Here is a 72,089-nt window from a genome sequence, read left to right on the forward strand (position 1 = left end):
ACCAGGGTCTTTAGTCTGCTACTTGTTTTTCTTTTGATTTCCTTACACAAAAATTCAACTTTGCTTCAACCCCTTCAGGACTGTGATAATGAGCAAACAAACACATACATTCACATGCAAAGTCCTGCTTTCCCTCCCAGAGTCAAGCTCTCAGCCTCTTCAGGTTAACTGCCTACAGCAGCCAGATGGACAAGAGCCCCACATGGTGGGATGGTTAACTGACATTTTTGCCGTGGATAGTAGGAGCTATAAAGCAAGCAAATCCCTCTCAAATGTGCCTCTTTTTTTTTTTTGCCTTTTTTTTTTTTTTTTTAATTAATGAGATCTTCAATTATAATCTCGATCAATCTCTTTCTTGAGATTTGTGAGAGGAGAGATGTGGAGCTTGCTTTCATGAGCAGAGTCTTCCTCCCAGTGTTTGAAAGTGATCTGTCTTATTGCTGGCACTGCTGTCCTCCCTTTCTCAGGCAGCAGCTATCTGTAATAAGAGGATAGTGGCCAGTTTGCATATTTTGCTAGTGGGAAAAAAATTGCATAATAAATTGCATAAATATATGATTAAAAAAAAATCTTGAATAATGTATACAGAGACTAAAACCCCTGCTTATTTGGAATTTGTCACTTAGGTAAATAATGCATGTTTTATACTTTTCAGTGAATGTTGTGGTGTTTTTTTCCTGAGAAAACCATAGGGACTAAATACAAAATACTACCTTTGAATGACATTGAAGAAATTGCACAAACTGAAAATGCCAAAAAGGGGTTTTTTTTGCATGGAAACTGACATTATCTCTAACTTCCTTCACTGAAAATGTGAATTATTCTGAAATGTTACACTAAAGATAGGATAGCACCACAAACAATGTCATTTCTCAGTTTTGCTAACCTTAATGAAAGGTTAGCAAAGACTTTTTACTTAACTTGTATAGATTAACAAAAATACACAACCTGTTTAATAGTGCGGCAACTATCAGTGCTATTTACTAGAACAGGCAGTGAACCTCCTTCTTAAGTGAAAACTGATCCAGCTGGTTAATTTGATTATTCTGGTATTTAAGAATAGTGTTAAGAACAGTGGGTTAGATGCTAGTTTTCTGGGGAAACTTGATCAAGTCTCATATTTTCTTTGCCTGGGGCTCCACTTGTAAAGCTAGAATGACTGCAGCTTTACAGGCAGAGCTGAACATTAGTAGTGAAGAGTGAAGTTGTGCTCATGGTCTGACCCATGCTTTGGGATGGCTTGGTCCCAAAGCTGTTGGTGGTGATGCTGAATTAACTAGACCAGTTCATGAGCAACTGTGGTAGGTGAAACCTTCTCTTCTTTTTCTCCATGTCCATTTAAGGGAATCTATAAGCAGGTGATTGGTGTAATTCCGGAGTAATTTGAGGGCTATATCTAACGTGATGTTGATATAAAGGGCTATAAATGAATGTACTTATAGGGCTATTGGTAAGGATTGTCAACACACCTTGGAGATTAAGGGTTATGGTCAGCTGTACAATCATAATGGTTGTTAACTGGGGTGAAAGCAGCATTGCTCTAAGTATCAGCTGAAGTGGAAGAAAATCTGTTTGTTCTAAGCGTCTCAGCAGCAGGCTACAATATATGAAAACTTGGTAATGCTGGTCCACTAACAATAGAGGAAAATCACATGCTAAACGCAAGATTTTATATTCTCAGCAAGGATAAGATTTTATTCTGTGCTGTCACTTACTGCCTTGTGAAGATAAAAGTAATGGATGAAACTTCTGCATTATCACATGTGAACTGCCAAGAGTTTGTGAGAGAGGAGTTAAGAGAGCTCCATCTTCCAGCAGGCAGGGTTAAACGTGGCCATGACTGTACATGTAGTAGCATTAAGAGATTCCTATTTCTCAGCACAATTTCCTAAGTTTTCTCTCCCACTTTTGGCCTCTAGAAAGAAAATATAAAATGCCCTTTCCCTCTTTTTCAGTATTTTCTTTTTTTCTCTGAAGAAGCATCAGATTGATTACTGTTTGTCCTACAACACATTTCTTTCCCCTGCTGTCTGGCAATGCTTTAATATTTTAGTTTGTTCAGCGTCAACTTTTGTCAGGATGGGAATCTCACTTGGTAGCCTCTCATATTGATAGCAAATAGGAGCAGAATTTCTTCAGGTCATGCATTTCTTCAACTTTATTAAAATACTATGAGATTTTTGTTATCTTTTTTTCTGTTTATGTTCCTCTGAGATTTATTTACAGGCATAGCTCAAAACCACTGCTTTTAAAATAGCAAAGGCAGTTCTAGAAAGCTAAACAAACTAAAACCCCACCAAAACCTAGCCAAAACCAAAATAAATGATTTTTTTCTGATTGGACAGTGCATGTAAGCCCCCTTTCTTCCTAAAACATTTGTGTTTGCCATTTTGCCTTTAGCAGTGTTTATTGCAGGTAACACCACGGCTGTAACAGCAAGAGAACCCCATTAAATTTGTGTTCTCAATGCCCTGTGTTTCAGAATAGTACAAAGAGGAGACCACCTTGTACATCCTTTCTGGAGCTGGAACAAGCTGCTTTCGGGGTGACGGGGTGTCCAGGAGAGGTCAGGGAAGTGTTGGAAGCAGCACTTTCAGGGGACTTGTGTCAGAAAAAAACTCTTTTTGAAAGTCTTTTGTAGCTGCTGAAACTCTTTAGGGATGTTACAAAAGAAGTAGGAATTGTTGGTGGCTCTAAAATAACCAAGGGCAAGAAATGGAACAGGAGTATGTTTTCAGAGTTTAGTTATGAGGTTGTTTATCCTACTGTCCTTCAGATCCAGGCCACAGTGATTGTTCTTCTGGGTTTTCATATCAAACAGCAGGCATTTGTGGCGTGCAGGTAAGAAATACACACATCTACCCTCCAAGACGTGCATGGCTTTTTCAGGAACATGCAGGGAAATCACTTCTTGGTGAGGGCTGGAGGAGCTGCCCCATCCTGCAGCTCCCCAGGTGAGTTCAGCTGCAGTGCTCAGAGATGTGCAGCATTTCTCCCCACAGTTCAGCAGTGAATTTACAGCGTGTTTTCTGTTGGGAAGGCAAACACTCTTCCCTTTCACAGGTGGGAACACATCCAGCAAGATGAGAGAGAGCCAGACCCCAGTGTCACAGCCACTTCTGGAGTCTAAAAGCACCCTCAGGTCCATACGTGTGCTCTTGGGGCCCAAAGGTTTAAGTGACAGAAACTATAAAGTTGCCTAGACAAGAAGGAAACAAAATTTGTTTGATTTGAGAGAATAGTTTTTTCTCACTGCTCCTGGACAGAGGTGGGTGTTGAACTGCACATAATAATTGAGGACTATGAGACAGGGAAATGTAAATTAAATCCTTTACTGTGACACCTGAATAGGTGTAAATCAGCTTCTCAGACGATTTAATGCTATTTCCAATGAGATGTCACGATCCTAGCAAGGAGTTAAACTGTGCTTCAATTGGCAAAGCATGCCCACAGAAATGCTGTTATTTTACAGAAAAGTGAAAAACTTTAGAAATGCTATGATCTCTCTCTCTAGCTTTTCTTTTTCCTCAGATGGTACCCATCCAAGGAAGTATCCTGGTATCTTTTGCCTTTGAGGAAAACTGAAATTTTTATTGATCCACAAAACACACTTTGACCTATGAGGAGCAAAAGAGGAATACGATTTCATGAAATGCTTCTCAAAACATCTGCCAAAAAATCACATTTAAAAGGAAAAAAGACTTAATTCTGGGACACTACTGAAAAGGAATAATGAGGAATGAGAAAGCAGTAAATTTTAGTGGCTTTGAAAGAGAGAAATTGTTCCATCAAAATCTGTTCTAACTTTACAATTTCCAAATCCTGGAGGGGTGACTTATGGCAAACATGAGAAAGAGGACATTAGCAGAAAAGCCAAGGACAGCTGGGTGGTTAGACCCACTCTTAAAAATGTTCTTATGGTTGGAAGAATGACTCTCTACAAGTGGCATGGGAAGCGCCAGATTTATTCTCTCACACAGGCTGACATGAAATATTTGCTTCTGTTTTACAAGTCAGAGACTGTCTTGCTAGCTCTGTAAATCCAATGGAAAATTGACTCGTTATCTCTCTGTTGCTTATTGTTAGAGTTGCATGTTCTCCTGTTAGTGTGTACAGGGCAATTATGTTGATGATGTGTGAAAACTGAATCTGTATTCCTGATCCCTATCCATTGAATAGTTTGAATAGTTGTAACATAAGAGTTTTTATTAGAAATGTTACTATGACTGATACATACCACTTACATTTCTGATTTCCCAGGGAATTGTTTATGTCTTTATACTGAACAGGCAAACACCATGCTCCTACTTTGTGCAAAACAGACTATTCCTGCATGAAAAGAAGTCCTTGAAGACAGGATACAGCTGGAGGGAATTGCATGAGTTTTTATGTTACTGCAATTATAAATCGGAGTGTAAAATCTAGAGGGTTGGAAGGTATCCTGGAAGACTTGGATACTGCGTATCATGAGAACACAGTCACAAACTCTCCCCCACAAGTAAATTGTGGCAGGTGTACATTTACCAGCACTTGCTCCTATTAAGCAACTCATGCTCTTTCACTTTTCTGTCCAACATTTCTTGGTGGGCCTGGCACTCCAGCTAAACTGTTTCATGAGTATCCAGATGGCCTCACCCTCATGTGCCTTCACTTAAAAGATAGCCTAATTATGAAGCAAAAATATTCTGAAGTGTTCTTGCGTAGATACTGTGAATGTCTGTGTATGTTTTTGAATAGAAATGTAAATTATTTACTCCTTTATGAAAGTTGCTAATGAGGAAGAAAATAATACAAATATAAAAGAATTTAGACAATAAAACAATAAATTCCTATGAGTGAAACAAAACTTGATGCTGGATTTATAAATACTGTTGACTGCTGCAGAAGTGACTGCTGGTCATACTGAAGTCCTTAGGATAAGGTCAGTACTATGTACTTGCCTTTGAAGAATCTGTACAGCATGTATTCTATTTAAAGAGTCTGCAGTGTGAAGGAGGTTCAGGAAGTTCAGATTTCCTGTCCTAGCACATTTTTTTGCCAGGTTTTAAATCACAATGGGTCTTGATTCAAAGAACTTTTAACTGCCCAACTCTGGGTAACTGACCTTATGTCTTATTAAACTTAGAGGGGACTAACTAAAGCAGACCTGAAACAGTGAACACTTAGAAAACATTTTTGCCAAATGTCTTTCTTCAAAGAAAATTAATCAAGGATTTCTGTGCAGGTTTTGTTTTGTTTTGTTGTTTTGTTTTGTTTTGTTTTGTTTGGGGGGGGCAGGTAAGGTTTATTTCATTGTAAGAGTGAGTTGATGGGGAGAGAGGGGGTTGTTACATTAAACATCCATGCCCAGTTTCAGATGTGGGAAAGCATTCAGGACCCATCAATTCACTTTAACACCGAATGCTGTCAAAGTGACTTCTTTAGGAACTAATAGGTGCTGAACTCCTGAAAATCGCATCTTAGAGAGCATTTTGCTTGTCAGTGCTTGAATAGAACTTGTTGTTAACATGCATACTTTAAGGCTCCAGCTCCAAACACTCTGTCTTTTCAGAAGCATCACTTTGCGTGTGACTTTCCTGTAACCTCATTCACCATTCTTGAGTGCATATTTGACATCATTCATATTTCATTGCGACAAGCTCTCTAAATTCTAATACAGAATACTTTAAAAAATCTCCTTTTGTGTGATGGTTATCGAGTTTGGGAATCATCATTAACTTACTGTAACTTAATTCATTAAAATGAATAATACATACTTTTTTTGGTAAATGACAGTGAAATATGTAGTCTTTTTCCAGGCATTAGTATTTCTCTGGTGGCAATATATCTTTTGATCCATACCACCTTTACATTCTTATTTATTTTCCTTGGAAATCAATCCTACCGAACATGCATGCTTTACATTGCACAGTGCTCATTCACCTGGGTTGCACTGGAACGTCTTCCCTCAGATTTTTCATTTTAAGTTCTTTCAGAATCAAATTGTGATTGGAAACGATACTTTCAAAGGCACAAATAAGTTTCATTGGATGCTGCCCAACAGAGCCAAATGTAAATACAGAATAAACAGAGGCAGTGCTCATATTGCAAAATATTTCCAAGGTTACAATGTGCATTATGATCTCTTTGTTTTCTATATCATGACCTTCATGTTGCATGAAGGATTTGGAATGTTTCCCCGGTCCTGTCTTAAACCAAGAAGCACTGACTGTAGCTCTCTTCTCAGTTTAGTACTGAGCCCACATTGCCATATTTTGTCCAGGGGGCTGGAGACAGAATACTTTTTCAGTCCAATTACCTATGCATCAGCAGTACAGTGAGATACTCAAGTGCTCAATATCAAGTACATGAGCAATTCCATTTTCTACCTGCATTTTACCCTGGCTTCTCTTGTGTCTTGCTAAGATTTTGACACATCCTATTTTTTGTGTTGTGCTAACTGTGGCCACAGTAGCTAATTTTCATTAATAACAGCATTAAATTGAGATTAGTATGTCAGTAAGCCTGATTTCCCACTGGCAATCAACACCTGAGATACTAAAAATGTTGGCAAGAGTAGAAGGGATTTCAAGAAAGGAAACTTTGTGTTATGTTTAGTTAGAAAGAAATTTAGCCAACAGTAATAACAAAAAAGTGTGGCACTGACTGAGGACTTCTTGCACCACAAGTAAAACTAAATGCACGCACTCTGTGTTTGAAGGTTGTATCTACCCCAGGAAGGGAGAAGGAAACAGAAGGCTGAAGGGTTGACCTGGGATGGTGAGATGGGGAGAAAGACAAGCTAGCAGCTCCTGCAGCACAGGCAGGAAGGATGGACACAGTCACTGTGGTTTTCTGCAGGAAAGGGGATGAGGACTTTCCCTCTTCCCTAGCCATAACTGGCACCGGGCATGATTTGGACACCCCTCTTGGCAGCTCCGAGCCTGCCCTTTGACACAGGAGGGCAAAATAGGGAGCACGTCCCTGAGTGTTCTACTGCCAGCAAGGGTACCACTGCCCCGTGCAGTTCCCTGCCTCTGTCAAAGCCTGTCTTGATGTGCATCACAGGAGCAATCAATACACAGAGACTTGCACCCTAACTGGCAGACCCCTGCTGCTGGGACAAGGGCTGGTGCACCAAGGAGGACCTGCCTAGTGGTAAGAAATGCATCTCTGCCAGCTATTAAAAACTCCCCTCCCCCAACTCAGCAACACTGAACTAATGTACTGCATCTTTGAATTACACTAACTGCATAGCTAAAGCATGCCTGTGTAACTACAGTGACTTGTAACAGCTCTGAGCCCTTCACAGTGTACGTCTGGGTCTCCAGAGCTGCTGTTAGGATTGCAACTACATCCAACAGAAACTAGTCTTTGAAGTATACTATGTTTGTGGTTACCATGTATATCTTTTATTCTAGGTCATGGACAATATCTTATGTAAGCAAAAATGCAGTTTTTATTTAAAAATCTTGTTCTTCCTTCTATGCCTTTAACAGCATGTGTTTTTAATCAGTTCTTCCCTTCTACAGAAGGATTTCTTCTACAGAATAAACCTTGGCCAATCTGTGGCTTACCTTGTGGTCTAATGTTAGTTGTGAAAGATAACACAGAAAACCCCATGACTGATTCTTCTGGATTCATTCCCATATCATGCTAAAAGCAAAGCCACGCAACATGTGGCGTTGTTGTGGGAGGAAGTGAAGAGGGGACCTGGAGGCCTGAACATCTTATACATATCATGACAACAATGCAGAGTGTAAAAGAAGCAAAACAGAAAAATTTGCTGTCATGTTGCTGTCTGTCCACCTTCCTCATTCACACCGCAGGCAACTGCTGTAAGGGATGTCACTACATTTCTGTTTCCTCTTGGCCTTGTTTCCCCACTGTCCATCACATCATATTTAGGGATCCCAGCTGTCGACTTCTGGCAGCAGCTCACAATGGGATAGAATTAGGTGTAATGGAGAGATGTTTTTTCAGAATATTGACTGGCAGATGACCTGAATAAAGTAAGTTCAGATGTGATTTTACAGTACCTACAAGCCCATCTAACTCTGGCTACTGCAAGACTGTCACACTGTTCTTTCCACCTCCACTTTTGCTGTGCTGCTTTCCTCTGTTTAGGAAGCTAAGGACACTAGGCAGCATGAAATTGGAAGAACACTAATGCTGTGTAACTTCTTGGGCCAGGTTACTCGTCTAACACTAGTTAGTGTACTCCTACTGTAGAGACTGCAAAACTGCATCCTCAGTGATTTATACCGACTTTATTAAAAGTCCCTGCTGCTGAGCAACTGCAAGCTTTGCAAAGTGATCATAAGATATTAGCATCTGACCTGTAATGGGCAATACCAGTAAAATGATTGTGTAAAGTAGAAAGCAGGGGAGTATCTGTCTTCTTGCTTCCAGGTTCACTTTCTGGTTGGATGGTTGGACAACCTGTCTTTTTTTTTTCCCCTGCCCTCCTCCTTCATAGCTGCATGCACTGGCAACTGGTAAAATGATTTAAAAGACTTAAAAGAGCCAAACTCAATAACCTTTGTTAGGGCTCAGGATGGCAAAAGATCTTGTCCTGCAGACTACCTTTTACAATGAGATTCAGTAAAAAGGCTGCAACATTAGCACTGATGGAAAGGAAATACAAGGAAACTGCTCTTGAAAATACCTGTTTCAGTGTGAGGCATGTAAGTGCAGCAGTATTCTGAACTTACATGATAGGAGAAATCTACAAAGAAACTAGTTAACCAGAAAATAGTTTGGAGTTTGGGCAGGTACTCAAAGCAAGGTGAAGGACTGAGAAGGGCCACTGCTTACATGGTAAGGAAATGACTTGCATATTATTGGAAGAATAGTGTGTGATTGTACCTGGTATAGGATACCATAAATGTGTTTAAACAGAGATTGTACAGACAACTTTAATTCTGATATTTAAAGAATAACCAGCATTATTAGCATGCAAATTTAATAATATTTTCCTAACAAATGTAGGCTATGTTTGTGAGCTATAATGCTGCAATAGCAGCCTCTTTACCATTTCCCTGGAAAGGCTGCTTGCAGCAGTGCTCTGGAATGTCCCACGCTTCGTGGTGGTGTGGAGCATGGTGCTGAATCCAGCAGTATCACAAAGCTCCTCTCCTGTTGAGCTGTGACTCAGCCAGCAAACTGAACAGTGCAGGGGCTTGTCCTCTGGGCCACACCGCTCCTGTTCAGGCAGCTTTCTCTCTAGATTGGTGTAGTTTCATGCAAAGTGGCTATTGGGACTGCTCTCTGGCCAGTGCTAAAATACAGGCTGTGCATGGGAGTTGCTTCATCCACAGATGAAACATCTTTAGGACCATATAATTGTTCCAACTACACTGTAGCGTGGAAGCCCAGCTGATACGTACTTTTCCACAGTACCAGTACTTTCAAATTGCCATGAGAGCTATAAAAGCCAGGAGTCACCATGAACCCTTAGTTTATAACTCAGTTGAAAAATGAGCCCTTCAATACTTTGCACTAAACTGAATAATTTAGTCGATAATGAAGAGTGCCACCTATTGAATCAGAAATTCCTACAGGATCTCTCTCTCTCCCTTATGCACTGACCAGGATCTGTCTCAGCTTTGGAAGTTACCTAAACATGTGTTTAAGACTTTCTCAAAGTTAAACAAAAGTGTAAGGATCCTTTCATGTGTAGAGGTATCTTACAGACTGAAAATCAGAAAGACAAGTTCATATCCCTAAGTTGCATTGCTCCTACCTATAATTTCATACAATTACGTAGAAGTGGCTTATCAATAATTCAATTGTTCCATTAGTTTTGTGTTAAGGTGTTAACAGAGTTAACTGAGTTAACTCATGCATAATTTATCAGTCTATAAGCTAAATAGTTTAAAATGCAATATTCAGACTTACCATGATAATAGCTTATAAAATGTGCTGTCTATAATAGCTTACAAAATGTGCTGTCTGCATTGGCTCTAGAGTAGCTGGAACACTGAGGTGCTGTAAAGCAACACAGAGGAGAAACTACTACCCCCAGGGTCCATACACGAGCAGGATGGGGAGGACTGTTGAGGTCAGGCTGAAAGATGTCAGTGGAAGAGTTTGTGTTTGGAAAATGCGGATAGAGTCTTAAATCCTAACTTTACCATTGTGCTACACAGTCTTCAGTTTAGTTGAAAAGCTACCTCCTTCCTCCACTTTTTTTCAGAAAGGAATCAGAGCTATGAGCCCCTCCTAACCTGGGGGAAGCACTTGCCAGGAATGTCTAAAATAACCCTAAGTTCTGCTTGCAGTGTATACCTCCTATGCAGTACTTTTGTACCTAATAGGACCATGTCTAAAAACGAAATGGATGAGACATATGAATCACATTTGTGTCTTACTTTCAGCTAATTAGAGTTAGTGGGAACTTCTGGAGGTTGTTAATTCCAAAACCTGAGGTAAGAGTTTAAGCATATGTGTTTTCTTTTTAAAAAACATAGTCCTGATGTTGAAAAGAAACTTTAAATATGAAAGATGCTCACTGGACTTAACACTTGTTCTGTCAAATACCCTGCGACATTTTTCTTTATTCTATTTTCACATTTCAGATTGTGATCCTAGTTACCAAAAACAAAAGGTGGGAATACAAATAATTTCAGAATCTTGAAGAACTAAATTTAAATTTAGCTTAAAACTGCAGGCTGATCTGGTAAAGGCATGAAAGACATTCTTCTGTAGTGGTAGGAACAAACATTTTATCTACCCTCAATTTTTTTGTGGTTTAGTTCTAATGAAATCTCCTGCTGCCTTGTTTTTCTTTCTTTTCTCTTTTTTTTCTTTTTCTTTTCTCTTTTTTTTTTTGTTTTGTTTGTTGGATTTCTGAATTAAACTTTTATCTAGCTTGCTAGTCAACAAGCCAGGTGAATATTTTTTGGTCTAACAATATTAACTAAAAGCCACTGTCTAACACAGACAAAACAAACCTGCTTTCTCAGCTTTCTGATCATCTAAATACTTCCTTGTAGTTCAACTGGGGAAGCAATATAAGAGACAAACGCCATAGTAGAAACACATGGTTGCCAGAACTCACAATGGTGTCAGCTGTTGATGTGTTTTAGAGTCAGAAAGAAGCATTACTAGGGAAGTTGACAATCAAACTATCTGTGGTTCAGATGTGTGCCTCTTTCAGTTACATATACACATTAATGAGTGAGTAAAATGCCTTACCCAGTTAATTTTGTACTTGTTAGATTTTTGCAAAATTGGGTGGCAAGGAAGAGTAGAACCAGCTGCAGGGAGACTAGGGAGACTAGACTATAGCCACAGCTATATCACTGGTGACCATGGGAGACAATCTGGAGATCTCAGCAGCACTTGCCAGTGTTGCTCATCACTAAGCAGTGTTGGCACAAGCCCCTCAATGTCTTAGTTTAAAACCATGTTTTAAGTTTTGCATCTGTTAATTTTAAGACAAAGTGACTCTACGGAGTTACCTCAAAAATAATGAGAGTAACTGCAAGTGCGTATTCCACCAGATCTTTTACTTTCCTGCTAGGCAGTTATTTTCATTCCTGTTACTACTCAGGGCCAGTGGTGGCAAAACCCAGAGGAACTGCAGCTCTGGAATAGGCTAAATGCTAATTAAAGATCTCCTGCTGCCTTATTTCTGCAGAATAAAAGGGAACACAGATTATTTATTTGTAGTGAAAAGAGGATGGTTCAAAAAGAAAGTTAGCCATCCAAAACCTCTTAACATCACCTACACACAGTATATTTTTTCTTTGTGGCTTGATACCTAAAAATACACTCTATTTTCTGGTTATGTCAGAACAGAGTTTGGAAATGATTAGTTGACCAAGTGTGAAAGAAACCTCTTACATGTATGAAGCCACAAGCGGAGACCGGCCATACTTACAAGTAGCTATAATGTATCAGGTACATGCTGATTTTTCACTTTTCTGCCTTACTGTGCTACGTAACACAGATTGTTCTGTTTGCTTTATTTGGTGCTGCTACCACAAACAAATATGTCCAGACAAGGTGATGTTGCAGGCAAGATAAGCTATTTGGAAGCCATACAAAGCCAATATTTGGTTTCCCTGAGCAGGAGATTCCCTTATAAAAGCAAAGGAATATATGGCAATAGCAGGATGCAGATCCCATCAAGCTGTTTCTTCAATAGAAGGAAGGATTTTGATGCACTTTGAAAAGCAAAAGTCCCAGTACTGGAGATTTGTATTAACTGATGCATCTGTTCAAAGCTAGAGCTTGCACAGCAGTCACCATAATCTGAGGGAAAAATACATGCTTCCCGTATTCTTGCCACTCAAGAGCAACTCGTGTAACTGGCCAGTGAACTGGTAGCCATTTAACCATGGTATACAGATGTTTTGGGAGATATTTCTGAGGGGAGTTCATTCAGTACCTCCTGGAAAGAGCAAGAGCAGTTTTAGAGTTTTACCTCAGACTCTGAATCTAGTGCTGGCTTCTTACCAGGAGGCTGGGGGAAACAATCTGCAAGATTTGCAGATCCTTGTCTTTTATTCAGCCATAATTTTAGCAATGTAAGCTCCCAGTGTTTCAAACCACAGAGGGCTTGGTATTTATTCTTATGCTATTTAGTCAAACTATAGAGTCATGGAGTCAGCTATATCGGCCTTAGGGCTTCAAAAATCCTTCTGCCCTACAAAAATCCTTCTGCCCTTCTAGTACCTCCTAGCCACCTGGAGTGGAATTCAGGCTTTGCACTGGCACCTTCTCATGCATCCCACAGGTAATTAAATTAACCAGTAAAACAATAACTTTTAGTTTAGAAAGAAGAAGTTAGAACGAGAGACTGCATGAGAATGGCATCACCATGGTAGTGGCATCACCATGTCTTCCTTGTGGGCAAAGTGTGCTCTTGGTCTCTTTGATTTTCTTCTTGTTCTGTGAAGGCAGGTTCCTAGGAAAAAGGATTTACTATATATTGTGTATGAACACATGATTAATACCTAAAGCAATAAACATTGCCTTCAACAGAATGCCTAAAAGTGTGGGTAAACTCTGGAAATCTGTAGCACAAGTTCATTTGTAACAGAAAGTCAGCAGGTTACGTACTACACCTGTGTTACTGATATATCTGCTGCTTAATATGTATACTAAATACTCTTATACTGAATTGCAAGTGAATCTGGAGTCTGAATGCTGCTACTGTCACCCTCTGAGTTTTGGCCAGTTAGTCAATACTTTTTAAATTTAAGCTTGTTCATAATAAATCTGTTAGTCTGCGATGTCTGAGTGAAGAATGTGCTTAATGCTCCAAATACACAAACTGAAGGTTGCTCTCTCCTTCAGTTTGCCTGGATTAGAATGGGCAACACTTCATGCTGTTTCTAATTAAGAAAAATGAAAACAACTGCTTTTTATGGAAAATTCATCTTTGAGAGCAGTTTAATAAAAACATCATTTCATTGATCAATGGACTTAAAAAAGTAAGGAAGTGAGTTTGGATGTGCCCACTTTCCTTCTGTCTCATACACTTTCTCCAGTAATCTGTTGTTAAGTTACATTATGGATAGGTTTCCAAAAACATGTGTAATACATCAGAAGCTTCATAAAATGTACTAATGAGGAATAAGGTCACATATTTTTGCTTAGCAGTGGAGCAAATAACTTCAGAAGATTTTAAACTATTTTTGCTAACTTGTAATTGATATAACAGAGGACTCCACAGGAATGTAGTGTAGAAACTCAGTTGTTGTTTATTGTCAATTTAGTTGTAATAGACACTGGGAATTACGGGAAACCCTATAATGTGTGTGCATGCAGGTAAGCTCCCATTGAGCTATGCCTCCTTAGGCAAGGGTAAGACAGGAACAGAACTATCAGTGTTTCTCATATCTCTTCAATTATTTCTCCCATTTTTGAAGACATTATGCCTGTATCTAATTAAAGAAAGACAAACAGAAGAGGGTTAGACTTCAGATACTAATCAGTGAGAACAGTAGTCACACTGGGACTGAACATAAAGGGATGCTTCTCACTCAGCAATCTCTCTTCCTGTCAGTGCAATTGTAAATTTTGTCTTTAAACTGTATATGTGTATATATATATATTTGACATGGCTAAACAAGCATTTTCTGTTAGGTGAAAATTCATGGTATGTTTTACTATGTATGTTATCCCTAATACTTCACAATATATGACCCTTTTACACTCAATGTATGTCTCTTAAATCTTACAAATATTGGAACAGGCATTTCTTGGGTTGGTTTTTTTTTTGTTTTGTTTGGGTTTTTTTTGTTGTTTTTTTTTTAATATATTTCCTTTTGCTTGATTTATCTTTGCCATTAACCATGGCAGTTGGCTCCAGTGATGTATTAGGTGAATTGATGATGATGCTGCTTTTGCACAGGGACCTCTTAATTATGGGTTAGAAAGCATCTCATGCAAATAAAGTCTCAAATCTTTCCTTTTTCTAATGAAAATCACTTTTGTCAGTTCGGGAAATTAGTCAATTCTGTATTTGAGTATTTCTCTTTAGTTTGTAATATTTGTGCCATGGGATTCCTCATAAGAATAACCTTTTTGAACATGGTTAAATTCTAACCCAAAGAACTTGTTGTGCTCCTGCTTCCTATGAAATCAGTATGTAAATGTTCTTGTTTATGGCTCACTATAGACTTTCATAGTCTTACTACTGTTACTACTGTTATTATACGTTCACTTGAAATTATGATAGTGGGATTGACCAGGAATTCTGGAAAAGAGTGAGAGAGAGAGAGAGGGAAGTAAGTCTTTAAGTTGGTCTGCAAGATATCTCCTAAAAAAATCTTGTGCAGGTACTAGAATGAAATAGTGAATTTGCTTTGTTGTTTTGTCATGCTGCTGAGAATATTGAGTTTATTTGTTGTCACCAGTAATGACATTGCATGCCCAAGAATGTAAGTCTACAGTGAGTACCTGGGAAAAAAAAAGTAACGCTCAAAAAAAACCAACTTCATAACAAGCATCTTACATAATAAATCACTGACAATGAACACTTTATCCATGCTTTTTAGACCCTATTTTTCACCCTATATTTTTTATTTCAAACACCAAGGTAATAAAAAAACCCCAAACCCCCAAACCGCACAAAACCAAAAAAAAAAGAAGAGAAAAAGAACTGTAATGAAATTATGAGGTATGAAGTAAACTTCATTCTGATTTCCTGTGTGTGTATGTTTGTATTTCATCTAGTGTACAGACAAATGTTCCACTCTTTTACTGTTCCTAATGCAAAACATTTTCTAGACAGTTATTATTATTAGTGATTGTCCGTCACTGTTAATGACAACCAACAATTTGTGTTTCAGAGTGACTGTACCTGAGCGCTTTTTCTGTGGCTACAAAATTCAGCTTGTGTAAAAGAGAAATTTTTTTAATCTTAATTTGGAGAGCAACATGTCAAGCTGACCCTTAAGATTATACTTTCCTAAATTTCCCTTGGATTCTCTTTTCCTTCTTTGGCTTCTTTGATATGAATTATTTCAAATGCAATTAGATCATCATCATAAATCATTGCAACTTTTCCTGTCACAAGCACCATGCTCCCATGTGGCAATGAGTATTCAGCTTTTTAGGGCTGTACTTTAGGCAATATTTATACCTTTCAAGCTGTCCACATGAGATCATTTACTGAGTTCATTTCACCTCAAAATGCTTTTTTTTAGTAATCTGACATTTGGCATTTGAATAAAGTGCTCCACTCACCTCACTGACACCTTGCCTTTGTACTTGGAACATTGTTGATGTATGTGTCCTGTTAAGAATCTGTTTCTAGTGTGGTAAGCCACTAGCAAATTTCTCTTTCTGAAGAAACTTGTATTAAAATAACTTTATTTGATCCACTTATCTCATGTAAAGTACATATATTTATAAGCATTTTCTGTTACATACTTAAGTTATTATCCATTTAAAATCTCTCTTGCCCTACAGATCCAGCCAGAAATTTCAAAAAGCACTGCTGGCTTTGGACAGTCAGTTTCCTGTTTTTGTGTCAGTCATGTTAGACTAAAACTAAATATAGCAGCCCACTAGGAGGATCTTTAAGAAAAGTAGAAATTGCTGAAAAATATCATCACAGCCAGCAGGCATGTTGACTTAGATATTAGATATCTTTTGTCTGTGTCAGGTAGAACTGATACATAAGGAATATATTTCATTTAAAATAAACTAGTCATAGAATTAGAATGGCATTCATTCCAGACATACAAATGGGCACAGATAAATATATGGGACCTGAGTATGGAGTAGGGGAGAAAGGAGCCCTGATTCAACTACTGAAAAATGCATAATACACAGAAGACACAAAATTTCCCAGACACATGCAAAAAATGGTATCCTTCAGAAGGTCTCTCAATGATGCCTCGGCTGAGATAAATTTTGCATCTTGGGCTCCTGTGCTACATCCCATATTCCTTGTGACTTTGTGGTGCTTTTGGAGCCTACAATAGCACAATATTTCATTAAGAACTGCAGCTTATGACAAATGCTAAGGAGTTCTTGGACTTTCATCTATCACCTTCTTCAGAAAAACATTTGAAGGAGCACCTATAGTTGAACTTTCAGAGAATGAAATCATTAAAGATTCATACATCCCCAAGTTTTAATCTAGTTTGGACTGTTGACCTTTATTTATTCAATTGCTAGGATTTCTAATCTTAGAGCATGCTGAGTTACAAAAACTGCTCTTGACCCTAACTTGGAAAAAAGTCATGCAAACTTCTTTTACTGCAATCCACTTTCTGAAGGAGTCAAAAAATCTAAGCAAATTATTCCACTGGGGAACCCTGTTGGGGCTATGTGTGCCATGCCCATCTTCCTTTAATTCTATTTTAAGTGAAATGAAAGGGTAGCTCCTATGGGTAGCTCCTGATGGTAGGGTCCATCCCCACCTGAACTTCATAATGGTCTGCAAAGTCTTCTTAGGTCTTAGTTCAAGCTGACTCTGGGGTTTTGAGCTAACGCATGGGAAGCACACATGCCAGCACCAAGTCTGGCACCACCATGCGTCAGAAAAGGAAACAGCCTCCACCTTCAATTCAGGCCTCTAGGATTATCCCCAAACTAAAAATTGCTAGAGCTGCTACGGAGGCTGGATATTGCTCAAGGCATCCAAAACATCATGTAGAAATCTTGATAGTGTGACAGTATCATTTAAATCCAGAGGACTCTGTTTACACCAGTCCAACAAACTCCCTGATTTACGTATGCTGTTACTAAGACAGAATCAGAATTGGAATGTTTACTTGACGATCACATAAATTATAGTGAAAAGTGCTGGCTTGCTAAACCATGATGCGTACTGTTCATGCAGTATTATTGAGCAGGTTCAGTGAACTTTGCAGCTGCTATTTAAGAAAGAAGTTTTCTACTAACAGTGATACTGTCAATCACCTCATTTGTTTTATCTATATGGGCAGTAGTGGCTCCCCAGAGTAAAGGCATTCAAACCCAAATCATTTGCCATCTTTTACAACTAAATCATTTAGTAAGTTTAGCTTTATAAAAGATAGCAGGTACATAAGCAAAAACGGAGCCAAGAATGTAACATTCAGGTAATTCTTATATCCTTTTGTTCTGATCAAAAGATATTGCAACTGGATATTCTAATTTATAGAAGCAGTTGTTTTTGGAAAGAACCAATCACTCCAACTTAGTACATTTTTAACTAGTAGAAATTTAGATGGCATCAAATTCACGATGAATGGGTGTGAGTGGATGTAAATGGATGTAAACCAAAATAGTTTCCTTGAAGCTTATGAAAGTCATTAGTGAAACACTAACAAGGGGAATCAGGTCCTTCATCTAGAAGTCTGTCTATTGCTGTCTCATTGCCAAATTCCTTTTTACCCTCACTGTGACTCCTAATAAATGCCTAAGTCTTTTCCTCCTTGACTATTGCAGTTCCTTCTAAAACCTCCTAAAATCCTGCTTTCTAAATGTCAAGAAGTACCAGCGGATATCTCATTTCAGGAAATAAGACCATCCACTGTCACCTTGGTTTCCTATTCATCTTTAAGACCAGTTAAAAAAGCCTTTCCGTTTTTTAAAATTATTACCCTTATGGTCCTATGCCTATATACACAACTACAATAATCATGTGGTTCACTCCTTTCATTTTGAGAGTAGGCTTTCATACTTTTCATCCCCTCAGTCTCTGTATACTTTTTCTTCACCTCATCAGAAAGTGATCAGTGCTATTTTGCATCAAATGTCTCAAAAGTTATGCTGTAGCCAACATGTGGCTTGTAGAGCAGGACCAGAATTAAAACCTCAGAATCAAAACAGCAACACCAAAATCATATCTTTTGGGGGCCTAGTATCTGATGTACCCCCTAAGAACCCATCTCTTTGCTCAACAGATCTATCTTTGTAAACTCATGGCATATAATTTTAACTGGTTTTGGGCTAAACGAACAACCTAAATCAACCTGCTGAAGAGACAGGGGAAGAAGGGAGGAACATCCCTCCCTCCTGCTCCTTACAAGCACAAAAGGGGAATCATTCAGAGGAGTCTTTCCAAGAAGGAGCATCACCTCCACCGTTTCCCAGCATGATATGCAGAAAAGCCCTGATAGGCAGAAGGAACAAAATGCATAAGCAGGTAGCTGGATGATGTGTGCACAGTGGTAGTCCTCTTTGTCCTGCCCAGGTGGTCAGTTCCCTGCAGGAACAGGACCTCAGAATATTGGGTTGGAATTTTTTCCTAGTTAAGGGGATGTAAACTGCCTGCCAGAGGTCAGGCAGATTTCACTGGGGTAATAAACTTTGCCACTCACACACAGGAAACTGTTAAGAACAGAGCTGTCCTCCTAAATTTCAGGTTACTCTCTGGTACATAAACTGTCCACCCTTCATTTTAAGTCAGGCTGCAGTAAACATTTGAAGGAATGCATTGATCTATTTGATAGAATAGGGTTTGTGAAATCATACAGTAAACATCTAACCATTCAAAAATCTGACTCTGTGTCTTTTAAGGGATCAAAGCATGGTTGCTTATCCTTTCTCTTCGGCAGTTGTTGGCACCAGTGTGGTTTCTGATTTAGCAGACAGTGCTGCCATGTCCAACGATTGTAAATTGAGTTCATGTTCTACCCTGAACCTGTATCAATCAGTCTATTTGCTGCATAAAGCACAATGAGGTGGGTCATGCTTATCCACAGGCTGCTTCTCTACAGGTTGCCCCTCCTGCCTGTTGCCATCTCTCTGCTTGTCTGTTAACACCGCAGTGGACAAAGCTTCATGCTCCCACTCTTTCTGATATGGTCTGAAAACAAAAAAAATTGTAATATGTGCTCCCAGGTCACGTGTCAGCATAGCAAATCAACAGTAAAGAGCACAGAGCTCTGCAGGGAACCTTGTTTAGATAACACCAGGTATCAGTTAGTTACTTTGTTTTGCACAAAATATAATACCTCACTGTTTGGGGCCTGGATTTAGTCCCATTTAAAAAGAAAAAAAAGGAAATTAGCACATAGAACTGAAAGTAATGAAGTAAAAATATGGATCACTGCCTATAGTTTATTTGTCACTGCCAGTTGACTGACGCACCTATCATTTGTTGCAGAAGAGCAAACTCTCCTTCAGACAATTGTCTGTTGGTGCGAGAGATTGATGCACAATGAGTCATTATATATGGCAGAATTCTTTCTACAGGAAGAAATGGAGAAAATTTAGCAGAAAAAAAGCCTTTTTTAAATGTAATTTCAAGAAAAGCATGCTTTCCCAATCATCTTCAAGACATTTCCTTTAGGATTAATTTCTTGTTTCAGTTCTTGAAAACTTTATTTCTTTTAAAAGAAATTAATTTGTACTATTAGAGTATATGAAAGAATTCATGAAATAAACATTCCTCTTGCTTTATTCTTTCCTCCTTCTTTTTCACTTTGACTCTATCTTTTTCCTCATCTTTTTTTTAATCTCATGAAAAGGGATAGTACATATTTAATGAAAGTACCATAAGGCTTTTTTAGTTAGCCTGAATGGTTTTCTTCCCAAGTATAAATTTGTATTCTCTGTGATTCTTTGTGATATTTGATTCTCTGCATACCTGCAGGCCACACTGTTAAAGGTCAGTTAAGATTTTCTCAGTTATTTCTGCTCAATTTAAAGTCGACACTTTTGGGGAAGACTGAGAACTGCATAATGGTTATGGTCATGCAGTGATCAGAAAAAAATGCTACAGCACATCTCTGGAGGCAATAGTCCACTTTAGCTATCTCTGTGCTGTGTGTGTACCTCTGTGTTGGTATGTGCGGGTTTGCAGATGTTCTGTTCCCAAGAGAGCAACACAAACATGCCTGAGGTATAATCTTCTGCTGAGTTATTATTGTATCCTAGATAACTGAGAACTTTTACTTAAAGCTCTTACACTGTGGCCACATAAAATGCTGGGACATCATGAAAGAAACATTTGCATTTATATATGCACCCATTTAAAAAAGTTCAAAGCTCTCACCATACACTTCTTGTTCTTTGTTACCCTCTCACTGGAAGCAGTACTTACTCTTTGGGTACTTCTTGTTGTAATGCTGGCCCTGAAAAGAACATATGTTTTCAAAACCACATCGATACTGATAATATTTCATTTGAACTAGCTAATGAGGCAATATTTCTACCTGAAAAGTGAGATGATGCTTGAAATGCAGATGCCGGGAGTCCTTCCCAGGTCCAAGTTCTGGATGCATGCCTTGACTGCATTTCAGCTCCAAGGCAAGGTCTGGGCATGAGCTCCACACTTCAGTGTGGTTTCCAAGACAAGTAGGAAACTTCAGGGATCTTCACTCAGCAATGTTGTCAGGACGATGACTGTCCACATCCCTACAGCACAAGGAGGAAGGCAACTATTTGCTGCTCCAGGTATATTTTGTAAGTCCAGATTTGCATTATGGTGATGATGATGATGATGATTGTGGGCTGTTCTAGCCCATGTGACTGTTTGAAGCACTAAATTACTGCTTTTGATTGTATAGCTCTATACATGGAGCATGCATGGAGTGTTTTTTGTTTTTTTTTTTTTCTTTTTTTCCCTTATGGGATTTTCTCAGTGATGGCCAGATACAGAATTACAGGTGGTTCTGAACATGTTTTCTGCCAGCTCTATTCATGGCATACCTGGCCTTCCAAAATGAAAGGCTTGAAGAAGTTCAAGAGCTTAAAGATCAGAAACTAAATAGAGGTTAAAAAGTTGAAATAACAGGTAATGTAAAAACTAATGTTATCAAGCTCCTGATAAAGGGTTTGTTTGTTTGTTTTATTTTGTTTTGTTTTGTTTTTTTGTGGAGTTTTGTGGTTTGTTTTGTTTTTAAAAAAAACCAAGTAATTATGTTGGAAACAGATGTGGGAAAGTTCCATTTTCTAACTGCTGACACAGGTGATACGTGGAAGTAAAGATGAGGTGGTATTTGGCCAAAGCTCTGCCCTCAGACATACGTATTTAGATTCTATCCAATGACCCTGTCTTTCACACCTCTTGTGCAAGTGGAGGGCAGGATGGAGGAGTCAACATTACTGTTTTCTGAATTATTCTGAATTCAGGTTTTGTTCTTAAAGCTTTCAGAAAAGTGTTGAGAGTTACAAAATACCCCAGAGTTCTCACAAAACTCTTAAAACCATAGCCACAGCTATGTAGGAATCATACGCTCCAAGAGATGTTGTCCTCCTGCACAGATGCTGCAGTGCCAATGGGTGAAATCTTTGAGCTTTCTGTGTGATATGTTAGCACAAATTTCAAATATAGAAGTGATTTAGGAGTTTAAAACCCACTGACTTTCAATGAGACTTAGTCTTTTAAGTGCCTAATTCACCTAAATATATTGAGCTATTAGGCAGTTTACAGCTTCTCTTTCATTGCACTGATTTCTATGTTTGGAAGCAGTCTTTAAAACTATACTTTTGAAAGTGACTTTTCATCTTCAGGAATTCATGTCTGTATCTATGGTCTATTCAGACTGATATTTAGTTTTCCATTGAAATACACTGGACTATTGATTTCCTCTCCTTCATTTTCCTCTTCACCCAGATTCTTTAGAGAAACAAATAAAAATACAGGGAAAATATCTGCAAAAGAAGAGGATATACTCCTCATACATGGGGACAATTACAACTGAGGAACAGTACGGACTGCTGAAATTGAAATTTTAGTTCATGATAAAAGCAGCCTTTCATCGTCTAGGAAACATCAATACAGGGAAATGGAGGTTGGACACATCCTATAATGAACATATCAGAAAAGGAAATAATTTTGCTCTTCTATTGATTAAGAGAGTCACTCTGGTAAAAGAAAAAAAATTCCATTCACTTTTCGCAGAATTCTTTGGCAATAACTCTGTGATGGATGATTTTAAACAGAAAATTTAGCAAAATATTGGAACAGAAAAGAAATGACAAAAATGTTGCCATTCATCATCACAGAAGGCTGGAGTTCAATAGGTTTTTCCCTATTAAGCTACAGAGTCAGTCAATAAATAAACAAATAAATATTTTTGGACTACCTCAGCTGTATTAGGATTATGCCACCTGCAAAATGGTTGCTACCTGCTATTAACTGTTGGTAAGGAGAAAAAGTGCCTGCTGTTAATGAATAATTACCTGAATGAAAAAAAAGGCAGAACTACTGTAGTTGTCTAGCTGTCTTGCTGTTCTTGGGAGCCAGAGATTGTGGTCATTATAAAAATTTCCATTCTGCAAATATTTATCACCTGTAATACATTCATCTCCATAGTTGATGATGCATTTTCCCACTGAAAAATCCATTCTTTGTGATGGATGTCCATGGCAGGGGTCTTGCATTGAGGCAGTCTTGTGACAAATCTTATAGCAGAGTTTGCTTCAGCTGACATCTGCCATCTTCACCTTACTCAGATTGCTGTTTCAACAAAGCTTGCTGTTGCTATGCCTGGAGTTGGTAATTCCCAGGCAAAGCATATCCAGGCCTTATGCACTTGAATGGGGCAGAAGAAGGACAACGTATGCCGGTTTCTCCCGCTTGTATGCCAGGTCACCTTTATCCTACCACTATCCTGCAGCAGCCATACAAGTGCCACAAAGACAAGTACTGTATGTATGGCCACATGTAACCTCTGAAGATGCACACAAGATGCATCCTGCAATCCAAACACTGGCACATATTCTTACCTTATTCAACGTTTTTGAGCTTAGTTTAATTACCCTGCAAACTGCATTATAGTGAGCAGGTGGGTATGTGCAGCAGATCTGCTAGATCAGATTAAAATTGCCAACCATGCCTCAGTTCTGCTGGCTTCATTTTTACTTCATACACAAGGGCAGGCCTCCAGTTTTGGAATGGGAGGAGGTGAGAGACAGCCTTTATGTACTTATATATTGTTGTAAAGTTTTGTGTGCAGAGATAGAAAAATGACTCTGTTTGTCTGGCAAAATTGGTATGCCCAAAATCTGCTCCTTAAGCCTTCTAGAAATTCACAGGACTGAAAAGAAACCCTTTATCCAATCAGTAAAGCAGCTGTAATGCAGCCTTCCACATTTAGATTTTAAATTACAATTAAAACAATAAGAGACCAAGACTAAAAAAACTTTAAGCACCATGTCATAGTGAGTCATCAATACCTTATACTTGTGAGCAATGACTAGTTAGCAAACTGACTAGTTAGCAAACTAACTGTCCCTGCCCAAAAATAATGAACTGAGAATAAATCAGATTTTAAAAACACCACCTATAACCTCCTGTCAGGTACAGAATTGTAACTGTCTTTCAAAATCTTACCACAAAAATGGCTTTTTAGCATGTCCAGAAGAACAAAATGAGGTTACATCACTAGTTTCTTAGAGAACACAGTAGGTAGAAGCCGTATCATCCTGTGAAAAATATGTAACAAAAATACTTCATGTATTTTTTTAAAAAGTAATTTTTATTGTCATACTAGACTTTTTGGGTTTTGTTTTGTTTTTTGGTTTTTTTTAATTTCAGCATCTTGTGGCTGTTTCTTTGTTCACATGAGTCTTGCTAGTGAAAGACTGTCTGACAGCTGCAGGAGGTAGTGCCACCTTGCTCATTTTTACAGAAGGTCTGAAACTAAAGTGGTCATGGTGCCCTGCCACAGTACTTCCCTCTGAATAGTGGGAAGTACTTCTTCGGCTTTAAGGAGTAATTTATTTTCTGTCAGTGACTAAGGGGGCTTAATGGCGTCAAGCACCTGTTTCAGCCATAGAAAGTATACAGCCAGTTGATTAAAAACTGATTGAAAGTGGTTTACATTCCTGGTGGCCCTTCACTAGGATAGAATAATAAAGAATGCTTGATGGGCTACTTCTTAGGCAGAAAGAAATTTGCTTTTCACCACCGGAGAAACTGGGAAACATGGGACAGTTCTGTGTCCATGGATTAGAAACTGGCATCGTGACTAGGCTGCAGCTGGGCAGGCTGGCTGGTGAAAGCCGGAGAAACACTGGCAACAAGCATTTTAGAAATACTTCACATAGACCTGATAAAAAAAAAAAAAAAAGGATAAATATAAGTTGTCCTCTGCAGCCAACTCTGACTCCAGATATTGGCAGAGCCACAAACCCCTTCCTTCTTGTGTAACTGCTGTCCTGGTGTGGACTGCAGACCATAACTGAAGCCTCATCTCTCTGCCAAGTGTGTAAGAAAAAGGGCAAGTCCAGTGATTAAGGGGTATTTAGCTAAAGAGAAGAAGTTTCAGTAGTTTTTAAATAAAATCAAACTTTTATTCCAGGAAACAGAGAAGAATAAGAGGAAAACAGTAAACATAAAGACAAGCAGAAAAGTGAAAGCTCAAGACTGGATCTCTAATGCATTTCAGATCAGTGGTTGGATAGGAGAACAAACAGGAGCCAGTCAAGGTAAAAGGGTGCTGGGGAAGTTTTTTAAGGTTTTCAGTGAAACAGAACAAAAACATTAACATATCAGTTTGAGTCAAACTAAAAAAACATTTTGTTTCACTTGTGAATTATTTAATCTCATTCTGATCTTATTTTTCTAATGAAGACAGTTTTTAAATGAAGAGGGGGTTTTCAAATGCTAAGTTGGAAGGGTTTGCTTCTCAAAATGAATTGTTTCACCATTTCTTTAATGAAGCATTTCATTTTGAAAATGTCAAAACATTTTACTTGCACGTTTTCAGAATAAAATGTTTTGAGAGTTTGAAACCTCCCCCTTTCTGACAAAAGTATTAGCAAAGTTCAATGCTGATTGAGATTTTTAACACCTGACTCCCCACCCTCCAGCCTCGCAATACACATCCAGAACTCATACTCTGTGGTGATTCTAGTGTTTGCAAAAAAAAAAAAAGTCCAAAACCTTTCTGAACAACAAATAGATTGCTCATTAATCACACAGCAGTGATAAAACAGCAGCTTCTGACAGATCGGATTAGAGACTCTAGGTTCCTCCTGTAACACAGCTGGATTCGTGGTGGTTCAGTGGGGCTGCAGGAAAGTGCACTGGGGCTGCCAAAGGCATGACTGAGATGGAAATGGTGATGCCTGGCAGCTCTGTTCGTGAGCATAAAGAACCACTCTCACCTCACAACAGTGCAAAGCTCTAGGTGCTTCCCCACAAGCATCAAACCTGTAAGAAAAGTAAAAAAATGAAAGTACAAAAAATTTCTGAATTGGTATTCATAACAATCTCCTCCTGAGTATCTCATTTGTATGATGGAAGACCTCTAAGACCCTTACTTGAACCTATTGATGCTTAAAATGTTTGTGTTGTTTTTGTCTTCCAACTCTTTTTGCTTTTATATTTTTATAACCCTGTTGTTCTGAGCTTTGGGCACCTAGAAATTTCCACTATTGTTTAATCATCTATATTCATGGTCTGTGTCCTTCAGATACTGTGACTGTTTCATTGTGCCCTACATCTTCTTGTTTCTCCAAATAAGAGTTTTGTTTGCCTTTTGAACTAACTTTTTTTATTTGTCTACAGAGTGTGAGGGTGAAGATTTAAATTTTCAGTTTTTAAAGGACTAATCATGTGGCCTATCCAATGGAAAAGCTAGTTTGTCTCTCCACTTGCTCACCATTAGTCCCACAGAAAACCTCTCAACAGCTCATACAGTGTTGACTCCATCTTTCTTCCTTCTGATGTATTTGAGTTGCTGTCATATAAAAATAATAGTATTTATTATCATTATTCATAAACATTTCAGTGATAATAGTAACAATATTATTATTAGAAACCAATTAGAAAAATAAGAAATAAAACCTGTAAAGTTTCACTATGTGATTAATTATATTTTTATAACAAACTATTAACTGGGGCAGGAATTACCACATAAACCCCTCCACATACCCTTTTACTTATGTGAATAAAAGATAACATAATGATTCTAAGAATAACAGATATTCTAAGAAAGGGACAATCACGGCTTATAACTCCAGAAAGAAGAGTCAGGAAATAAACCTCTACCCTTACAGAAAAGACCAAGGTGAAGAAAACGGGAGGGACAGAGTTATCCTCCTGCTGGTCATGTAACACGTTGAACATGTTGTGTCTGTTATATGCCACTCTAAGGCATTGCAAATATTGCATAGGGACATAAACTGATGACTGTTACGTGTGGCAATGCTGAGCTTGACTCTGAATCTAGGCCTACACTCCCTGTTTCTTTGCTGAAGCACTGTGCACAGCAGTCTACTCAGTTAATGCAGAATTAATTTGTAATAATTACTTCCACAATTTATAAATTATATGGTGTTGTATAATATATAACAGCACAGATTACATAATGCACATAAGTACACATAAGTACATAATGTCTTAACAAAAAATGTCCTAACACTGCTATTATACTACAGAAAAACAAATTATTGCAAAGTGACTCAACTTGTTTTTCTCTCTAGTAAATGAATCATAATGCTTTAACGCCTTCAGATAGTCTGCAATTAAATGAACAACAAATAAATCTCAAATGACCACACAGAGATGTTAGAGTGCTCAGAGCAAAAAGATGTGAAAAGAAGGGGAGAGAAAGAAATTACACAGAGAGATAAAATGTTGTACATGTTTAAGCACAACAGGACTGAAACTGCTTTGCACTTTTCTTTTTACTACTTTTTTTTATTTACTTCCTAATAATATTTTATTATACAGTCTAATAATATTTTATTATACAGTCTAATGACAGTTAGTATTTATTAGAAAGTGAAACTATCAGGTTTTTTATATTAAATGTAACTGTATATTTAAAAGAGTAGTTCTATTTAAAAGAGCAGTCTACAAATTACACTGCAGTTCTCATCACATTCTGTTTTCCTCAATGTGAGCTTTCTGTGATCTGTGAATTGGGTTTAAAAGATTTAGGATTTCGTAACAATTTTACCCTTTATAACTCATTAATTGCTTAGCATACTCTTAGTAGTCTATTCTGTAAACAGGAGAAAGAAAATGGGCTACAAGACTAGAATATAAAGAGAATTAAATACACTGGAAGCATTTTAGAATATGGAGACATTATAGTGCTTTGATGTGACCCTGATTAGTGATTAGTGTGCTCAGTGCTGCTATTTGCTCAGCATGAAAGGAACAGAGAAGGTGGCAGTGCATTGGCCTCAGTTGTTTTTTTCAGCCCTCAGATCATATAAAGAATATAAAGAATATTTTGCACGTGGTGTAGCACAAAGACATGGGCATCATATCACTTTGCAGATGTCAAGTACTTTGTGAGATCTTTTGAATATGTTTTTCATCCATTTTACAGATGGTTCTGGTTCAAGTAAGAAAATTTCTAAGACTTGCAAATTCGCTTGTGTTTGACCTTTTCTAACTCCATCAGAAAAGCACACTAAGGAGTAACAATTTTCTATTGGTTTCTATCTTGAATGGCAAATTTCCACTATAGGACCTTTACTGGAATGGTTGCGTGTGGCAGTAGAATAACCACAACATTTTCCATCTCTCTGTGCTGTTATAGACTAGAAGGAAAAGTAAACTCCCTGATTCCTGCAAAGAAGATGATGTGAAATGATCCTTATACTAATGCACAGCTATGTAAACAGATGCATAGCAAACAAGTGGTGAAAACAAGAGCTGATGTATGAGTCTGAGTTCCTGGCTGCCTGCACAGAGCACTGCTGCCACAAAGAAGAGAAAAAAGCAGAATGACAACAAGAAAGTATTTTTTTCATTTTAGATTTAAGTCACATATGATGGAAATGGTTTTAAAAAGCGCAAAGTATGAACAAAAGAAATAAAAATTAGTAAGTAAAACAGTTTCTCACCCAATGTAATTTTAAATTGTCCTTTTGATCTTTTGTAAAGTAGCCCCTACAGTTTTGTTTTGTCACCATTTTGGAGAGAGTAATATATCCTACAGTTCTACTGTGTTTTTACTTTTCAGAGTTCTCTGTAGATTTTTCAGCCATGTCGTGACAAAATTAATTCTAAAAAAAAAGTGTTCTTAATGTAAGTAAGTATGTGTTGCATGTTACAAACAAGACTCATCAGGTTTATTGTCACACCATGCATCCTGTATTTCAAATGTATTTCACAGGGTCATAATCTCATTGAGACTTTAAATTTGGTTACCAACTTTCTGTAAGAGCAGTGGCACATAAGACACCAAGTCCAGAAGATGGCATTTAACATTGTGTAGAGAACAAACATTTGTCTTACCTTTTCCGAGTCACTTGCATATTATACTGAATTCCTAATAGGACTTAAATGGTGAATGAGACCTTTCTTTGCAAGACAGTTTCATTCTGTTGAAAATTATACTAAATGGACAGTTATAACATGTATTTTTTGTTACAGATTTCTTAGTGTACATCAGACCTGTTGTACAAGATGCCAAGCACAGTGATTGCTTTCCCAGGTGCTGGTCTTGTGAAGCTGCCAGATCTGAGGTGATACAAGACATATTTCTTTATTTGCAACCCACACCTTCAGAGGAAGGGAAGACCTGCTTACCGTGTCCATGACATAAAGGAACTTTTTGCATTAGAAATATTGTTTGCTATCTGGCATATGCACTTTCCTAAAGAAATTTCATACTGTACCCTTATATGCATGAGAAAGAGAAAAAGGACAAAGTCAGAGTGAGAGAGAAGATGAGGTTGCTTGAATTGTTTTTTGTGGAACAAATACAGTTCCTAAGGGAGAAATCAGTTGTTCTCATTTAAAATGCTGAATTCTGTCCCCCTGCTCCCCCCCACCCCTCGTATTGAACTCTGAATGATTATTACTTATATTTCACCAATTGAACTCTAATGCAAGCATCTTCACAGTGAAGAAGACAATCTTTAGATGAAGGAATAAACAGAGTGAAAAAATTAATTACAGTATTAACCTTTTCCCTCTTTTCATTCTGTTGTTATGGTAACAAGAGATTCAAAAGTGTTATATACAAGACATGACACCAGAATAGTACAGTATTTGTATCTAATGTCTGGAAAAATATTTTACAAGTACCATACAGAACATAAGATATTTATTCCATGTGACTGTTCCTTAATCACAGAGTAACAAATGAGACTATAGCACCCTGTTCATACCTTTCTAAGATGGCCATGGTTCTTTTTTAAAAAAATAACAAAAGCCAAGAAAAAATGTATTCCACGGGATTATTCATAAAGACGATATCCTGACAGAATTACAAAAAAATGGAGACCACTAATTTTAACATGCAGATGTAGACTTTTGATATAAGTCCAGAAATCTTACCTACCAATGACCTACAAGGATTCCCCATGTCAAGAACAAAATCTCACAAAATTCTTATGACATTCTAAACCTGAACAAGATGAAACCTTTTTATCTCCTGAAGTGGGAAATTTGATTTCTTTTCTTTCACCACACAAACCTTCTGAAGCAATTAAACAAAATAGATAAGGTACCTCAAAATTTGTGACAATCATGACACTTTCTTGAAAAACAGATGAAAATGAGGGGAACATGTTTCCCAGATGGGGAATTATCAAGTTGGAACAGTAACTTTTTAAGAAGTAAGACAGTTTAACTCCTGTCCCCATACTCAGTCAAAACACCAGATGACCACAGCAATATGAATCATTCCAGGGTCCTTTATCACACCTTTATAAATAGGAATACAGTAAAATCTGTTCTGAAGGCAAACTTGTGGTTAAAAGTTAAAAGTTTGTTTTAGAGAGAGAGAAACAGGCATGAACAATATTGTTCTTGAGGTATCAACAGAAAAACATCCAATTAACAGAGTGGTCTGAGTTATAAAAGAAATTAAATAAATTACTTCAACTGGCAGAAAAGAGACACTAAAAGCTCCGACTGCAACTTTCTGATAACATGGAGGAGAGCTGAAGAGAGATTTAAGCAGTATTATACTTCATGTATGCGAAAAGTGCTAGGAAACAGGAATACATTTGGAAGGTAATTTTATTTCTTGATACTAGCTGGTTATGAAGCAATTAGTGCTTTTAATACTTTTCATTTAACTCCTGCAGAGGAGAGAAGCTTCAAAAGCTCACTACAAAGTTGTGATGAGCAACACATTCCACTTTGAAGTGAAACATGGAAGAGCTGTATTTTTAAAGAAAGTGTAAAAAGGAAGCCTGGTGGAGGCTAAAAGTCAATTTACAATTTTACTTGTGTTACTGTACCCCTCAGATGAGCCCAGGTTCTGCCTTGAATTTGGGATGAATTATTACATGTGCCTGCTGAGCAACTGTTCCAACTAGGTGGGCGCTTGTAACAAAACCAAAACCTAAAACCCAAGCCATAATTTGCCTTCATAGGTGAAACCTGCATTTACACCCACTGCAGCTTTCCTCAACTGTAGACCGGAGAAGCCAGCCTGCATTCTTCTTCAAAGCTTATACCAAGTGTCCCTGTGGCCTTATGAATGTTAAAATGAGAACGAAAACAAAGAAAGAATTAAAAAGTAAGGTTTGGTTGCTGACCATGGCTATTATTATTCTGAAAAAGATGCTGGGCTTATCTGCAATGGGAAGTAAAGGTCATAGTATGGTAGGGGTGGCAAATGAGGTACTGCTGCAGAAGCATCTGTATCATCAGAGTTAATCACAGGTGCTGTCAGAGGTAATTGGCATTCTGCTGCAAGGCTGTTTGGACTCCACTACAATATTGGGCACCATCAGGACAACCAGAAAGGCCTTTTAGTCAGTGGATTGATGATAAGGATTATACTTCCGTTAATGCTGATTTTTGTTAGCCTTTGATTGTGAAAGGAGTTGTGGGGAGCTGTTACTGTGGATGCTCTGGTGAGCACTGAAACTCCTTTGTGAAATGGTGGAGACCCTCTTACATTCATGGTGTCTGATGCAGAGCTCAGACAGTGAAGGAAGTAGACATCTGAAACTCTGTTTGACCCTGAAAAATTATATAATGTCACACTAGTACCTTCATCGTTTGAATTTGTTGGAGAGGTTGAAGTTAAGCAATGAAGTCAATGACACTGATGGTCGTATTTAGGATCCAGCATGATTTCTTGAACAGAGCTGCTTCCTGAACTGGGGCTAATGGGATATATTTTTAGAGGCCTGAAAAGCAATTAGGGACCCAATTTCCTGTAATTTGCTTAATCATGTTACAAACTAGTAATACAAGTGAACCAGTCCTAATTTCTCATGCTTAACAGAGCACATTTCCTAAATCACCTCTTTTTTTTCATTTTTTCCTATAATCAAAAGGTGTATTTGCCTTTGCACCATCTGTTAACTACAAGACTTGCCAGAATGAGCAGAGAATGTAAATTAGGTCATGAATATTGAAGTTCACTTTCCTTTTCTTTGATTATGTTGTTTTAAAGAGTCAATTCATTTTCTATTTATTTTTTATGCAAGACTGAGCTAGGAGACCTTTGAAAATGTCTATGACTCACTGAAGGTTTCTTAATTCTTGTGATCTTTGAAAGCAGTTTTGAAAAATTTGAGAAGAGGGGTTTTTTTGTCCATCATATAAAATGAGAAGGAATACAGGTCCCAGGAAAGACAAAGTGGAACCCTCCCTCTTCCCAGTGTTGAGGTTTTTTTCCAAGAATTTTACGAAATTATGAAGAAGAAAAAATCTATTGTACAAATGCTGTATTTTAGAATTTAAATTAAGTAGATGAGGATCATGATAGAGTTTGGCTTTGTGTTATCATTGTAAATGATAACTTGTTCATAATGGTTTATGAGGATATCATAGAATCTTAGAATTATAGAATAGTTTGGGTTGGAAGGGACCTTTAAAGGTCATCTAGTCCAAGCCCCCTGCAATGAGCAGGGACGTCTTCAACTCGATCAGGTTGCTCAGAGCCCCGTCCAACCTGACCTTGAATGTTTCCAGGGATGGGGCATCTACCACCTCTCTGGGCAACCCGTTCCAGTTTTTCTCCACCCTCGTAAAAAATTTCTTCCTTATATCTAGTCTGAATCTACTCTCTTTTCATTTAAAAACATTACCCCTTGTCCTACCACAACAGGCCCTACTAAAAAGTCTGTCCCCATCTTTCTTATAAGCCCCCTTTAAGTACTAGAAAGCTGCAATAAGGTCTCCCCAGAGCCTTCTTTTCTCCAGGCTGAACAACCCCAACTCTCTCAGCCTTTCTTCATAGAAGAGGTGTTCCATCCATCTGATCATTCTTGTGGCCCTCCTCTGGACCTGCTCCAATAGGTCCATGTCTTTCTTGTACTGGGGATCGCAGAGCTGGATTCAGTACTCCAAGTGGGGTCTCACCAGAGTGGACTAGAGGGACAGAATCACCTCCCTCGACCTGCTGGCCACCCTGCTTTTGATGCAGCCCAGGATATGGTTGGCTTTCTGGGCTAAAGGCACATTGTCAGCTCACATTCAGCTTTTCATCCACCAGAACCTCCAAGTCCTTCTCTGCAGGACTGCTCTCAATCCCTTCACCCCCCAGCCTGTATTGACACAGGGGTTGCCCCAACCCAGGTGCAGGACCTTGCCCTTGGCCTTGTTGCGCCTCTTGAGGTTCACATGCGCCCACTTCTTGAGCTTGTCCAGGTCCCTCTGGGTGGCATCCCGTCCCTCAGGCATAACCACACCACTCAGCTTGGTGTTGTCTGCAAACTTGCTGAGGGTGCACTCGATCTCACTGTCCATGTCATTGATGAAGTTAAGTGTTGTATAATAAAAGTATCATATTGCTCAAGTCTCATTCAGTGTGGATGTCCAAAGAAGTGTACACACAAACAAATGAAGAAACAGGAATAGTCTTAAAATCTGTAGTAATCTGACCAGAGCCTGCACCTCAAATACTGTGCTCAGTTTTGGGCCCCTCACTACAAGAAAGATATTGAGGTCCAAAGAGCAATGAAACTGGTGAAGGGTCTAAAGCACAAGTCCTATGAGGAGTGGCTGAGGGCACTGGGGTTGTTTAGCCTGGAGAAAAGGAGGCTGAGGGGAGAACTTATCACTCTCTACAACTACCTGAAAGGAGATTGTAGCGAGATGGGTGCTGGTCTCTTCTCCCAAGTAACAAGCGGTAGGATAAGAGGAAATGGCCTTAAGTTGTGCCAGGGAGGTTTAGATTGGATATTAGGAAAAATGTCTTTACTGAAAGGGTTGTCAGACATTGGAACAGCCTGCCCAGGGAAGTGGTTGAGTCACCATCCCTGGAGTTATTTAAAAGATGTGTAGACATGGTGCTTAGGGATATGGTTTACTAGTGGACTTGGTAGTGTTAGGTTGATGGTTGGACTTGATGATTTTTAAGTGTCTTTCCCAACCTAAATGATTATTTGAGTCTATTCTATCATTCTGTGACATCCCACCTCACTACTCAGATCTACTTGGTGTTTGGTAAAAGCAAGCAACTAATCCATGTGCTTTGCTTTCCTGCACAGCCACTACTAAATACTTCCTCTGGGGAAATCCACAGATTAACCTTCTAATTGAGGTAGTCTTACTTTTGCCTGAGCTATTCTTTTGGACTCGTAGGTATTCTGGGGGACAGCTACTTAAAAGAGCTAATCATGTTCAAATAATAAAGGAATAGGGATTTGAGACTTGGTTCTGGTTGCAACTGTTTATCCATTGTTCAGTTATTTAGACAGTACTTTATTTTTCTTTTCATAGCCTGTTGACTGAAAACAAATCAATGCCTATGTTGCTCCACTTCTTTCAGTTTGAGAACAGTAGCAATATCCAAAAGACATTTTAATGTCATGAGTCAGAAACCCAACTGCAAAAGACCTAAGGTTTAAAAACAAGGCACAATTTTATTTTTGTTTTGGTACACAGAGCTACAATATAGCACAACCTATCTAGGTATGAGTTGAAAGTCTCATAAAGTTGCATGTGAGCAAATAATTAGACATGAGTAAAGTTTTTGATTAATTTTGTAATTTATACTGCTTAATTGGCCTTACTGAAACAATAAATTCTTTAGTACATTCACTATTCTAAACTGTACATAAACTTCAAATGAATAGTTCTCTGCCAGCAAAGTCTGTTGTGAGTACCTGCATGCAGCAATACTGAATACATATGACTGTAACAATAGAAATTAACTTTTAGTTATCTATTTGCTAAAATTATTTGGAATGTGGAGTTCACAGTTCTGTGTTGGTTATTTACATAAATCATCCAATCTGGAGGTATAAACAATACTTTATTTTAAGCAACTCATTAATCTTGTTGATTTATAAATCAGTTACAATCAGGTGCAACTGATTATGCAATTCAAAATTCAGTTGAAAGTGTTGCAAATACATCAAACTGCATTTTATTTTTGAATGTGAATGACTATTAGGAGCTCAGGTCTTTTTACCACTGACTTTGTTCTAATCATAGTTCTGTGTAGCATGCTGTCACAAACCATGATGGACAGACCAGGTAGGGGGCGTGGTGAGTTCCGAGTTCCCTCAGGTTAAATTAAGGTGAAACGACACCAAACCATCAGTTGAATGTTTTATTTATGGCAGAAGCAACCTGAACTTGGAAGGTGTAACAGTAGGTGGCCGGGTTTCTCATAACAAGAATTGGCATGGAACTACCTCAGTAAATCGTGTAACCCGCTGCAACGATATGCATCAGTTCAGGGAAGACAATTAGGAGAGCCCTCCCATTGAGTCAGGAGGTTCAGAGCGGACCCCCTTTGCTTTCTAGACTCCTTCTCAGAGAGGAGCTCAGGGGACGCTGGATGCATCCTAGTCCCAGACTGGGTCAGTGGTTTTATGTCTAAAGGGATGAGGTGTAGGGATTATGAAAAAGGAGGGGAGGGAGAGACACAGAAAGAGGAAGAGAAAGATTTCACCAGTCCTGGATCCAGCATTGGTCCAGTCAGCCTAAGGTTCCAGTTCCAGAGAGCACACACACATGGGGCTTTTATGATCTTCTTGCCCCTCCTTCGGGTCGGCATTTGACCTCATTAGGCTAATTAGGTGTCATGCGTGGTTTGTGCTTCCAGAACCTTTGGGAAATGGGTCGGTGGGCTTGGGGGTCGTTTGTGGAGTAACTCCCCCTTCCCTGCAGGCATGACCATTGTCTGATCTTTGGCCATACATGGTGAGCTGCCCTGCTCAGTGCATCAGAACACAGAGCTGCACACCCTCTGGCACAGCACGGCCTCCTCCCCCTGTTGCTGATGTCCTGTGCTGATCTGTGCTGATCAGCTTCTTCACCTGCTGTTAGTTGTTAAGCAGCGTTCATTTTTATGCAGAACTTGCCCCACCACAATGTTTGAGACATTTACTCTTTCAGTCTCTCACACGTGCCTCTCTTCAATTACTCACTCAAGTGCATAAAGTAGCTGAACATCCACCTCTGCTCTGTTTTTTTACAGGCAACTGGCATTGGCTGTGCTGATACTCCTCTCCACTCTTCTTATATGGTATGATAGAACTAATGTTTCCTCCACTTAAAAAGTGTCATTTTGTCACTGTTTTCCCATTTAAAATCACCCAGTGAAATTGCCATCAGCACTAGATAGAAAGCCTCTCGTTTTGGTGACAGTAAGGAGATCCATATTGCATTGATGAAAGAGGAAAGAACATGTTTGCATTTAATATTAACCAGGCTGCATGTGTGAAACAACTATGGCAGGTGATAGTTGACCAGGGAGTCTGTCCAAGCCTAACAATCATACTGGTCCCTGGAGTGCAAGCTCAGCGTACTCTCATTTCAGGAATCCTTTAATGAAACATTACATAGAACACGGATGCAGGCTGATAAAGGCAGGCTCACACACTCAGCCTCCCTGCTGTAGGATATCGAGGACACACTCTGTGTCCTAGAAAATGTAATTTTTAAAGTCAGGATAATTAAAGAAAGGTGACAAATGGGCACTTGTTTCCAGGGCAACATGAACTTACCACAAATCATATAAAAATATTTTGGTATCTTTCTTTAGTAAAATGACTGATCCTTTAGGCTGTCCTCTGTCAAGACTTCTGTCACACATTGTGTGGGAAATAGTCAAATAAACTAGAAAAGATTTAGATTATCGCTAACTGGAAAAAGAGCTGGCCAAAGGGGAAAGGGAAAAATCAGTTTTGGTGACAGATCACCATCCTTGGGAGAGGAAAATTACAAACACTTTTCCTCAAGATACAGTCTTGGGACTAGTCTTATCCAATGTTTTTGCTTAGCAACCTTGTCACAAAAGCCAAGAGTGCACTATTGAAATTTGGTGATCACATAAAACTCGGGAGTGCCGTTGACACAGAAAAAATGCAAAACAAACTGGATGATCTTTCAAACTGGAGTACTAAGAGCAAATCAGGAAATGGCATGAAATATAAGAGCACAAAGATGGAGAGCTAGAATTTCTGTTATGAAGTGGATGTTACAGAGGCTCACACAATCAACTCCAACAGGTGTTAAAACTCAGGTTTATTCTTCAGTAAAAAGTTAGTTAGAACTCCGATAACATTAGTGAACTAGAGGCTTAATGATTTAAGGGGAATTAGTACTACACAGCCAACTTAAGAATCCTTAAGATTTAAAAGTGAATGACTCAAAATGTGCGTATCACTCCCTTAAAAGCTGAGGGCTCTCTCCCTCGAGGAGTTACCTCAGGCGATGCCCCGACCTGAGGGGGAGTCCCCGACTGCAGACCCGCTGCTCCCAGGAGGACTGATTCCAGCATGTCCTCTGGTGGGACCCCGTTTATACCCCTGTCGAATCTGACCGGTGGTCATTTAATTCTATCGGCCAGGAGGGTCACCTCAGTGTACCTGGCACATCTCGATTGGTCTGTTCAACTTTCAACCTGCAGCTTCCAGGGTTTACCTTTTTTGCCTCTTCTCCCTGCCTGGAGAAGTTTCGTTTCCTGCTGGGGCGGGGGTGTGCTGCCACAGTGGAGGACTGCTACTGGGAGAGCTTAGCAAAATTTTGCATATCAGTACAATGTAGCCCATGGATGCTCATTTGATAAGTTGCTCAGATCCATATAACTGCCAGCAGTATTCTTAATTTACCCTTCCTTCATATGGTACATGTGGACTTTACAAACAGTCCCAAAAGCTTTTTGAAAGAATTATTTGGTGCCTGGCCAGAGCTTACATGAAACTGAAGTACCCACTGAAGGTAATGAGCCACCCTATCACCATGGCTGTCATCTGCCCATGTATTAGTTTAATAATAAGAAATTAACAGAAACAAAAATGGCGAAGTGTAAAAAGACCTTTTCATTAAGGAGTCACAACTACAGCCCACCAACCACTTCCCTTTTTATGCTTTATACTGAGAAAAATGCCATCTATTTGCAATATCTAAAATTCCTTTCTCTTTTCCTCCTTCATCTCCTGCTTTGTAATCCTTTATTAGCCCTGTAGCATTTTAACTCAGTCTCTCCTCCCTCTGTCCTTGTGCCAAGGGACCCTCTCTCCAGAGTATCAATTCTTTCCAAATGACATATTTCTTCAGGTGCTTACTGTTCCCCCTACTCTTTTATTTGCTTTCTGTTATTTTAGTTTAGGAGTCAAATGTCAGCAAAGAAGATTTGGATAATCATGCTCTTTCCTAAGTTGAAATCTTAAATGCAAAGTCAAAATTCAAGATCTCGGAGCCAAGATTTTTTGGGTCTGAAAAGCCAAGATATAAAAAAAGATATTTTTATTTTTTTAAAATAAAACCCCATTTGTTGTATTCCACATAATGTCTGTTGCCAGGCACACAGCACTAGTAAGCATGCTAGAGATTTGTTTACCAGCATTTGAACTTTGCAAGAAATGAAGCTGAACAATTTTTTTTCTAGGTTAGGATCTGTCAAAGGCCCAATAAAATGACCAGATATGTTGCTTACAGTGCCTCTGCCATGAAGGTAGTCATATTTTGTATACATACGAGGTAGTAGGTTTGAAAGACCTTGAAGAAAGCCCACGGGGTCTTTATGAGTGTTAAATACCAGTTTAGGGCTAAAACCTCCAACTGAACTCTGCTTGCAGGCTTTGTAGTGTGAGCTTTTACAAAGTTGTTTTGTTTCTTTTACACAATGTATTCAGTGTTGTGTCTGGTGGTAAGAATAAAATTATGAATGTTGGTGCATATTGCTGTGAGATAGTGACTGGAGAAATTATTCTTCCTATGAGGTTTTGTAATTGTATCTTAGGCTGATTGCTCTCCTTTGAGACTACAGAGTACAAAATCCTGGGGGAATTAGATCATCAGCATGGAACATCTTCCTTCAACACAATGCTTTATACATAATCCCATTTAGATAGAACCTTTCATTGTAAGATTCCAGAGCATTTTACTAGCAGTAGATAAGTCTCATTACACCCATTAGGAATTTTACATCTATTTTGTAAATTTTACAATGGAGAACTGGACAAGGTCAGTGACTTACCTCAACTGGCAGGTGAACAAATGAAAAAAAGCAGAAATAGGAACTACAAATAATGATTGCTACAGCCTGATGTCAGGCCCAGTTAAAGCAGAGGCTGTGTTCACAGTTTTACAACAACAACTTTTCAAAAGGATTCAGTGTTTTTAAGCATGTGCATTTTTTCATGACGAATGTTCAGTTTCTTAGGAAAATGGGATTTTGCATTGGAAAAGCCCAGCCTCTCCACAATGAAAATATTTCAGCTGAAGAGCTTTTTATTTTGACAGGAATATTTTTAAGGGAGTGGCAGTCTGGCTACTGCATGTCCCTATTTTCCTGTAAGGCCTGCATTTCATGGTCTAATTCTCCCTGCAACTATGGGATAACCACAGACTTCAGGGATGCTCTGCTTCTAACTTCTTTTGGAAGGGGACACACTTGTGTGTCACAGGTGAGGTCGTCTAATTTCTGAGAACAGGCATTAAAACAACTCTTTAAGTCACCATTATACATTTATGGATTGAAACCCTGTTTTGGTATTGATGTTTTTGTGGAAAAATTTCAAAATCCAGACAGAAGCATTTTATTCTAGTTAACATTTTAAGGTTAAAAAATCCACTGTTGCCAATAAAGCAGCTACTTTTCTTTCCTGCTCCCCCTTGATAAATATCTGCATGTATCTTTCTCAAATGATCACTTTGCATGTTCCCACATTTTATCTAATGCATTGTTATATGAATTGTACATTAAAAAAAATTCCTATATATTACAATTTAAAGTCTTTTGCTACAATCACTCTTGGCCTACTCTTTTCAGATGTTCGGCATTTTAATCTTTACCTATACATTATCAGAAAAGTGAGATTTATTTTATTCTCCAGCCCCATCACGTTTCAGTTTATCCACTAAGACTTCATTACATTTTTGTCACCATCTTGTCTTTTTGCTGCAGTTCTGATCTGATGAATCTTACAGAGAAATACATTTAAAGGCTGCTGCTGTGACATCAGGGAACTCACTTGTACAAAATTTGACATCTTGACTATTCTGTCAGGTATTACTAGCTTCCAGATTGTTACAGAATTGATTGTTATTGATTTCAAAGTGCCACTGACTTTAGGTTCTGACACAATCTCTTCTTACTTAAAAAAAAATTTTCTCCCTATTCTTTCTCATCTTTCTCACAGCATGCTCCATCTGAGGGAGTCTGATTATGAAATGGATTCAGATTACTTGACATAAATGGAGCTTCCTGATTAACTGCTAAATCGCATCAGATAAGGGTCACAGGGCTCTTAGCATCAAAGATGTTCCCATTCATTTTGCTGGCATGACCTTATTCCCTTTTAAAAGGATATTTCTACCTATAACAGTAGTGCAGAATGCTTATCTATTGGGACACTATTGTAAACAGCCTTGGGCAAACTAGGTCTCTCACTTAAGAATGTCTCAGGTATATGACACATGCATATCAGTTGTCATGATATTAAGTATTCTCTGATTCTGTATCCAGGCAAATATGCAGTATGAATTATATGTATTACCTTGAGTAGCACTCAAGCTCAGTGCTAAGATAGAGTCATTTCATCCAGTCTGACGGCTCCACATGGCTGCACCTATCCTACATTATTTATCTACCCTATAGTTTGTGTCCTCCCCTTGTCTAACCAGGACACCTATCAGAAAATAGGTGCCAGGAGGCATTCTTTTAATGCTTCTTCTAAGAAAACCAGAGCAAATCATAAGGGTGCTGAAGAGCATCTCTTTTTACAAGTGTCTCACCTAACTATTTTATCTCGCTTTAATGGCTGTGTTATGATCATCATCACCAACAGTCAAAGGACAAAATTATGCAGATGTCCTCCTGCCTTCCCTAATGGCTGTTGAGGAGAGACATGTGAATAAAGGAATCACATCCATTTTTAAGGGCAAAAGTTTGTTGACAGCTGGTCACAAAAATGTTTCACAGTATTTCTTTAAAGCCAGCCTTATAAGAGGAATGTGTACAAATATCACCAGTTACAGAAGACTGTGTCAACATTGTCCTAAGCTGAAAGCAATGTTTGATAATTAAAATAAATTTAAAAAGTGGAACACAATCAGGAAAGCCTAGGCAAAGAGAAAATGATTCAAACACATACTAGTATGCCCTGGGCAGAAGTCTCAAAAGGATGGGTGAAAAAATCTACCACAGATTAACCACAGGCTGTGAAAAAAAGCTGTATGCCCTAATGCCCTAAAGAATTCATTCTTTTCCAAGTCATTCCCTCATTCCCACTTTTACTTTGGAAAGTTTGTACTGCTAAGAATAAACTCAGCATATTCATATTTTGCTCCAGTGAGGAGGTAATTAGGGTTCCTGCTCTACAGGGGAGCCACAGCTTGGAGTGTTGTACTGGTTTTGGCTGGGATAGAGTTAATTTTCTTTATAGTGGCTAGCATGGGGCTATGTTTTGGATTTGTGCTGAAAACAGTGTTGATAATACAGGGATGTTCTCGTTATTGCTGAGCAGTGCTTACACAGTCAAGGCCTTTTCTGCTTCTCACCCCACCCCACCAGCGAGCAGGCTGGGGGTGCACAACAAGTTGAGAGGGGACACAGAGGGGACAGCTGACCCCAAATGACCACAGGGATATTCCAGACCATATGGTGTCATGCTCAGTCTATAAAGCTGGGGGAAGAAGAAGGAAGGGGGGGACATTCAAAGTGATAGTGTTTTGTCTTCCCAAGTAACCATTACGGGTGATGGAGCCCTGCTTTCCTGGAGATGGCTGAATACCTGCCTGCCCACGGGAAGTGGTGAATGAATTCTTTGTTTTGCTTTGCTTGTGTGCGCAGCTTTTGCTTTACCTATTAAACTGTCTCTATCTCAACCCACGAGTTTTCTCACTTTTAGCCTTCTGATTCTCTCCTCCATCCCACTGGGGGGGAGTGAGCAAGAGGCCGTGTGGGGCTTAGTTGCTGGCTGGGGTTGAACCATGACAAGTGTCTTCCCAAAACCCAGGAAACAGACAGGATTGCCCTGGTCCTTCAGAGAAAATCTGTTAGAACAGCCAGACTTGCTGTCACTTGATTTCACATCGTGTTTCACTAAGCAAAAAAGGAACTTAAGAAAAAAACTACATTTGTATGCCTGCCAGTGCATTTATTTTATGTTTAAAATCAGAGCACTACCTGCTTAGAGATTATTAAAGAATCATTCATTAAAATAAAACATAAAACACAGTCTTCAGAGCAGTCCAATCCCCATAACCCTCTTGTTACAACCCTTTTCTTTCCAGTGAAGCATTATTTACAGCACAGCACTCATGGATAAGAGTTGGGATTCACTTGCAGTGTGGCTCCATGATTCTTCCAAGTTCAGGTTCCTACTAACAGCCTCTCTCTTCCCAGCCCAACTTTCAACTATCCTGATTCTACAGCACTCACTTTAATAGTTATGTTTCTTGTGTTTAAAGTGGTCTGAGGTACTCTGTTCAAAAGGCACAATACAGGTGCTGCTGCACTTTATTTTATTATTCAAAAAATGAACAACAGAGGTACTAGCTGGCTGAACTGTCAGTGTTAAATGATTGCCGTAAGGGAGCTTTGGGGCCTTTTAAATAAACTATGTGTGATTTCCGTAGATGTATTGTTATTTAAATAGTGCCTATGACAGACAAGCGCATTTGAAAAAAAAAGCAAGGATGAAGGCTGTTTGAGATTGCCACAGTGGACATGTCAATATGGAGTAGCCTGGGGAAAATGAAAGGAAACTTGTCCATGAGGAGACAATAAATGAACAATGCACATAAACACATGCATAATGATGCAGACACATAATGAAGTGTGCTGGAAAAAAGAAAGGTGTGGTGCCATATATGCAAGAAAATTTGGATTGCATCCGATACATTACGTAAGATGACAGGGCCATTTCAGCATTCATGCTTGCTCTCTAAATGTTAGTAGTAGCACAGCTTGTCACTATTTATGTATATATGCAGCATATCTTGTGTCCTCCAGTAGGTTATGAGTGGGGAAACAGAATGAAACTGAACAAATGAAAATGCAGGAAATGTCAGGAGAAACAGTAATCTTAACAGTCAGGTCTGTTAAATTGTAAAATTATTTCCTTAGGGAAACAGTAAAAACATCATCACTTCAATCATTTAAACCTGGATCAGACAAATATACAGGGCTACATTCTGTTCCTATTATATGAATATAATTCTGGCTTTGAAACTCTGTATTTTCTTTTGCACTGATACAACATAAAGCAGAATCTGCCTCCTTGGGAACAATTTCTTTTAGCAGGGATTAGTGAGGAGAGGGAATATGCAGTCCACCAGGTTTTTTCTCATTCTTAGCACCTATGGGAAAATCTTGAGATGGGATTGAGCCTCTGAAAATAAATATTATAACAGATTTGACCATGTATTTACATGTTTTAAATTAATACCCTAGGAATGTTTGGGGGCAATGATGGCATGGTCTATTACAATAGCAGAAATATGGCATTTTCAAATAGCATTCAAATTTTCAGTGGACATGGATCTTGAGTCTTTCTGCACCAGCCTGAATATTCATATGATTTTGAGGTATCTACTGTCATATTGCTATGTCTGGGTAAGCATTGTACTGAGATCATGAAATAAATTCCAGTTACTTGTCTTTGTTTTGTTCCGCTCCCCCCCCCCCCCAAGAATTAGATTCAATATCAATCAAAATTTGTTAGTATGGCTAATTGAAGTGTAGCATCTTGTTGACCTTTTCACGAGTACAGTAATAGGTTTTGACATTTATTTTTTTTTTTAGAATGTATTGGCTTCCTCTCTTTTATAGATGGGAGCCCTATCTATCTGTTTGAAAAACAAACTTTCACACAGTTTAAGTGAAAAACTTACCTTGAGACTGAATCCAAATAGAATGACATCAGCAGAAAAATATGGCCCATTATGTTTTAGGTAACCAGCTGGCTAATGACTTTGGTGGTCTCTGTGGTAAAGGCTGAGGATACTCAGAAAGAAGCTCTTTAGTTAGAAGATTGACTTACTCATTGGAGTTTAAACGTAGCAGCACTTGTTGCTTCATAATAGATTTATTGCTCAAAAAAATTATCAAGATGATTTCTTAGACAATCCATTCACAGAGGATAAATGGTCCTCACATGCTTTATTTTCTGGACAGATGTTGATGTTTCAATGGGAATACAGTAGTTCAGCATTTAAATCTCTTTTGAAAATCAGACTGAAATTGTACATTACAGCTTTTTTTGTTCTGTGATAAAGACACATTTGTGTCAGCTTGATGATGGAGAGGATATTAGATAGTTTTAACCATCTTTGCTTTGTTAAGCTCTATTTCCTGAATATTTGAATCTTTTCTGTGGGCCAGTATGGTATATGTTCTCTGCCCAGGTTCCTGGCTGAACTTCTCTGTTGAGCTTTAGGCACCTCAAGTCTTTGTAGCAACCTATCTCCAGCTTGTTTTCATTCTGTACTCACTTGCACTAGGAAAGTTCATCACTGTGCCTGGAAATAAAACATTGTATACTGGGAATATAAATATATAAAGGGAATGCTTGTATTTACTGTGCTTAACAGTCCTCTTTTAAATGTTAAAATAATTTATTAACATAAAAAATAAGCTGTACACATTTTACTAGCTGAGACCGTCTTCAAATCCCAGCTATACTGTATATCTAATTTCCAAAAAGCAAAGTATTAACTGTAAGTATTCATTACTGATAAAGTGTGTAGTGCTTTGCTTCTTGGTTTCTGTTGAACCAGTCTGCTAGTTGATGAACACAAGTACCTCTGACTATGATGAGATAGTTGACTGACATTGCACAGGGAGACTTGGCTTATCTGGTGCAAAACTGGTTCACATCAGCAGTGTTACTTAGCATTTCCTGGAAGTAGCTGCACTGGGAAAAGACCCTATAGGGGCTGGTCAGGGTCAGAAAGGCTTATTTATGCCCTGAACTTGAGAAAGTTCAATGTCCTGGTTAACTCAGTCATGCATGAGCTGCTTCAAAATTAAATCAGATGCTTGAACTTTGGTTCCTGGCTTTGAAAATACTAGTTTAACAAATTACATTAACAAGTATGATCACCATATATAAGCTTAACATCTCGTTTAACATATTATTGCTTTTGCATTAAAGTAATCCTAAGAATACCTAACATTTCTGTGTCTATTTTTTCTATCTAGATACTGCCTATTCTCCCTTTCTTTTGAAATCATTCATTTCTTTTCTTCTTTGACAAGAACCCCCTCTGTTACTATTTGTCTCCAAAGTGGGTGATGAACTGTTCACTGGCTGTTGGACTTGTGCTGGTGTAACCTGGAAGAGCAGAGCTTGGTTCAGAGCAGCTGTGTGGCGAAGGTCAGCATGCTGTCATGCTCCTGTGCATGCCAGGACTTTAACCAGTGATTGATGATCTAATAGGACAAATCAGGAATGCATGCAGTTTGCTGCTTCTGCCAAGTATGTGAAATCCCTTGGCATTCTCTCCTTTTGGGGATAATTTTAAGTATTTCACTTTGCTTTCCAACCTCCTTCCTGATACTGCTCCTTTAAGAAATATTTTCTCTATGCAGCAAATAGAGGAGCCAGAGCTCTTCTATGTAAAAGGTTTCTACGATACCTTCTAGGGTCCTGCAAACAGCAAATATGGCTCCTGTGTCAATCCAACATTTCACAGTAAGAAAAGGGAAGAAGAGAAGATGCTCTGAGATCACCATCCATTCTTCTTAGAGAGGTAACTGATGTCTGCTTTCCAGAACATTTTCAAGGTCACAGGCCCTTCGAAAAACAAAAAGTTAATAAATATCTTGCCAGTTCCTCCGAAACATTTCTTTTCAAATTGTTAAAAAAAAGGAAAAAAGTCACTTTTACTTGAACAATCTTTAAGCAAGTGATGGCAGCCCTCATAACCCAGGGCTGCTGGACTTTTCTAGCACTTCATGAAGGCATAGTACAGTGGCTGTAAGTCCTGTTGACATTCTTCTTTTCCTGAAACTTGTAGGGTACATAGCTGTACCGTTTGTTTTTAGAACTAAACAAAAATGGGGTATATTCTTCTCAAATACTGTAATTACACTGCTGATAGGTCCTCAGAGATCATTCTGCATCCTATTTCTGGAGGATGTAGTATTAATTACAACTATATTGCAGTTGTGAGATAAGTAAGCTCAAAAAGCTAAGTGAGCCAAGCACAGAAAAGAAAGGAAAAAGCCATTCCTGGTCAAAAAGCCATGATTTTATTGGAGGATGGTAGGAAACAGGACACAGGACAGACACACTGACTTTCATAGATGACAAAGTTAGTGTGACCATAGTAATTCTGCAGAATTCATACCAATTTGCACGGGACTAAAAAACCGTACGGGTTTCAGAACAACAAAGGCTTAAACACTGCATCTTCTCAGTGCTCCTCTTTGTTCTTTAGTAAGAATACACCTCTTAACCCCAAATACCTTCTCCAGGATTTCATGTGTGCTTTTTAATTACATAAAGTACAGTGAAGATCTCTGTTAGGAAACAAAATATTACATTATACAGTTCAGAAATATGAATAGTCTGGATTAGTATCCAGGCTCAATCTAAACAGCACATTTTTCGAGATTTGCCCATTTCATTTCTCAAGGAATCTCCCAACTCCCAGGTAGCCTGGCTTTATTTGCCTTGCATTAATTTATTTTCCCCCATGGCGTAGTTGCTGAGCAGCGTTGAAGGTGTTTGGCAGTTACTCTTCCCCATGTTTTCAGCTAGATGAAATTTGCAGCATATTACAGTGCTTGACAGGAACAGAGAATCAGCTCCAAGGGTTTGCTGACAAGAAAAGCCCAGATGTGGTGTGTGTAAGGTTTCAATCTTTTTTCCCATTTTAGATGTGGAGGAATTTTCTCAACTATGCTAATTACATTATCGTCCCGATACAAGCTTCATTAAAACACTTTTAGCCCTATTGCCTGGAGCTCAGGGAGTTCATTGCATTTAAATAATCCAAGAGAGAAAAAGAAGATCAGATGAGATATTGTACATGATTTCATCTACTCTGTTGCACACAGACAGCAATTGTCAATTCACAAGGAAAAAAAAAAAAAAGAAGTAATGTTTCTGAAGGGAATTCAGGCTATGCTGGAACTTTTCTTTCCTCACTTGCACCTCCACATAGCTTAGATTAGGTCCTTGCTGTTCATGAAGTGCTGTTTTGATGATGACTAGCACCAATACCCACTCCCAAAAGATCCTGCTAGATTGTTTTGGGTTTGTGTAGCAAGGTTTTGGTATGAGGGGGGTGTGCTACAGGGGTGGCTTCTGTGAGAAGCTGCTAAAAGCTTCCTCTGTGTCCGACAGAGCCAATACCAGCCGGCTCTAAGGTGGACCTGCTGCCGGCCAAGGCCGAGCTCATCAGTGACGGTGATAGCGCCTCTGGGAGAACAGATTTAAGATGGGAAAAAAGTTGCAGCAGCACAGAAACTGCAGCTGGAGAGAGGAGTGAGAACATGTGAGAGAAACAACCCTGCAGACCCCAAGGTCAGTGCAGAAGGAGGGGGAGAGATGCTCCAGGCGCCGGAGCAGAGATTCCCCTGCAGCCTGTGGGGAAGACCCTGGTGAGGCAGGCTGTCCCCCTGCAGCCCAGGGAGGTCCACAGTGGAGCAGATCTCCACCTGCAGCCCGGGGACGACCCCACGCCAGAGCAGGTGGGTTCCCGAAGGAGGCTGTGACCCCGTGGGAAACCCGTGGTGCAGCAGGCTCCTGGCAGGACCTGCGGATCTGTGGAGAGAGGAGCCCACGCTGGAGCAGGTTTTCTGGCAGGACTTGTGACCCTGTGGGGGACCCATGCTGGAGCAGTCTGTGCCTGAAGGACTGCAGCTCGTGGGAGGGACCCACACTGGAGTGGTTCGTGAAGAACTGCAGCCAGCGGGAAGGACCCACATTGGAGAAGTTGGTGAAGGACTGTCTCCCATGGGAGGGACCCCACGTGCTGGAGCAGGGGAAGAGGAGTCCTCCCCCTGAGGAGGAAGGAGCAGCAGAGACAACGTGTGATGAACTGACCCCAACCCCCATTCCCCACCTGGGAAGAAGGGAGGGGTGGGGGGAAGGTGTTTTAAGATTTTATTTTATTTCTCATTACCCTACTCTGGTTTGATTGGCAATAAATTAATTCTCCCCAAGTCGAGTCTGTTTTGCCCATGATGGTAATTGGTTGAGTGATCTCTCCCTGTCCTTATCTCGATTTTGTTATATTTTCTCTCCCCTGTCCATGTGAGGTGGGGGAGGAGTGAGTGAGCGGCTGCGTGGTGCATAGTTGCTGGCTGGGGTTAAACCACAACATAGATTTATGAGAGTATGGTGTGAACCGGAATACAAGATGGGGGCCTGGACATTGGGAGACTTGAAGAGGGCCCACACCTGCCCACCTTTGTCTTCCTGGGCAGTCAGTGACTATGGAGGTATCTTAGAGAAGGCTTCCTCAAGTCTTATGGTAGTTTCTTGAAACACGTGGGTATTTGCATATACTTGGAATATCAAGCTTTTGCTTGGGTGCTGCCATTTCATTTTCTAGGTGAAACAATTCACTGTACTGGCAAGCTATCTTAATGCAGTTTTTCTAGATAATAGCAGAAGGTTTATTTGTAATTCTGTGAACAGATTTTGGGTTTGAAGTTGGCTTAACTTTTCTAAAATTCAAGAAAACTTCTTTGTAACTCTCTGGGGAAGGACAAGCTTCGCCATTTATTATCCAGATTAATGGCTTTTTGCTCCTCAGAAGCTTGCCACAGCTTCCCCACATTTTTTTTTGCTAGACCTGACTATGCACTTGGCATGCCCACAAGCCATCCAAAGCCATTTTAGTGATCTGAACTATGCATGAACCTACCCACACTACGCTGTCTCTGTTCTCCTCAGCCTGCCTTGTCCTGGGGTAGAGTGCGTAAAAATCTTTTTGCCTATCTGCACCCAAGAAATCCTTTCCCCTGCATTATCCGTCCTGTCAAAATTATCCAACCATCAGCTGCACCACAGTTAGACTGCTCTTGTGTGTGGGACTCAGTCCTGCTATTCCTGGCACCTCTTACTCACTGCAGTGCCTTTTCTAAATGGTGTCAATGCTGAGAACAAAAGAGCACTGCTTTCAGATCTGAACTGGCTTCCAATAAGCTCCTGGGTGAAATAACAATTTAACTTGTCAAACTGTGAACTCTTTGGTAAGCAGCTACCTGATAGATTAAATTTCCTCACAGTTCCACAGGTGAGAATAGCTTGAACGCTATGGCTGGTACATGCCCAGCACAAACACAGGGAAACCGCCAGATCGATCGTTTCTGCAAAGGGTCTCCCACACTGCAGGTTAGTCACCTCAGCTATCTGCTAGAGCTTGTGCTTGTTCACTTTCCAGGTAGACTGCAAGCCCTTTGTGTTTCCATTTTCTTGAAAGTTATTAGGTCAGTACATTTACTGATGCTACATTGGCTTGGGTAATTTTATAATCTTTATATATGAAGATGGCACCAAAGTAGGAGATTCACACCCATACAGCCTATTTAAAATGTGATTAGAAAAGCATAAAACCAGCACAGTTTCAGCCTAACTTCGCCCCCTCCCCCCCCGTTCAGTGATTAAGCTCTCACTAATAACAAGAGTAAATGCGAAAAAATTCTGGTACCTTTTAAAATATTGCATAGAAGTACTGCTAGATTCTAGTCTAGTATAGCTTGCTCTATTTTTAAACTACATTCAGGGAAAATCCTTGTTTTATTCAGGAAAAAAGAAAGAAAGAAAACTCTTTTGCTGTGTTTCAGCTCTGCTTTCTTTTGCTTTATTGTAGTTCTGTTAAGTGCTACTTTGACATTTGACACATGCAGGTCTATCAGAATCTGTACACTTCTGTCATTGGAAGCTCCTATGATTCCAAGTTGTTATGAAAAACAATTTGGTGATAAGAGCTTTTAATGAAACATAACAAAGCAAGCAGGAAAAAAGGTCAGTCAGAGAGGATTGAATTACACCACCACAACTGTTTTTCAATAAATATTAAAACCAACATCTGCTGCTCTCTAACATTGTGAAAATTTCATTTTATTAAGATCTGAGTAGCAAATTACATTTAGATGACTTTAAAAGTACTTTTAATTTGCAGCTTAAATGTGTCTGTGTTTTGGGGGTTAATTTATGACTATGTTTTCAGATTGTATGATGATTTTTATTATGATAATTTTTCAACTTCCTTACTTTTATAAAAAAGGGAAAGGTTCTAAGTGATTACACACAGATTTCTTTCTCCTTACATCTTCTCTTTCTTAACACAAACACTTAATCTATAAAGTAAATAGCTCCATGCTGTGCAATACTTCTATAAAGAAACCTAAAATGATAGAAAGCTTGTGTGGTTTGGGCTTTACAGATTGGAAGTATTTGATAACTTAAGATTCACTGAAAATCAAGCCTGCCTCAGCATAGTCTACTACCTGTGATACATGAATAATTGATACATGATAATGAAGGACTTAATTTGTTTGTTTTCCTCCTATCTGTTTTAAAATCAGCAAGTTAAAGGTGAGGAATAGAAAGTTATAGAGAGGATGAAAAAGACTTCCTCTCAGAGCTCTAGAAAACACTGTAATAGGAGATTTATGCCACAGACAGAAATTCCAGAAATCCCCCAATCACAACAGAACACAGCAGAAAGAAGGGTGCAATTTAGTACTACTGCAGGAAGGTACCATAAAATGCACTAAACCCTTTGCCTGTACTTTTAGCAGAAGCGAAGCTCCACAGAAAAGCTTGCCAATGCCATTTTTGTCTTGCAGCTATATGAAGAATTTCATGGACAGCAGAGATCCTTTATTCCTCCTGGGCATGTACAAAAGCCCATAAATTCCTCATATATACATGCATATACATTATCTGCAGCAGCTATTACAAGGTTATCTTGAGATCATGGTGTGATGAGGGATCAATACTTCATTCTTTTGCAACTTCATTGCATCATGGGAACTAGCATGGCTGCACTTTGGACCCCTTTCAAACTGTTTGAGCATGTGCTTTCTCTGATCCTAAGCCAATAAAAGTCCCTCAAGATTACTGCCTGATTCTTTCACTCTTCAATCAGGCCTGACTTTAGTTTCATTCCCCTAATACTAGGATCCCAACAAGAACTTCAAGTATCCAAATCATCATAGCAAAATTACTGCGTTATTAGACTAGTGGTAAATGGCCATAAGCATGTTTTCGGTCTTCCTCAAAGTATCTCATCTGAAATCACCATGAAGTTAAATACTGACGAGTAACAACATGGGAGCCTCAAAGGGAGTAGCTGGTGGTTTTTCCTTCTATTGTTTTTCAAGAGCATATTGCTTAGGAACCTCTGTAGAGCCTTCATGCTTCCTTTTCCTAAAGCTTCTTCACCCTCACCAAACCACACCATTACAACTGTAAGAAACAACTGTTAGCCAACATAGCTTAACATTTTCTGACACAGTTGACATACACCACTGATAAAAAATATTGAAGAGCAGCTCTGGAGATTCTTGTTCCTCTAAGTCCACCAAGTTTCACACTGAGAAAATTTAGAGATGCATCTCTCTAAACTGAACATTATCTACACCAAATCAGTTGACACACATCTTGCCTTTTCATGCATGTAAGACTCTGCATTTGTTCACCAAACAGTGTAAGATAGATGTATGCTACTATCAAAAAATAAAATGTGTGTTAAAGTACTTGAAGCAGTAAAAGATAAATAATTGTTAGTGTCCATAGAGTTTTCTGTTCAGTATGTTAAGAAAAAGACTGTGAGGGTAGAAATACTTCACTAATGTAAATCATGTTTTCACTATAACATATGGGTTTCACCCTGTGTGAACATATGATTTCTTATGGCATGTTTAAACGTAGGACCTGACAGGGCAATTACTCTTGCAAATTGCTGTCACATTCATTTATTGAGTAGTGAGTCTTATATTTGCCTTCTACTGTGTGCGAGGTTACATTTCGTTGCACTGTTTGGGGACCCCAGACTGCATTATAAAATGTAAGAAAACCACCCAGTCATATGTATGCAATTATAAGGCATTGATAAAAACTACACAGGCTTCATATTCCTTTACTCTGAAAGAAAGAAAATTCAAAATCTCTCGCTTCCTTACAGCTTTGACTCACCACCTACCTTGTTATATATGCAGCTGCTAGAGTTCAATAGTCAGAATTACAGATGATCTTCCATTGTTCTTTTGTGTAACATTTCTGCTTTAGATACTTTAGATGACTCTTCCTTTTGGTCTTAAATTTGGAAATATGTTCTGCAGCTGGGTCATTACAACTTGACACAAGTACGTGGATGAAAGGTATTGCAACTAACACTTTTCTGCAAAGTAAACCAACAATGCTCAAAAAGTAATTTATTTTTTAACTTATAAATTTCTTTTAAACTTTCAGCAGATTCCAGGAGAGGCACATGGATAGATAGTTCAAGGTAGGTAGTCACTGCTTAAATACAATTTTTTGTGACAGCTGAACAAAAATGTCGTTGGATGTATTGGACACCTTTTCTGAACTGAATTTGCACTACAGTATGGAGATGAGAAAGAGATACTTCAAAATTATACAGCTGGCATATTTTTACACACAGGAAGGTCTGAAAACAAAACTATTTGATGGTTGCTTTTTCTGTATTTAAACCTTCTTTTACACTGACCATTAAGCTCCCTGTACTGAGAGTACTTTTTTAAACAGAGTTGTAGTAGCAAATATCTTTGTCTGTCTCTGCAAACGTATATGCATGTAGTGCTTTATTGCTGTTATCTGAGTTGTGACAGCCCTTGGCTTTCAATCCAATTAACTGAATCATACTGTTATAAAACTCCAAGGAGAGAAAAATGTCAGCCCCATAAACTTAGAAATAACAGGATCACACTCTTTTTCTCCTTTGAAGGACACACTTCTCTTTCAACTGTATGACTTTGTTAATATTTTATAGGTTCAAAATGAAAGAAAAAAACCTCCTGATTTTGAATTCCACTGGGTGGTATATTTAGGAAGAGCTACATACATATATTTTATAGTGGTTTTCCAGAAATATGTACCCTGTGTGTAAGAACTGAACAGATGAATAGCCTTCATATTACTTATCTTAACCATATGGTCTCTTAATGTGGAAAAAGAGCAAGATCTTAAAACTCTTGCTTTTGTGTATCGTTTAAGTGAAACCAGGAAGTGTTATTGAGTATCAGACGGTATACAGAGGAACCTAACGGGAGTTCCCAAGGATTATGTGAAAATCCTGTGTCTGGAAGTGAGGATGGTGGTCAGGGAAATGTAACTTTCTTTCAAGACCTTTAATCACATCAAGTGTTCCAAATCAGAACCATTAAGATCTACTTACTGCTCAGGGGAGCAGCACTATCACTAAAGGCCATATTAGCCCCATGCATAGCCAAGCGCTGACTATGTGAATGGGCAAGGATGTTTGGAAGATTTGCTAGTTTCACTTTGTGTAAAGTTCTGCCTAATCACACAGAGCACTCTAGGTTTGGGCAGACCCTGCCATCTGCAAGAGATGTACTTCAAAATAGGGATGGTCCATGCAAATTCATAACTAAATCCCTGCATGTGAAGCAGAAATTTAACATCAGGAAGGGCAGATTTTGAGAAGAGAAACAGAAGAAAAACCCTTGGGATTAATGGATTTGGAGCAGAAGTTGATAAAAAGCAAAGAACAGAAACAAGCTACCAGAAGGGTGCAGAGCAGGAGAAATTCAGAATGTATAGCATAATCCAGTCAATTGCGGATACTTGTTTCAATAAGTGCAAAAGTGTGTGGAAGATTCAATGGGAGAACAGAAGCAGGCATCACTGACCAAATGCATCCTCTCACCTGAAGTGAAATAAGCAGAATAACCAGCTGAATGTTAATCTGATGTTGCTACAGCCTGAGTCATGTTTTGGTCATCTTTGGTCATCAATTTCTCGTGACAATAACTTTCCTCTTCTTTGATTCCCTTTGGTATTAAATATATTTTGTAATTGAAAGGATAATTTATCATTTAAAAATTGTGGGTTTGTACAGAATCAATAGCAACCTGTAGTTTTGGAAGCAAGAACTGCAAGTATTTCCCTGAAAACTCCCGCACCTTTTCTATTCCTTCATGATACATGGAATCAGCTTCAACTTTTTCTGTTCTTACTCTTTTGTGTAATATTTTTAGCACACACACAGAAAGATGGGATTTGATGTTGGTTTGTTTCTCCTAATGACAGCTTCTGAAGGGTCTGTCCTGATCTGCAGCCACAAAGTGGAAGTAGCAACACAATGAGCACTATACAGACAAGAGTACTATGGCATATAGGTGAGGTATTTGGAAGAGACAAGTGGCAGCTGAGAAGAATGAGGGACTCAAAGAAAAGTCTCTTAGTGCCACTTGAGCTGGCTTGACATGTTGTGTCATGAGCTTTATAAGCAGAAGCCTTATGTATTCAAGTATAGAAAGGATGAGGAAATGCAATCTCTGGACTCAGCTTCATTTAGGGTTGAAGTATGTTTTCAAAATCAGCATGCTAGCACTTAAAAATAAAGTGATACTGGAGAACAAATAAGAAGCTTCTTTAGCCACTTACATAATGAATTCTTTAGGGGCATAGCACACGTTTGCCCCAGAGTTCTTGACAAAGCCTAAAATCTAGCATTTTGATTCACATATCTTTCTGGAAATAAGGGTTTATTAAAAAGTTAAAATAATAAATATGTAATAAAATGAATCTGGGAAGAGCACTATCTCTTTGATGCTTTCTTCATGTAGATAAACTAAACATTTTGCCAGCTAACCTTGCTCCTCTTCTCTTAGATCTGTGGTAAGTTGTACTGCACCCAACAATGGAGGAGAAGAGACTTAAACAACACAGATCTTTGGGATTTTCATGATCTGTAATCTTGTAGGAAGGACTGCATTAACCATTCCTCTAGCACTTGGCTTGCCTCTGCTGCTGTTCTCTGTACTGGTTCCCATAGCTCTGTGTCACAGTTTTGCAGTTGCTTTTAAAAGAAGAATTATATCTTTGGGGTTTATTTACCAGATCTAGACTATATCACTGTTTCTGCTGCTTTTTCAGTAATTGGCCTCTGCTATCACTGTTCATATGAGGTACCTAAAATTGCAAGCTATTATAAACAAAGGCCTAATCCAGAGAGAATACACATGATAACAATATGAACATAAATACGCCAAATTTGATTATGGATTTCTGTATGTATGCATGTCCTTAGAGTCTCATGCAGTCACCAAACAACAGTGGATGCTCCTGATTAGGCAAGATTTGAACAACTGACCCTGTAGTCTACATGTAAAATGCTCTGTGGCCCATTATGTCACATGATAAGGTAAGCATATGGTAAGTATATGGAAAGTTGTGTTCACCTAGGAATTAATAATGGGAATAAAATACCAATTTGTTATTCCCCCTAAAAGTTATTGCTGAATCATTATTTTGCATGATCTGTGAGCACACAGCTAGAAGGCACTTATAATAGAAAAGTGGATGTAACTATCATGCTTCTGTGAGTAAAATGCAATACATAAATCTCTCTCATACCCCTCAACAATCTCTTGGTTTACAGCCAGATCTGCAATACACAGAACAGTGGCAGAGGGTACTGCACATTCATTTCTGTAATAAAAACCATGATGAAATGTTATTGATATTGATGCACAGCTGCTGAAAGAAAAAAAAAAAAAAAAGGGAATTTTTGGAAAGGATGTTGTTAGGGCTTTTTTCAGTGAAACATGGTGATTTTCCAGACTGCAATGTACCGGAGCAAAACAGCATCACGCTGAGTATTCAGCTAAATGCTGGTGTAGTGGATGTCTGAGCTGGGCCATGAGTAGCTCTTCACCATGGTACCAGCAGGCTGGTCAGTAGCTCTACTCCAAAAAATAAACCCCCTCAAACCCCAAATGTGTGAATATGTGCTAGAAGTTAACCTATAGAAAACAAATGAGAATATTAATCTTACAATTAATCTTCATCATAATCTGACTTCACCCTAACTGTAGGTAAGCAGAGAAAGACTGTCCTGAGAGGAATCAGCAGAAATCAAGGAAGAGAGTTGTACCAAGAGATGTGTGTCAAGGGGTGCCAGGGGAGGTATGGTGGCAAGGGTTTATACTTCTCACCACAAAGCTGTTAAACTTTTCAAGTTACTATTGTTATGCCTGCATCTTCTTGCAGATTCTCTTTTCAGTACATCTTGATACAAATGCAGGTTACTTATTGTAGCGAATGAAAAACTTCTTAAAATTAGAGACATAAACATGTAAAATACAACAACCAAGTATAAATAGTGCCAAGCTGCAAGTATGTGTATAAACATAAGTAACTCCACTTGGAGATCTGAACAGTCATCCAGCTAGAAGCACAGTTATTATTAAAACAAATTAGAAGCTTTTGAAGCATAAATGGCACATTTCATTTGTCTTCAGAGTACATTTTCTTCATTTATTTTGACCACCCTTCTTCCCTAGCCTCTTTTGGCTGTTGAAAAGCTTCAGAAAAATGGAGGAAAGGAATTCCGTTTGGTGATAATCCAAAATCAATGGACTTTAATCAGCTCTGGAAGGTAAATTTGGCAACAATAATTTGGTCATAGACCATACACAGTTCTATTTTCTTTTCCTAATTTAAATGTAGCCATTGTCTTACCACAGTTTATTATTCATACAGATTCATAAAATTTGCAAAATACAATGCAGCATAAGCTAGTCAGCTTCACCAGAGCCAACTTCATATTTGGAGTTTTCTCATTTTTAACCTCAAAATCTTAAATTACAGTAACAGTTCTTTTATTCATTTAAAATGTAGGATAAATTAAAGCACTAGTCTGCTTAAATAATAGAATAAATCATAAAACATAGAATCTTGTTATTTGAACATAAAAGCTACATAGAATGTTCTTAAAAGGAATGAGCTAATGTTTCTTTCAGAGCTAAAACTACCACTGAACACAAAGAACAGATTTAAGAATCCAGCTTCCAGTTCCCATGTAACTACAATCTCCCCTTTACTTAAAAGAATATTTAGCCTTTTTAGAACTGGTTCAAAACTATGGAAATCACTGACATCAGTAAGCTCTGACTCTCTTGTTTTGTTTTCTGGTGTCAGCTCTGCAGCTTTTGCCATGTGGATGACTGAAGCTATCTGCCTGTGTGAGGCACCAGTGATCACAGTGGGCCACAGCAATGCATCAGGTGCTGTGAAACATGTCTTTTTATAAAGTATTTTCAAAGGATGACTCAAATACTAGGAGTATCCTCCTGCTTACTTACTAAGTAAAATCACAGACAACAAGAATTTACTATTGATTTTGGAGGGGAATGTGCCACTGGGCTTTATTCTTATTTTAGTGCTATTTATAAACACAAGGGAACCAGCACTTATAGTTTGGGCAAAGATTTGATTTGTAGGCAGCTTAAAATTAACTATATGCTGGCAACACTTTCAAATAACAAGCACATCTTGTGGCTGGTGTGATTAATGTTCACAATACATTATTTCCCAAGGTATGCATTGTAACAACAATAATTATCATAGGTGTTTTTTGTAACTTTATGATGGAAATGTACAGTTCTGTAGGAATTTGCCTGTAATTTAGAGAGGTCATTCATTTAAAAAACATTATGAACAGGCTAAAAGCCAAAAGTGATTTCAAATTGGAGATCAGATAATTAGCCTGTATTTATATTTAGGTCCCTGTGCTTAATTTAAGAGGGAAAAAAAAGGGGGGGGAGAAAAAAAGAAAAAAAAGGGAAAAAAGGGGAAAAAAAAAGAAAAAGAAAAATGGGGATTCGTATAGCAATTAGTTTGAAACCTTTATGAATTAGATGTGACTACCTAGTGTGCTCAGGAAGACCCTTGAACATCTAATTAGTGTTAACAGAAACAGTCCTAAATTTCTTTAGACTACAGAAATTATTCTTATCAAGAAAATCAGTCATTTCAGTGTATCATATAAGCATATCATTTAAGATAATAGTGCCTGTCAAAGACAAAGACACAGACACATCCATTTATTAGTGCATTATATACTCCAAACACCATCTGCTCTGTTTTGTCTCATCCAACTTCTTTTTTCTGGTTGTATGTTCTTTCCAGTTTTGTTTTCTTTGTCTTTTGTCTGAGAGCTGAACTTAATTCCCACTGATGTCAATGGAAAGACCCTCACTGACTTCAGAGGCCATTGACTAGGATTCCATGTTGTCTTCTGTGCCAGCTTACTCTTTTGACCTAAGTCACAGTCAACTTACACCTCAAATTTTTTTCCTTTAATAACCTGCTTCATTTTCCTAAGTTCTGCTCCCTGTCTCATTGCTCCATTTCCACATTTTTAACCTTGTGTTGATCCAAACTAAATAGTTTGGTTACTCCTAACTGTTTTGGTCTAAAAACTACATGTCATGTTTCTCCCATCCTCCCCTTTCATTTATGCCTCTCACCCAATTAATTCTGTTTCAAAAGAAATCATCTCAAGATTTCAAATATTTTATATGAACAAATTTTTCTTGACCTCATAAGCATAAGCAATCTTTGATACGAATGTATTTTATTTTTCACTCCAATACTGCAGTGTAAGTTTTTCTTAGTTTTTAGTTTATTTTTCTTCTCTTTGTTTTACTTTCCCATGCTGTATTTTTTTCCTCCCTTTTGAAGTAATTAGATTTTACATTATTTTGAATAAGGCAGGTGTGGATATTGGGTCTTCCCTCCCATGGTTCCAGGGCTACAAGCGAGACACAAGCTGATGAGTAATGATGATAACGTCAACACTAGGATTTCAAAAACTGCAGTGACCAGGAAACTCTTCCCTTTTCTGTATTAGTCAAAGTAATTGGCAAGATCATTTCTAAATACAGTGTACCATCAGCATACTAATGATAATGCAACCCTGTCTTGCTCACTGAACCATGCCGGCTGAGTCTGTATTATAGAAGAATGCTTCAGCAATTTTATAATCTCTGCATGTCCTCTGTGCATGGTAAACAACCATCACTTATGGTGGGTCTGCCCCATTGGGGGCTGTTCACTCCCTCTTGCTCTCTGGGTTTTCTATGGCAGGACAATAGCAGAGAAGTAAGGCATTGCTAGACCCAAAGCAGCCTCTTCTTCATGCTATCCCATGACAGAAGTGAATCCACAGAGGACCTCGCGCTTCCTTCTTCTTTGAAAATGGAGAGCACCACCTCGTGCTGTTCCAAGTTATGCAGTAGTCCTTTTCTGTTTCCTTATGCATCCCCAAGCCCTACCTATTGAGCAATTGCATTTCTGTGAGCAACTGTGCTTTTCGGGGAGAACTGCTGGAGGAAGAAGAGTTGATTCCTATTAGGTGGAATAAAAGAGGGGTTTGAGGTTGAATTGGTCACAAGAATAGTAAACCTCTTTGGCATCTTAGGTGAGAAGAGCAGCTGCTCCCCTTAGCAAATTAATTTTCGACCTCCTGTGATGTTTTTTAGGGTCAGGTTCAGATTCTCACAGCTTTAGATGTAAAACTTCTGGTGCTGAATTTATGCACATTGAAAATATTTTCTTCATGACTTTTAGCCCATTCCTGGTCACTGAGATGCCTGGAGTATGCAAGCATAGAGGAACATACTTTTGCCGCGCTGTGGTGCTGTACAGAAATGCCCCACTCCTTAGAGCTCCCAGCAGGTCACTGGAGACCATTCTGACCTGCACCATGATCTGAGCTGTGGCCTACCCCAGGCTTTTGCATTTTGGTGATGAACAGCATTTGCCACTGACAAATGGCAGCGCTGCAGCAGAGCTGTTTACCTCTCTGCAGCACGGACGCCCTGGGCTCTGCCAAATGCATCGCATGCTACAAGCTGCCACAGGAAAGACCATGCAGCACAGGGGATGGGTGAAGGAAGACTTTGTGTTTAGCCTTATTGCTGCAGCAGTGTGTAGGGGACTGGGAAGAGCAGCTCAGTGTGCCAGAGGTACCTGAATCAGGCCTGCTCCCTGACAGTTCGTGTTTATCTCCCTAAACCACATCTTAGAGTTCATAGATCCCATTCTAAAGGCCTGAAACAATCTCATTAACAAATACAAATCTTTTAAAAACAAACAAAAATTATATATTTTTTTAAAGGATAACAAAGTTTATTTATTTCTCTTTCTTTCTTTCCAAAACTCTAAGTCTGTTGTCTTTTAATCTTAACAAGCATGGGCATTTTGTATTGCTTCAGCATACATTCTTGGAATATTTTTTTTAAAATATGAAACATTAATAAAAATATTCACAACAATAAGAAAAATCCTTCTAATCTCCCTGTTCTCAGCACAATATACTTTGATTCTTAAAGCAGGATAGTACAAAGCCTCCATAATTTTACTATTGGGCAGCCAATGCACACAAAAAGATATTTCAAAGAATTGCTAACTTCAAACCTGGTGTCTGTGTGGTTCTAGTTAACTTCTTCCCCTCAAAGACAAACCTTGAAAGTAGATCTTATGAGATAAAACATGAGAATTATACTAGTGCCTGATCTAATGCACATTTTAATTGGTGGGAGTCTTTTATTAACTCCTCCGAGCTATCAGACCCTTAGTGTACAATTCCGCCATTCTGTATTATCACTTTGAATTGCAAATAATGAACATGAACTACTTAAAACTCTTCAGTAGAAATTTACCTTTATCGTAATAGATTTGTTGGATAATTTGCCCCATGCACTGTAATTCTGGATAATCCTCTCACACGTATTCCACTCATACACATACTCACTTTGTTCTTCAGTGAGTTTTGACTCAGAGAACTGCCAGTATCTTCCCTCAACTGGTGGTGGGTTTTGGAGGGCCAGCACTTGTCTTTTTTTCAAATGATGGTATTGTACCTGTTACCTACACACAGATCTCTCCCTGACAAATAATCAAAAGAACCCATTTCATTTATGCTAATAGAAGGCTGGATTTAGCATATGTATGTGGCAAATATTTGGTCAGTTTTGATAGCTCTGGTCTAGCTTCCCGGAACAGGAGAATATGAAGAGAGAAAGCCTCACTCGAGATGTCAGCTATCAAGTTATCTACTGAGGCACAAGATGGTTCAGAAATAGTTTGGTGAGAATAGAATATGATTTCTCTTTATGAAACAACATTCATCACAAAAGCAAGGTCCAAATGAACCTGTATCTCACAAATTTAATTCTCTACCATCTTCTTTCATATATGTTATCATAGGTGCAATGCAGTCTTCACCAACAGGATCTTTCTTAGTGAAATCATACTAATGGTCTGCTCAAGTATCTCATCTGAAAAGACTATTTTCATGCTGCCTGTGTACATACAGATTTATGCATTGAAGAAACAGCTGTGTTTCTGACATGGATTTCTTTCCTGGTTTGTGCTGCACTTCTCAAGAACTCATGTGGCTGACGCAACCACAAATCCTTTCTGGAGGTATTTTCCTGACGATGGGAAGATTTGTGTGGTGGCACATGTGAAAATGACCTGGTAGCAAAATTAAGCCCTGTAGAAAAAACATGACTGTACCCTTCATGGCTCAAAGGAAGTTTGTCATTTGGCAACCAGTTGGCTGAATTAAATTATTTTCAGAAACAACTTGTGGCCCAAATTGAGAAAGAACTTTGAGCAAGGCTAAATGAGGAAGGTAAGGGACCTGTGTCAGCTAAAAGTTAAAAAAAAAAAAAAAAAAAAAAAAAAAGTTTCTCCATTAACACAGAGAAAACTACCAGGTAGAATATGTTCTTGTGCACACATATATGTGCTTGGAATGGAAGAATTTGATAATCAGCCTTTCCTAAAGTGGTTTGATTGCCAGTATTAGGGTGAATTTTGAAAAAAAAAATTAAAAGTTCCTGCTTTTTTTTTTTTCTTCCACTTGCCTTGTTTTCTTTACTTTCACTGCTGAAAACAACTAAGTGATGGAGGGGGAAAAAGCCAGACAAAAGACCCAAATAGGAAGCTCTGCAGAAAGGAGGGAGAAAACACAGACACTAAAAATTGAAACCAGAAATATTGACTTTAATTTGTTTTTCTAGTGTTTGCATGCCTTTTTGACACTACCCAATTAGAAATACTTCTAAATCACTATTATTTGCCATATTATCACAGAGACATCAACGTGTCTAAGGAGATATCAGCAGCAATAGCAAACTTTCCCTAAGCCATGGTAACTCAAAAAAGGCACAGCTATGTGGAAAAAAATGTTGTTGTTTTTTAAGCAGAAAATGCACACCTTGGAGATCTTCAGCAGTATTAGCAGGGTAAAAAAAAAAAGAAGAAAAAAAAGAAAAAAAAGTAAAAAAAAATAGAAAATAAGAAGGCAAAGAGGTCAGGTTGCTAAAATGACTGAATTTTTTTCTGCTCAAGTATAAGTAGTTTTATGCCTCTGTGTATAGGGAAGGGAAAGTTTCTGGGGAAAGGGTAGGGAACTAATAGGAAAAAGGAAGTTTTGTTGCTGTGTAAGTTTAAATCTCTAAAATATGTGTTCTTGAAGAAATATCTTTATGAAATGCCTTCTAGGTAGGTTTTTTAAGCTCATTCTTTTCAAAGGTCATTCTTCATTATAATGTTAGATTTAATTTTAATCATACAGTAAAATTGTATGCATATGGAATATGTGAATAATAACTGTATTTTATTAAGATTACTTATTGTAGCAGAAGCCATATCAATCATTTAGATAGGGAACTGTCACAGCAGATATCTTTTCTACTCTCCAGCAGTGCTGTAAGTCCTGGCATCCTAACTAAGATGATTTCCTCTTAAAAGGACAGTGAAGCCAGACTAGAGCCACCTCAGATCATCTATCTACCACCTTGTTCAAAGGCAAGACCAATTTGTTCCCTGTCACCCCTGTGCAGTGAGTTCTTGCTAAGCTTACCCGATGGAGGCCCCATTATGTCTCTATGTTTCTTTGTTCCTTCTGTTAGAAAATTTTTCCTAATATCTAATTTGGATATTTTTTTTCCTGCATTTTATGCCCACTTTGGCAATCCTCCTTTGACTGTTTTCCTGTTACTTCTCAGTTTTCTTTAAGCTAAAGAAATCCTAATTTGTTTATGATCTTCCTGTCAGTCATGTTTTCTAGAACTCTAGGTATCCGTTAGACTCCTCTAGACTCTTGGCCACTGATCCACATCTTTCTTGAAGTGCAGTGGCCCTGATGAGTCTTCCCTAATAATTCAATTATTGCAAGCTCCATTTTTGTTTATGTCTTCCAGTAGGAAGATTTTTACAAAATATTAACTCATGTCCAGCTTGTCATTTACTGTAACCCTTCAGATCCTTTCCTGCATAGCTGCTTCCCCACAAGGGTTCTTCCATCCAAAATTTGATGCACTTGTTTTATATTGAAATTCATGTTAATTTCACCATTTCCAGTGTTCAAACACTGATGAGATTCAGTTCCTGTCCTACAGCACACATATAACTTCTGCCACCTTCATACTGTCTGTAAATGTAACATGCATGATCTCTATCCCAGGCTGTTAACAAAACCAATAATAAATAAACAAATAACCACTTATCTCTATGGGGTCAAACAGCCTCTGGTGAACCTTCCTCTTTAATACAGCCACTGCTTCTCGGAGTTAGTGATTGGAAATTACTATCTGATACAGGTAACTAATCTAACCGTCTAGATGATGCTTCCCAGCACACTTACATAAATGCCACGTACAACCTGTCTGGAGCTGAATGAAATCTCTTCCATTTTGTGATATATATGGGATGTGCTTTACTACCATGTTGAAATTTTTTGTTATGCAGCTCCCCTCACATAGTTCAGCTTTCCAGTTTTTCTTTCTCTTTCTGCAGAGTTGTGTACAGCTTAAAAATTTGTATTGCGGGGAGAGCTCGGGGCAAAATATCAAGCAATCTTACTCATAGCAAGAAACCTGGGATTTATTGTGTCTTTAAAAGTAGACAGAAAAAATACGCATGCCCCCAAACCACACCAACTGTCTTACACAGCCACTCATTGTATGAAGGTTTTTCCTTCTCCCTGAAGAAGAACTATTATTTATCATATCTGTTTTAGACTTTGGTTAAGACACTCATGTTGTATCCAGGCTAAAAGGCAGTATCTCAAATGTAAGTTCCATAGGTCTGGTATTTTGATCCGGCCCTTTCTGTGTCAGCGGCGAGGCCAGCAGAGGCACCGATAAGGGGGTGGCTAAGCGCTAGCCGGAGGCGGACTGGGGAGTTCCCGAGGCCCAAGAACCCCAGGGCAGAGTGGAGGGACCGGCCAGAGCCGGCGGCTCTTATGAGAGAGGCTGATGTGGCATGGGCATTGCCAGGGCCAACCGCGGGAGATGTGAGGAGAGCCGAGGAGTGCCGGCGAATGGGGCGTGGCAGTTGGCATGGCAGTTGGCACAGGTAGGGCGCAGCCCCCCCTCCTCCTCTTCCCAGGTGGAGAAGGCTACTCAAGGAGTGGGCATCAGCCCAGAGGGAGACCCAGGTATGGTTGCCACTCCCAGGAAAGTCATTGTTAGGAAAAATGTGGCAACGCAGACGGAGCAGAGGGATGGACACTCTTTAAGAAGGAAATCTTAATGGCTCAGGACCAGGCTATTCTCATGTGCCACAAGTCGAACTGCCGAGGAAAACGACCAGCCTGGCTGAACAAGGACCTTTTGCTAGGAGTCAAGTAAAAAAGGAGATTTAACATCTCTGGAAGAAAGGGTGGGCAACTTGGGAGGAGTACAGGGATCTTGTTAGATCATACAGAGAGAAAATTAGAAAGGCAAAAGCTCAGCTAGGACTAAATCTGGCCACTATAGTAAGGGACAACAAAAAATGTTTTTATAGGTATGTTAACAGTAAAAAGAATCCCAAGGAGAATATCTATCCTTTAATGGATACAGAAGGGAACGTCGCCACCAGACATGAGGAAAAGGCTGAGGTACTTAATGCCTTCTTTGCCTCAGTCTTTAATAGTGAGCCCAGTTATCCTCAGGGTACTCAGCCCCCTGAGCTGGAAGACAGGGATGGAGAGCAGAATATACCCCCCCATAATCCAGGAGGAAATACTTAATGACCTGCTATGTCACCTGGACACTCACAAGTCTATGGGACCAGATGGGATCCAGCCAAGAGAACTGAGGAGGTCCTTTCCAAGCCACTTTCCATCATCTATCAGCGATCCTGGTCAACAGGGGAGATCCCAGAGGACTGGAGGCTTGCCAATATGACTCCCATTTACAAGAAGGGTCAGGGAGAGGATCTGGGGAACTACAGGCCTGTCAGCCTGACCTCAGTAATGGGAAGATTATGGAGCGGTTCACCTTGAGAGCACTCACATAGCAAGTCCAGGAAAAGCAGGGGATCAGGCCCAGTCAGCATGGGTTTACGAAAGGCAGGTCCTGCTTGACCAACCTGATCTCCTTCTATGACCGGGTGATCTGCCTAGTGGATGAGGGGAAGACTGTGGGTGTTATCTACCTGGACTTCAGCAAGGCCTTTGACACTGTCTGTCATGGCATACTCCTTGAGAAGCTGGTGGCTCATGGCTTGGACATGTGTACTCTTCACTGGGTGAAAAACTGGCTGGATGGATGAGCCTAGAAGGTTGTGGTGAATGGAGTTACATCTAGTTGGCGGCGGGTCATAAGTGGTGTTTCCCAGGGCTCGGTGTTGGCACCAGTTCTGTTTAATATCTTTATCAATGATTTGGATGAGGGGATTGAGTGTACCCTCAGCAAGTTTGCAGATGACACCAATTTGGGAGGGAGGGTTGATCTGCTCAGGGGTAGGGAGGCTCTACAGAGGGATCTGGACAGGCTGGATCTATGGGCTGAGGCCAATTGTATGAGGTTCAACAAGGCCAAGTGCAGGGTCCTGCACTTCAGTCACAGCAACCCAATACAATGCTACAGGCTTGGGGAAGAGTGGCTGGAAAGCTGCCCGGCAGAGAAAGACCTGGGGGTGCTGGCTGACAGCCGGCTGAATATGAGCCAGCAGTGTGCCCAGGTGGCCAAGAAGGCCAACGGCATCCTGGCCTGCATCAGAAATAGTGTGGCCAGCAGGAGCAGGGAGGTGATTGTTCCCCTGTACTGGGCACTGGTGAGGCCGCACCTCGAGTGCTGTGTTCAGTTTTGGGCCCCTCACTGCAGGAAAGACATGGAGGTGCTGGAGCGTGTCCAGAGAAGGGCAACCAAGCTGGTGAGGGGCCTGGAGCACAAGTCTTATGAGGAGTGTCTGAGGGAACTGGGGCTGTTTAGTCTGGAGAAAAGGAGGCTGAGGGGAGACCTTATCGCTCTCTACAACTACCTGAAAGGGGCTTGTAGTGAGGTGGGTGTTGGTCTCTTCTGTCAGGTGGGTGGAGATAGGATGAGAGGAAGTGACCTCAAGTTGAGGCAAGGGAGATTTAGGTTAGATATTATGAAAAATTTCTGTACTGAGAGGTTTGTCAGACATTGGAACAGGCTGCCCGGGGAAGTGGTTGAGTCACCATCCCTGCAGGTATCCAAAAAGCGCATAGACAGGGTACTCCGGAACATGGTTTAGCAGGCATGGTTCATGGCTGGACTTGATGATCTTGAAGGTCTTTTTCAACCTAAATGATTCTATGATTCTATATAATCTGTAGCTGGAGCTAATTCAGATTCTTGACAACATAATGACTGCTCTTCTTGGGAATGTTTAACAAATGTATTCTATACTATGAATCTCTGTGGTCTAAGAAAGTCCTTTTCACAGGAAGAGAACAGACATCTACTTTCAGTTTTCTTTCAGGCTATGTCACAACGAATCATCTCACATGATGACGAATCATCTCACAGGTAACAAAACCTGACACACTTCTCCCTTGCATGACTTACAGGTCACAAGGACCTTAACTTTTTTCCAGTGCTTTTCAGGACACCTCAGCTGCTATATATCACAAATGTCCCAAATCCTGCTACATTGCAACCAGTGTTGTATTCCTATAGAATCACAGCTATATCCATGGAAAACTCACTTATTAATAGTGAAATACCTTTTCTGGAAGGACCTGATGCATTTCAGTGCACTGCAAGTTTGTTTCTTACTCATTTTTCCAAAGTTAGAAAAAAAAGATGTTTTTATTTTACCTCCTTTACCTGACCCAGTTCACTTTAACCTCCATAAAACAGGCTGCCTGTAGCTGATAAGAAAACTTTTCTCTGGAAGTAAAGCCTAGGAACTAAGTACAGATGAAGAGAGGTTGTCCTGGCCTCGCAGCCCCTGTCAGAGCTTTTCAAGGGAATAAACAAAAATGCACACAAACATTTTTCCAATTTGTGATTCACAGTCGATAAAGAGAAAATGCTAATCATACTAATTTCCTCCTATGGGGGAAGTGATGCATAAATAATCTATTAACATGCAAGGGCCAACAGGGTTAGGCTGTTCAAACGCTGTCATTGATTTCTTCCCTTTTCCCATATGCTTACTTCTTCTCACTCAACTGGTACTAAGTAGCGCTTCTTTGCAGTTACGTTGTAAAAGTTTGTTCCCCTGAGAATCTCTTGGAGCCTCTGCTGTTGAAACAATAATTACAAGGAGGTGAAGTATTTGACTAATCAGCTGTAGGAGTCTGTAGGGGTCCAAAGCTGAATGACAAATGCCAATATCCACTTCAGGTTTGTTGGATCAACAAGCCAATATGGTGAAACTGATCCATCATCTTGTCACCAACTTCCCTTGCAGTCTCAGAAGCCTGCCAACTAAAAAAAAAAAAAAAAAAAAAAAAAAAAAGTAATCATTATGCATCACTCAGCAGTGATTGCAGGCACATGATAAATAGGATCTTGTGCTTTCCTTCTTTCAGCATCTGACGTCTTTTGTTTTAATTTCTACATTTTCTGAGGCTGCTGTGGATTCCAATCTAAACTTAGAGAGAAAAAAAAATGCACCATAAATATGCATAGTTTGGATTTGAATTACCATTCATTAAAACCAGTTAAATTTCATGGCCCATTTAGAGAAACAGCAGGCAAAACTTGGTAGGAATATAATTCTAAGTTCCAAACAGTGGGTTATTCCACTTCTCGTTCCTTTTCACTGGAAATGTTCCTGCCTGATTTTGTGAATGCAGTCTCAAAACAGAAAACAACTCAAAGCAAAATTGGACTTTTGAGAGCTCTGCCATTGCACCAGGCATGTTCCAGCTCTAAACTCAACAGCACAATACTGGCACCTGCATGCTTGGAGTATAAATATTGTTATAAGAATAAAATAGGCCAGGCTCAGTGCTTGCACTTGCTTAAATCCTTCCTAAAGTTTAACTGCACTAAGCTGATCAGTCTGTAAAATCTATCCCTGATAAACTCTGTCCTTTTCCTTCTTTTTTTTCTTTTTTTTTTTTTTTCCACAAGAGGAGTGCCTTGGGACCACTCTGCAAAAAAGCATTTCTTTGAGTATTTGCTCATATTTTGTACTTCATACTCCTTCTGCTAGATTTGTACCTCAGGTCCAAAAGGCTAAATGTTAGTAACATGGATGTTTGCAGAAAGATTTTTCTATTCAGTAGTGCAAGACTTTTTTTTCAGAAGCTATCAGATAGCATTAACACAAAAGCAGGAAACGAAACAGCATGTGGCACATGTAATTGCTCCCAACTAAACAGCACCTGGTCTATAATAGTAAGCCTTAGAGAAAGAAGCATTTAAAACAAAATAAAAATTCAAATATTTGCAAAGAGAATATGAGAAGATGGCAATCTGCTCAGCGGTACTTCGCATCCAGAAAAAAGGTAAAATACAGGCAAAACCCACCATTGTGAACTACTGGTTCTATAACATCCTCAGATGAGTTCTGCCATTCTGCGGCTTAATTTATCAACAGGGAAGTTTCAGCCTCCTTTATTAAAGGAAAGTGTTGCCCCTCTGTATAGCACTTCGATAACAGCACTATAAAATGTAGCCCAAATGGGTAAAAGTGAGATGAAAACTTGAAGGGTGAGTTTTCCACAAATGGAAATGCCATTGTAAAACTGATTTTTCAAATAGCTTCTTCCATTAATGTCCCAGACTGTGCAATGGCAGGTGGTGTATGCTTTTAAAACACATTGTTGGGAGACCAGAGTCCCTAATGCAATCATGTGTAATACTGATGATGTTTTGGCTTTAATAGAATGCATCCCTCATGATCTATTGAGTTGAAATAGGTAAGCTAAGTGGAAATTATGAATTTATTTATATATTTACATTCTGGCTGAATGGGAGGTTTTAATGTAAGAATTAAAATGTAGCCAGCAGGAATCCAAGACTGAGATCTGAATACTAGGTATTGGGTTTTTGCCTTTTATATGATTAACAGGAAATGATCAAGATAGCATAAAAGCTTTCCTAGTCTCTTTCAAACATCTAAGAACCGCCACAACAAGCAGGATTTACTTTTAAAGTGAGCATACATTTAAATATCCACAGACCAGGCAAAGTACAATGAGCAAACAGCAGCCTTAGAAAATAAGAAATCCTCCATTCTGAAGTCCCAATAACAGTTGTCCATGCTGCAAAAGATGTTCACAGTTGGATACTGAAAATGTTCCACTGTTTTCTGAACCTCTGCTTAAAAATTTCAAAAGGCAAACAAATAAAATACAAAAAAAAATAAAAAAAAAAGGAAAAATTCCAGCTACTGAGGTATATGTTTATGGATTTTTTTATTTGCTACTTAGAAATATAATTTAAAAACAGCAGCTTAAAAGAAAGCCAGCATGTTACTGCTATACTGTTTGGCTTGTTTGAAAAGGAACTTTTAAATTGGATCAGAGTGAATGAACACATGGAATAAATAAACATATTTAAAATTAATCTACATTAACATTTTCTCCCTGCTACAGTTACATAGCTTTACATATTTCAAATTCAAGCTTAGATAAAAGATTCCAAACATTTTAGGAAAACTTATCTCTTATTGGATTTAACCCTGCAATTGAATTTTATAACACCTTCTCCTCAATAATTTTCTTAATTAACAATAAATAAGTACTTTAAAAATGTATGCTCTCTATACACATGAAGACTTTATATGAAGAATAAAAGCTATGGAATCAAACCTTCATTTTTAGTGCGTACACTGAAGCCAGCTCTGAGTCTTCTGTTTGTCAGTGTGCTTCTAAATATCACTAATAGATTTAACACTATGGCCAGACTTATACCCATGAGCACAGCAGACACAAAGTACAAGAAGCTAGAGAAGGACTGAAAACCAGTCATTAGCATGCAGGAAGTTGTACCCAAGTACTTAAGCAGAGAAGACCACCACATTTCATCATGCTAGCACTGGTAGCAGTTGCTTCGCCAGTGCAAACCTGCCTGTTTGCTCCTTTCAACTCTAATACACCAACCTATACTAAAATATAATGCATTGCAGTTGCATCTTAAATGCATGCTACCCTACTTTTCTTTGCTTCATTTTCATATATCACTTCTTCCTTTTCTTCCCTCCCTTCCTTCCTCCCTTTTTTCCTTCCTTGAAGAACAGTCACTGCCACATTGCTTTTGTTTGCTTTCTGGCTTCTCTGTAGGTAGCCATGGTATGATTTTATATACAGCACGTTCCCAGAAGCATGGAGTAAGTGGCATGGCCAGCAAAGGGTAGAGTAGTCTCAGTAGGCTCTGTGTTTTATTAATTGAATGCACTATACTCTGGCTGCATTTTGGGTAGGTAATTGCATTGTATTTCTAATGCAATGAAATGAAGAAAGAAGAGAATTTAGCAATTAGCAGTGAAATGAGTAGTGACTCGTTCTCGTCAAGTAATAAGCAGTAACCTTTTACTAACCTTTTGAGACAGGACTAGGAAGTAAAGTTCCTCTCCTGCTTGTGTTCCCAAGGGTTGTATCTTTATGACAGCGACTAGCAAAACAATTCTAAAGAAGATGTCCTTTTTTTCTTTTTTTTTTTACCTAATTTTCAATAATGGTATGTGGACACTTAAACTGTTAAACTAATCATGCATTAACATGTATTTAGTTTTTGTCCTGTTGTGGCAGTCAGTAATGAATCTTCCTCATACCTGTGCACTGGATGTGACCTAGTAAGTTACATTTTTTACAGTGCAGAGTTACACTACTAAATGGCCTTTTAAACAACTATGTGGCATATAAATTAAGTAATCAACTTTGTACATTATTTGAAAATCTGATACTACGATACATGTTTTAGCAACTGCATTAGTGGTGTTTGCACCTAACATTCATAGACACAGAAGACAAAGACAAGTGTCATAGTTTGCTATCATTCCTCTGTTCATTGAATGATGTCCATATGGGCAATTCATTTTTCACAGTAAAGATCACTGTGCCACTACAGCTAATAAGACAGTTACACTTATTTTTGAAGCTACCCTTTAGGACTTTACCCTATTCAACAGTAACAAATGCTAATAATGCTGGTAATACAGATGGTGGTTTTTTTCATTTTAAAGGACTGAGTGTTTCTACTTGGTATGATTTATCTGATTTGACTTTTAGGTGAAGATTTTAAAAATATTTTCTGATTGTTTAGCTTTAGAGCTGAAAAAGCTAGTAACAATGAATAATTTATTGAATGAAGTTAATATGTTTTCCAGCTCACTAAATATTTATATGAAAATCCTGATTCCCTTGAATGTGTTCAGTATTTGAATTTACCCATGGATTAAGTGTGGCCTCCCAGTGGTGTCTTTTTAAATACTCAGACCCAAGTTATGTTACTTATGACCAATCAGATAGTATAATTTCACTTTGGGTTCTTTAAGCATGCATTCAAATGGTTTTCATCTGTACTGTTTTGTACACAAAATGTAAAATTAGTCCTTTGAGGCTTCAGCACCACATTTTGCCACTTTGACTTACATTTTGCCACTTTGACTTACATGGTTCCCCTGTTCATATGGATTAAGACCTTACTTTATGACAAACTGAGCTTCTTGGAAAGTAAGATACTGCTCATTACAAACCATGACTCAGGCTGAGAATGTGCTAGCTTGATGTAGCTCTGGCACCTGAAGGTAGCTACCCCTCCAGCCTGACAGGAACTGTGTGTCAAGGTCCCTAGGTGCCATGGCTTTCACCCTGATGTATCAAAACACACCACTGCTGTTTTCAGCCTATCCTACAGGAAGGACAAGGGAGGCAGTGACTGAGGATGGACACATACTAGTCCACCTCCTCTCTTTACGCTGTGGACAAATAGGTATGGGAAAGGTCCGAGATGTTCCACGCAGCTTTCCAGGACTTGTTGGTCCCTAATACTGCCTACTCAGTAGTAAGTAAGTAGTGATCCTCAGTCCTGCCCTTGGAGCAACTTCTGCCCCTTCACAGTCATGTTAGGAATGGTGTAACAATAATACTGTAAAGTAAATGTGTGGCATCCCATTCTGTTTTCAGCTGAAGACCAATCTTTGAGTGATTTCCATACCAATAGGGGTCTCACTGATGTAAGGCAAAAATT

This window comes from Buteo buteo, chromosome Z (assembly GCF_964188355.1).
Source record: "Buteo buteo chromosome Z, bButBut1.hap1.1, whole genome shotgun sequence".
Taxonomy (NCBI): Eukaryota; Metazoa; Chordata; class Aves; order Accipitriformes; family Accipitridae; genus Buteo; species Buteo buteo.